The sequence below is a fragment of the Chrysemys picta genome, chromosome 7, assembly GCF_011386835.1.
Source record: "Chrysemys picta bellii isolate R12L10 chromosome 7, ASM1138683v2, whole genome shotgun sequence".
In the NCBI taxonomy this organism is placed as follows: Eukaryota; Metazoa; Chordata; order Testudines; family Emydidae; genus Chrysemys; species Chrysemys picta.
The window spans coordinates 57,446,197-57,507,144 of record NC_088797.1 but is presented as its reverse complement, the minus strand read 5'-3'; the positions used below and the strand labels follow the sequence as shown (position 1 = coordinate 57,507,144).

Below are 60,948 nucleotides of genomic sequence, written 5' to 3'. Positions count from 1 at the left end.
CTAAAGAGAGCGCCTCTCCTCCCCCCTCCCCCCCCTCCGGATACCTGAAAGAAATTGGAACAAAGGACAGTGACTGCAAGGGGTGTGAGTGATTGCTGGACCCAGGCTAAAAGGAGATTAGTCTTTAAAAGGCAGCATTCTGGAACTAGTGAGGATCTTATCTGTATTCAGTTTGATTAGACATAGATTTGCGCATTTTATTTTATTTTGCTTGGTGACTTACTTTGTTCTGTATCAGAGGAGTAGCCGTGTTAATCTGGATCTGTAAAAAGCAACAGAGAGTCCTGGGGCACCTTTAAGACTAACAGATGTAAGTGGGCATTCGTGGGTGAAGGCCCACTTCGTCGGATGCATGTACATGCATCCGACGAAGTGGGCCTTCACCCACGAAAGCTTATGCTCCAATACATCTGTTAGTCTTAAAGGTGCCACAGGACTCTCTGTTGCTTTTTACTTTGTTCTGTCTGTTACTACTTGGAACCACTTAAATCCTACTTTCTGTATTTAATAAAATCACTTTTTACTTAATACATTCTCTATCAGTGTCATAGAGGGCGAACAATTTATGAGTTTACCCTGTATAAGCTTTATGCAGGGTAAAATGGATTTATTTGGGTTTAGACCCCATTGGGAGTTGGGCATCTGAGTGTTAAAGACAAGAATACTTCTGTGAGCTGCTTTCAGGTAAACCTGCAGTTTTGGGGCAAGTAATTCAGACCCTGGGTCTGTGTTGGAGCAGATGGGAGTGTCTGGCTCAGCAAGACAGGGTGCTGGGGCCCCGAGCTGGTAGGGAAAGCAGGGGTAGAAGTAGTCTTGGCACATTGGGTGGCAGCTCCCAAGAGGGTTTCTGTGATCCAACCTGTCACACTCACTCCCTTCAATTGTCTCTTGGTTTTTCCTTTCTGTCCCACTCTCATTGTCCCACTTTCCCTTGCTCCAGGATAAGGGGGTGGACATGCATGTTCTACCAATCCAACTTTTATTATTACTATTGTTTTTTAATACAGTAGCAGCTAGAGGACCCACACAAAGCCTGGGCACTGGGCCCCATTGTCCAGATTCATAGGAAGTCTCAGTCCAAGCCTTGGAGAGCTTACAAGCCGGGCAGGCAAAGATAGGAGTGCTAGCCCCATTTTACAGAGGGAACGAGGGCACAGAGACATGAAGTGACTTGCCGGTGGGTCAGCTACGGAATCTGTAGTAGAGAACTGACCACAGATCTCCCCTGTCTTCCTTACCCATCCTTTCTCTTGTAAGTCAATGTGTGCCCAATCCTGAAGGCATTGCTTAGGCAGAACTCCCATTTCGAGACAGCACAAGCCTGAGTGAAGAATGAATGAGGACGCCCTTTGAAGGATTAGAGAGTTACTTGGATCCAAATTCAGCTCTGCAGAGTAGGACATGAAGGTGAATCCTACATCCTGTTGGGTTTCTATAAGGGCTCTATTTTTAAATGTCAGAACTCACCTTACTACAACTTTTGATCTATGCTGTGTATCTGGCCCTCATTACCCCAGTATCTGAGCACTTCACTGTCTTCAGTGCATTTATCTTCACAGCACCCTGTGAGGTGGGCAAGGCTGTTATCCCCATTGTCCAGATGGGGAACTGAGGCACAGAGCCACTGAGTGACCCACCCAAGGTCACATGGGAAGTCTGTGGCAGGATATGGACTTGAACCCAGGTCTCTAGTCCTGGATGCTTGCCCTACCCACTGAATCATCCTTCCTCTCTGCATGTTCGCTCTTACGCATTCCGATGGAAGCTCCAGTCTCACAGGCCAGCTCTGCGTTCTCAGCTGGCCGCTTCTGATCCGATCGGTAATTGCCCTGTGATTATATTTAAGATACTTAAAAAAATAATCATTTAGGAGCTGCTCAGCTGTCAAGAGCCCAAATGCCCCAGTAACAACAGAAGGAGATAGTAGCAAATTCTCTCATATGCCTACAAGGCATTATTCCTGATCGCCATAATAATTATTACCACTGAGCACTTCCCAGCTGCACATCTCACAGAACTTCACACAGGGGGACAAATCTCAGGGCACCTGTTTTTACAGATGGAGGCGTTGAGGTGCAGGGAGGTTAAGTGATTAACCAAAAGATAACCAAGGCCTAATCCTCGGTGGGAGTCAGGCACCTAAATCCCTTGGAGGATCTGGGCTCAAGCGCTGGCTCCAGCTCCACTGGAGTCAATGGCAAAGCTCCCAGCTTGAATATTTTAAAGTTAATGGGAACTGGGTTTCCAAATCACCTAGGTGACTTTGAAAATTTCAGCCCCATTAGCTTCAATGGGGGAGGATTAGGCTCAAGCTAACGTCAGGGGATTGACCCCAGGTCTAACTCTATGGGCCCACTGCGGTAAATTGACCTAGCTTCACTGAAGTCAACAAAGGCCAGCAGAGGGTCTGACCCTAGTCTGGGGCTGCTAGACCACCCCAGCACAGTAAGTAATACATGAAATCAACACATCCTCCTTGGGGTGCAAGCCCACGTGGAGCGGGAGCGAAAGCAAAGCAAAACCACTCGCTGTTGCCTGTTAAAATCTCATTAAAAGCACAGAACAGGACTAAGGAGGCCACCACTGCTGCTCCTACTGAGCAGAAGACTATAAACAGGCCACCTGTTTACACCAATGCTACGTAAGTGTAACAAGTTTCCATTGTCACCTGGCAGCGTTTTACCCCCAGTGTGCTGACACTAGGGGCAGGGCAATGGGGAACTGAGCACTGGGAACCCAGCCTAGTGATAACTGACCGCACTATCGATCATCCACCGTCTGTTCCTTCCCAACTCTCTCCAGGACAGGAGATGATGCACATCAGCGATACGACTTCTTAACAGAGCATCCGCTAGGGATAAAGAGCGGTGCTGTGAGGGGAAAGAGGGATGGTTTCAGTCCTAGTTCATAGACATTGAGGGAGTTACACCAGCAGTCAGCTGGGCCCAGCTATTTGGAGCCTTTGGAAATCAGACTTAGCACCTAGCGTAAGGGAAGGCAGCACATCCTGGCTGAAAGCTGTGCGGGAGAATCACGCACAAGGTAACCAAGAATGATTTAATTGTAGACAGGGATCTTTCCTGTCTTGCATTAGCAAGTAAGTGACTGTAAATGGGTTAAATCCATTCCTGGCATCACTCAGCTGACTCCAGTGGAATTACACCAGGGATGAGTCTGGCTCTGCACTTTACATAGATTCACTGCATTTAAGGCCAGAAGAGACCCCTAGATCATGTAGTCTGATTTCCTGTATATCACAGACCACAGAAAGTTACCCAATTACTCCTTTGCTCAGCCCAGGAACTTGTGTTTGACTAAAGAATCTTTTCCTGAAAGACATGGAGGCTGGACCTGAAGACATCAAGAGATCCAGCCCTTTCCTTGCTAGTTTGTTCCAGTGGTTAGTCACCCGTACTGTTTTACTGATCCACTACCCCTCTTTCCTTTAAGCAGTGGATGGGAAACTGGATCAGGACTCAGGAGACTTGGGTCCTGCTCCTGGCTCTCCCACTGACCTCAGGCAAGTCATGGCTCTCTGTGCCTCAGTTTCCCCATCTGTAAAATGGGGCTAATGACACTTTTCCCTCCTTTGTCAAGTTACTTGACTCTATGGTTGAAGGGTGCTGTGTATGAGCTAATTATATACCCAGCTCTCCTATTCCTGCTCTTCCCATTTTCCCCATCCCTGGTAGAATCATTTCATTTCACTGGTATTTTTAGTGACTGCTGTATTTCCTGGGTACGGTACCAACTATTTACTAAAATAGTATGTACATTTGCTTTACAAAAACAAACAAAAAAAAGTCAATACAAATTAAAATAAAGAAAAAACAGTTTTGAGCAGAGAATCCCAAATTAGCCTTCCATTTATCAGAATGCAGCACACCAAAGACCCCTTTTAGATCGCAGCAATTTACTCATCTCTGTAATTAGGTGTGGGGAGCAGGTGGTTTGTTGTGGTAGGTTATGTTTCAGCTTCCCTTTAATAGCCAACCCAGGATCTCACAGCTGTCACCTACTGGCTGCAGGGAACTTCATGGTGCCAATGAGGTTAGAACTTTGATCTCCTGCTCCACGGCACAGGACACCAAGCACCTGCTCTAAAGGAGAGCCACTATTAGCAGTATAGGGCTTTTGACACACAGCTGAGCAGTTCTGGATTCATCGAGTAGAGGGCAGTGGTGCAAATAAACATACATATATATGCACATGCGCACACACGTGCATACACAGACTGTTCATTACACTACTGTGAGAGTTTCACTTATTTGTACATAAGTGTCATTAGCCTTTGGCTGTAACTACTGCCTACCTGTCTTGGTGCCAAGCCCCTGTTTGGCTCCAGGGGTCAGAACGACATATCCCAACTTCCTATCTTTAAAATGGGCGCAGTGCTCCCAAATTTGGGCTTCAAAATCCAGATCTGACTCCAAATGTTCCCAGATTTGGGGGAGTTTAGGTTTGGCCCATTACATAGAGAGGTTTGAGCTGGGAACTTGGATCCAAATTTGGATCCAGGGGTTTGGTTCTGGCCCATCTCCCCTTCAAGTCATTTAGCTGCAGCGCTCCTGGCTAATAAAGAGGGAGAACTGAGTACTGTTCTCCTTGCTGATGGGCTTTAATGACAAGGATTGACAGCTGGGTACATACTAAAGCCTCTCTACAGAGGGAAGAGGCCTTAACCAAATGTCACTCACACAGGATATAAGTTTCAGAGTAGCAGCCGTGTTAGTCTGTATCCGCAAAAAGAACAGGAGTACTTGTGGCACCTTAGAGACTAACAAATTTATTAGAGCATATGCATCCGAAGAAGTGGGCTGTAGTCCACGAAAGCTTATGCTCTAATACATTTGTTAGTCTCTAAGGTGCCACAGGATATAAGCACTTCATTATAGGAGCTCGCTGCTCAGGAGATGGGCACTGTGGAAATGCCGTCCATACATGAGATTACACAGCAAGTGGAGGTCCCTGGCTTCTAAGGCTACACTGCAACTGAAAGGGTGACCGTAGGCATATCCATTTTAGCTTTACTCTAGCTAGCACAGCTAAAGTAGCAGCAAAGAGTCCGCAGCACAGGGCAGTACGCGAGTACAGAGCCACGCTGAAACCCGGGTGGCAGCATCTTCCCTGCTATTCTTAGAATGCTTAAAGCTCCCACAGGTACCCAAGCAGCAACCACACCGCGCTGGGGCATTCGGAGCCCTTCACGCTCAGCCTGCGCCTATGCTAAAGTCGAGCCGTGTGTGTGACCCTAAAGCACCCACCTCTATAAGCAGTGACAAGGTGGGTGAGCGAGGCAAGGCACTTTCCCCACTTGGCTCTTGCATTTAATCAGCTGCTCAGGACTGGCCCAGTCCCTGTGTTTCCATGAACAAATCAAAGATCCTGCCTGCAGACCTAATCAATTTCAGGGCTTGGGCTTTACCATGCCTCGGCTGCTGTCCTTAGGGTGACCAGACAGCAAGTATGAAAAATTGGGACAGAGTGTGGGGGGTAATAGGTTCCCATATAAGAAAAAGCCCTGAATATCGGGACTGTCCCTATAAAATCGGGACATCTGGTCACCCTAGCTGTCCTGTCCCGTCCCACTCACAAGGGTTCTGCACTTGTCTGCTTGCCCTTTTATATCCCACCCTGGGCCTTCAGAATGAGTTATGCTTCCTTTATCCTAGGCCTCTATAGGCCTTGGGGGTTTGGTGCCCTTTTCCTGCATCCTTTGGTACCCCGACCTTCCTGATTATTTGGAAATTTGGTCCTCTGCTCCATGTCCCTTGAGGGGCTCTCTCTCTCCCCGTGCAGCCCTGCCCCCAGCATTCAAGTGACACCTTAATAAAAAGCTTCCCTCCCTTATCTCCCCTCTGCTTGCTGCCTCCCTAGGCCGGGGATCAAGTTCCCAGCTCTTTCACACACACACACCTGGCCATAAAACACTGGGTTTGTTTTTAACCTCAAACCAGGGAGCTTTAATTAAAGAGACAGTGACCTCTTTTATGAGTTTGCTCGCATAGGGTTTCAGGGCTATTGTCACATGCAGCTCACATAACACCGCAGCATTGGACAAAGCTCCATTTACACATCCCTCCCTGGCTTTTTTCTTCCTCTTTTTGTTTTCCTGGCCCAGAAGGAGGTTGTTTGCTTGTTTACCCTAGGGCCAGGTTGTCTCTCACTTTAATAGCGGATGGCTAGCACCCTGTCTGGGGGATTGCACTCAGGATCTACCCTCCTGACTGGAAGCATGGAGGTACCACCAGCCCTGCACAAATACTCCTCTTTTATTCACCCAGGAAATCCTCTCCACTTTTGCATCTCCCAGACTTGCTGCCTATGAACAATTGTCATTAAAACAGGTCCTCACTCCCCCACCCACCTTCTGCAGCAAAGGCACCACATCTGCAGAACTAGGACTTGGGCATTTGTCACCATGACTATTTGTCAGCGTTCATTGGACTATTTGGCCATCTTCATTCATTTGCGGGTACAGTGTAAGCTCAACAACCACCTCAGACACGTAGACATCCAGAAGAAATACACACCCAGAGGCATGCAGCCAAATACACACAAAGGCATGCAGACACATACAGAAGAGACACACGGGGTATGCAGCCAGACATGCAAACACACAAAGGCATGTAGACGCATTAAACACACAAAGGCGAAATATCCACAGAAAGATACACAGGCATACAAAACTACAGACAGAACTAGATAGAGGCATACAGAAACATTTATATGCAACACACACACAGACCCCAAACATGTAGACCTATGCATAGAGGCAGGTACGGATTTGTACAATTACACAAGCACAAACACAAGTACCCACCAGGGTCCCAGTGGTGGAATCCTTCTGGGTGTTGAATTTACGTGAGTAATCCCATTGACATCACTGGGTCTCTACTCATGTGAGTAAATGCTCACCAACACAAATTGGTTGCACAACTGGACTGCAAGGATTGCACAGACAACCCTCCCCCCCTTTCATACAGACGCATACACAGATGTATGATACACAAACATATACATGCTTTTATAGAGGGATGCACAGATTCACCTAGCCCTGTACAGATATACCCCACACACGTAGTCCCATGCCTTTGTTCACTGAGAGAGGTGCACTTGAGATCTGTGTGTGTGTGTGTGTTGGGAGAGGGTCATAACCTCCTCTATTCTTCTCCTGAGGGGGGCTGGATAATGAAGGGAAAAGAAATGAGGCCTGGGGCTAATTTGTAGTGGCATTTCCTGGCCTCTCTACTGCCAATGAGGCTCCATTTCATCTTTAGCCTTATCAATTCTGCAGTCATGTGGCTTTCCGCTTGGACGCCTCTGTCTCTTCCCCCTCCTCCCCAATCTCCGATGCTAATGGAAACTTCGTTAATGCCATTAATCTGCTGACCGGGACAAGTGTAAAAAACAACAACCACCCCCAAAACCACATAACACATCCACATACGCCAAGCAAGGGCCGCAAGTGTCCTGGGGCTGCCAGACCCAGGAGCTTCCTGCAATCACCACATTCCTGCAAGCTCTGTGCATTGATTTAGTTCTCTCCCTTTTCTTCCTCCAAGACCTTGCCCCCTCGGAACAGACTCCTGGTGGAAGGTCCATTCTTGTCACTGTTTCGCTCTCACAATGACATTCCTGCAAAAATCCTCCCTGAACCCTTTTGCCAGCACTGGTGCCCCTTCAGTTCCCCCTTATCTTAATGTCTCTTCTCTCCCTACCTCCCCTAGTAGCCTCACCTCCTCAGTTCATGACCCGGCAGCAGTGACAATTTAGCATACTTCATCCAGAAGTTTAGCAGTGTTCCCAGCACTCCTGCGTAAAGGGATGCCCAGGGAAACACCCTGCTCTGGGGCTCCTATAGAAGAGGGAGCTGTATGAACACCCAGTGCTGGTTGACCCCCATGCCTGGGTTCACTGAGAGGCCTACACTCACTATCTGTGGAGGTGTGTGTTTGGGGAGCTGAGACTATTCTCCAGGGCTAGAACAGGTGAAACCCTGGAAATTCAGAGCTGGTGACCTGCTCCCAAGTCCCATTTCAGGATCAGGAGATATCACTATGTTGAATGGCACCATGATGTCACCCCACCGCCTTGCATCCCAGCCCCAGCGACAGTCCGGACAACACGCGATTCTGCTTGATATGACATCACCTTCACTTTGCAATGGTCTCACCCCATGCCAAGACATTGTCCCACTGCCCAAGAATATGGCAGTTCCAGTTGGCAGGGAGTTCTCTTGGCAGAGGCCTTTTTAGAAAGGGGAAACATTATCCATTTGCCCAGTACTGTTTTTTTACAACATACTTCCCTTTAGAATCACAATCCACACCAGCCTCCTGGGACTGGAAAGAAGCGGAGAGATCTGCACTTGAACTGACAATGTGTATGTGTGTGAACAGAACGGAGGGTGTTTGCACACAGGGTGGTGGTGGAGGACAGAAAGGGGTAGGAAATGCAGGTGCTCAGATCGCTGACATATGGACAGATTTATTTTTAAAATACCTCAGAACCATGAAGACAAGAAGTGGAGGCAATCTCAGGAAGGCTTCAAGTGGCATTAGGTGAATGCTGGCATAATATGGGCCATGACAAAAGGCCCATGCATGGGCAGCCTTCTAGAAAAGGATTGTGTGGAAGAAAGGGAAGCACACAGGAGGGAGCACCAGAAGGAAATCCCCACCTAGTTTCCTTTGGCATGCAGAGCACATGGCTTTCTCCACCTGCTGGGGAGCTCTGCTGAGTGCTGCTGCTGGGGAGGAGCTGCAGTCTTCTCCCACTGCACCGTGAGTGGCAACGGAGAATGAAGTGCAGATGATGGCATTGCAGGAGTGGCAGCCCAGTGGCAGAGGGACACACCCTGATTAGCACCGAGTGTTCTTCAGGTTCTACAGAGGGACAAGACAGAGAAATGTGGCTTCTCTCCCTAAAAGAAATAAGGGGGCTGGTAGACTCAGAGTCCCAACATAAGTGCTCAGGCAGGTGGGAGAGTTTCTCAAAGCCCCAGGATAGTGCCCAGGTAGGCTCTCTCAGAGCTCCAATCAGAGTAAGAAACCCAGATCAGATTACACCCACGGCCTCAGCATTGTCATTGGCTTTTGAGTCACCCCTAAATGCCCTGGACATCGCAGCACCCCTCTGGTTGCATGGACACTGGCTCAGGGGGTTCCCACACTGACGTGGAGGAGAGAGGAGGGGAAAGCTGGTACGACATGCTGCTGCCCTGGCACAGACTCAAGGCACCAAAGGGAAATGATTGTTCTCCATGCTGGGCCTCACAGCCACATGCGACTTGGCAACACCCTCCCCCACACCAAGCCCAGATCCCCTCAAGCAGATGCCACAGAAAGTCATTGCAGCCCTGGATCTTCGCTAAGTGCATACCCAGCTTGGTTGATCCTATGCATCGGTTTGTGGCACCTGCGAGGGAGTTTGCTCCCCAGAGGCAGGCACACTTCACGGGGGCTCCATCCAGCACAGGCAGTCCGGTGCTTAACTCTGGTGGCTCCTGCCTTCCATGGCAGAGGCTAGCCTGACAGAGTCCACTGCATCCAAGAGCCCCCAACACATCCCTCCACTCCTGCTGCCTAGCTCTGCTTGAGGGCCTGGCATAGCATCCCGCCCAGCGTGGAGTCTAATTCTATCTGCCCCCAGTACAGTGCCATTCTGCGTGGGGTGGGAGTGTCCTCCCAGAGGACCTGCTGTGATCATTGGGGCCTCCCCAAGCACCTTGCTTCGCAGGAGTCATCACAAAGGCTTTTATGGCTCAAAAACGGTAGGCTCCCTACAGCCACAGCAAAGAACATTGGTCACATATACAAGATGGGGGCCTGGATCCTAGAATGTAGTGATCCTGCAAAGGGCAAAGAGGAAACAATTGAACGAGAGCTGCCAGGGAAAGGCTGTAGTTCTGAGGGCTCACACACCCTTGGTTGTATAAGCAAGGGGCTATCAAATAGGTGTATGGAGGTTTACCACCTTTGTATACGGCATTAGTGACCCATTACTGGAATACTGCGTCTGGCTCTGGTGTCCTCATTTGGAAAAAGATGTTGAGAAACTGCAAAGAACTACAAGAATGATTCAAAGTCTGCAAAACCTGCCTTATAGTAAAGGCATAAAATGCTCAGTCTATTTAGTTTATCCATGATAAAGTTAAGAGGTGCCTTGATCATGGCCCACAAGAAGCTAGAAAAAGATTTCAGAGAGTAGACAGCTCTTTAATCGAACAGGAAAAGGCTCTTTGTGGGGGGCTATTTCTTCTGCAATAGAACTGAAAGGCACAGTCCATGGAAGACGTGCACCTTGCATCTGGAAACCAAGTCTCAAGTGAAGTGCTACAACCTCACCACTAAGTGCTGAGTGGTAAAAGGAAGCCAGGAGAAGGTTGCCCCAGGTTGGCTATGGTTAGTAGTAAGGTTACATGGACAACGACCGCTAGAGGTAGCAGCAGTTCTGTGGAGCACCTCGGGCCATTAAAGCATAAGGGTGGAGTATCACAAGGGACCTGAGACAGGCCAGGGCATGCGAAAGAAAGCTATTGATTTCTAATGAGATGTAATGCCAAAGAGGCGTTCATGAGAGTACCGGAGGTCTGCAGATTGGCTGCTTTGAAGGTGCATGGAACACTCCATGATGAAACTACTGATTCCCATGTCCAGTCACCCAATCATAGCCCAGCAATATTGTTACATCTGCATGATGCCCAGGGGGTTATCATGTGCCAACACTAGGGGCCCTGCCACAAGCACTGATGGAATAGCCATCTTGTGGCCTCCTGCAATGGATCCATTACAAGTCTGAGCATCTTAAAGGGAACAGACAGCTTATGCACATCTGGGTGCCCAACTCGAGGTGGCTTCTTTTTCTAGAAGTGCCAGAACAAGGTAGCGATGCAGGCATAGGTGGAGGAAATGCTGGCTGCTTAGAGGGGTAGGGGCACTGGCCTGGGAGCCAGGAAACCTGGATTCTGTTCTCAGTTGCACCACTAACCCACTGCGTGAGTTCAGGCAAGTCCTGTCAGCTCTCTGTGCCTTCTCTTCCTGTCTTGTCCATTTAGATTGCAGGCTTTTCAGGGCAGGGCCGTCTCTTCCTATGCGTGTGTGCAGCACCTAGCACAATGCATTGATCTCAGTTGGGTCTCTAGGTGGAAAGATAAAAGATGCTTTGGGCATTCTGCGTTTGTGAAGCATCCAGCACAATGGGGGTCCTGGTCCACGACAAGGCTCTAGATGCTTTGGTTAATACAAATGATTGCAGGGACTGGAGCCGAGATGCAAGTCCAGGGAAGGCTCTGCTAAAGACACTGCCAGAGGATATGAGCATTTGTTGCAGCACACTAGAGTTCCCACATCCCACCTGGTTATGGGGTGGGAATAACAACCCTGGCATCCCACTTTGAGAACTAGTCGGAGAGGGGCTCAGACTGAAGGACATACCCGTTTAATAGAAGAGCTCCTTGGGAGATCTGAGCGTAGGAAGGTCCTTGCTATGCTACTTGTAAATATCCCTTCAGGAGGATCAATTTGGAGCTACTGAACATGCCATGACTCAGTCCTCATGCTGGGGAGAGGGTTTAAGATTCCTTCTAGCCATTCCCATTCACTAATGCTACCACTATTCATTAAACTTCTGCTGCCCATTTCCTACATCAGCCATTCACAAGTGCTGGCCTGGCAGGGCAGCCCCTGACTGCATTTCTGCAGAAGTTGTCCACCTGCATTTCTCTGCTGGGATTTTAGTTTAAAGGATGTTGCTGAATGGTGGTTGCATGGCCAAAACAGTGGGCTGGGACTCAGGAGATGTGGGAGATTTGAGGTTACAGATACCTTGATCTCTCCATGTCTCAGGTCCCCATCTGTACAATAGGGATAATACAACCTGTCTCCCAGGTAGAGGGTAAGCTCTTTTAGCTCAGGCGGCAGAGGTGCATGGGTTTTGGTCCAAAGGGCCGGGGTTCGATACTCACCCAGAGGGATTGCGTTACATCTATTTAGCCTGTCTCTTGCTACGTGTATTATTCAGTGCCTAGCATATTGTAGTCTCTAAATGCCACTGGAATAAAACCACTAACAAGGAACAAAACCATCAGAGTATTGGAGCGCGCCTCTCCTGGTCGCCTGCTATCATACTGCTGCTGCTGCCCTCACTCCCCTCTCACACATCATTAGACTTTTGCTCTTGGCTGGTGCACCATACTATGGCTGGGTGACATATGGTCCCAACTCCCACCCTTTTCCAGGTAACGGAGTTCTGTACGTCTATCGCCCAGCAGTTTCATGCCAGTTCTTCAGCCTGACTACCGTTATCTCTAGGGTGACCAGATAGCAAGTGTGAATAATCGGGACAGGAGGTGGGGGGTAATAAAAGCCTATATAAGAAAAAGGCCCAAATATCGGGACTGTCACTATAAAATCGGGACATTTGGTCACCCTAGTTATCTCCAGGGCCTCTGCACCATCTTTGTCATGGGCTGGTAGGACCTTCTGCTTCCTGCCTGTGTGGCTTCCTACCGTGACCTGCCTCCAGGCTGTTCCCACCAGCCCCTTCCCACACATTCTTCCGTAGATCCCGCAAAGGAAAACCCCACGTAGTTCCGGGGAAACAAGGTAGATGTAAGAGGCCAGTGCCAGGCCCACCTACCCCTAGGGAGGGGCTGGTGGCTGGTCATCCTTTAGCCTCAGCCTGGCCTTCCTTCCTGGGGCTAGCACAAGAGGCCCTCTCCTCCTCCTCAGCCTCCACTGAGCTGGCTTTTTCCCCTTTCCTTTCCCTCTAGGCTCAGCCCCTCTCGCAGGTGAAGTGGGGCAGGGCTTACTGAGCCCATAGGCTCTCGTCAAGCCCTTCCTGGGGAGCATGGGGTCTGTCTACCCCATCATCCCCTAGTATCAATTTCCTCAATTGACTTTGTTGTAATGAAAAGATAGTAGCAAGTGGTACTCCTATAGGATCTGAGGATGTGTGAAGGCTTCACTCACCACAGGTGCACCTTCTTGTGGCTAAGTCTGGGAATTAGTTCTTACCCCACTGGCACCCCCATCCATTGGTTGTTCACTCTGCACCCCTTCTGTCTCCATGACTCAGGAGCTCCCTCTTTGTCACTCAGCCCTCTGGCCAGGTCACTGTCATGCCCCAACTTCCAGGGTAACAAAGTCCCACAAGACAAGCTGTCCGGACACTGTCTCAGGTGATGTGCTGTTTCAAGTCTCCAGGCCCTTTGTTGCTCTCCCAGTGGCTGGTGGGTGAATCCAGGCCCTCCCTCTACACTGGACTCCAGCCCAGGGACCTTGTAACCAGCAGCCAAGGTCTGCACAGTCCTACTTCTGGCCACTGTTTCCCTGGGCTTCTTCCTATCCAGCCTCTCTTCCCTGTAACTTCTCTTGGCTGTCTCTTGTTTCAGGGCCAGGATCTCAGAGCTTAGTCTCCTCCCTGGGTCACCACCTCATTACCATCTATTCCCAGAGCATAACTGCACACTCCTTCATTGGAACCCCTTGCTGGTCTCACTTCCTGGTTTATAATCCTAGCTCTGCTCCTCCCACACCTGGGCTTCCTCTGCCATTAGGCCTTATCAAGCCCTGGTTCCCCTCCAGGTGCAGCATATAAGGTTAATTGGCTCCTTCTGGCCCCCATTAACCACTCAGGCCTTGTGTGGGGTGGACACCCTATCACCGCCACTCAACCCCTCTGGAAACACTGAATTGAATTAAGCATCATCACATGACCCCTGTGTAAGAGGTATGTAGGGATCAATTCACCTACTTCTGAAATGCAGCCACCTCTGGGGTGGAATGTTGGTGTTGTTTAATATCAAACAATAACAGTATACAACAGGTTGGAACAGGGAATGGAGAAGGAAATGAGGAAGGGAAAATGTAACCGTAGGAGTACAATGGGGGCAAGGATCCTTAAATAGCCTCTAGAACTTTTGCCAAAATTGCTGTGGAAACTTCTGTGACAATAAGTGATAAAGACTTCTGTTTTCCGATGTTTCTGCAGACAGATCTCATCTCCTGCAACATAGCACCTCCTACAACCATGCGGTGGCATTGGCTCATTACTGACCCAGAGTACAAGTTACTACAAGCTCTCCACATGACCCCTGGGTGTTCCTTGTAGGTCTCCCATTCACTGAGCTAGGCCAGCCTGACTTAATTTATGAGCTCTTACAGGATCATAACAGCCACAATGGCTGCAGACCAGATGAAGGGTGCTGGAGACTAAGCCATTATCTCTTGGGACAATCGACATCTAAAACTGTCCCCTAGTTCTCCCACATGGGAGCCACAAGAGAGGACAGATAACTGGGGAACATCATCATTATTATTATTGCATCCAAAGACTGTGATCAGGATCCAGGCTTAATTGTGCTAGGTGCTGCATGAACATATAGTACAAGGCTTACGATCTAGGCCCCAAGCCCGACAAGACTTACGGATGTGCTTAACACTACACACTGTGCTGCTGAAGTCTAGTTTACTACAAGTGGATGAAACAAGCAAAGCAAAGAGGAAGAAGGGAGGAGAATGGGACCCCTGATAGGAGCCTGTGGTTACATAGACCAGCTGTAGGCACAATTAGCTTGTTCTGACTTATTTAAACACTGGGGGTGTCACCCTATCCCCTTTGAAGTCAATGGGAGTTGGGCCATCATTGGGGCCAGAGATTCACCCTGTTTTTGGGGCAGGTTCCTGCCCCCAAAAGCTTATATTTCAGTTACACCTGGTGGTGCCAATCACAGCAGAGCCCCTAGTGCTAGGTGCAGCACACACATGGTAAGAGGCAGCCTGAAGAGCTCACAATACAAATAGACAAGCCAGGCAAAGGACATGTTAGCTTCATTTTACAGACAGGGAACCCCCAGGCCAAGTGTATGCACAATAATTCACCAAAGGGGGTGGTGGTGCGAGGTCTCTACTAAGCGCTGGTAGTCCAGTGTCATAATCATTTCAAACTGCATTGTAGGGATCATGTTTAAGCTGTTATGTATCTGTGCTGGAAGTTATGCTCTGAAGAGCTGTACATTAGGGCAGGTCTTGTGCATTGTGTGTTTCACACTGGCAGAGGACATGGGGTGGGAGGCAGGGTCAAAGTGACCTCTTCACGGTCACACAGGGAGCGTGTGGTATAGCCATGAAGGGAATCCAGATGTCTTGGCTTTCTGTGGGTTCCCAATGACACTTTTGAGAGAAAAAATGGTTGGTGTGGCCCGAGAAGGGCCATGAGCGGCTCTGGAACTGGCACCGTAGCAGCTGCTACTCTAGGCCATTGCTCTGGGGTTTCAGCACTACTGAGGCAAGCTAAGCTTTCTCTGCTACTCCCCTCATTAAAGTACACGGCCTGGCACTGGGAGATGTCCCTTTTAACTTGCTGGGTTCTATCCAGCTCTTGATGGCTGTCACCAGAAGCCATTGCTGGCTGCTGCTGGTTCAGTGGCCTGCATGAAATGAGTTTGCTGCTCTCAATCCAGTTCCTAGTGGACAAGGTTCCACATCCCTTATAACCCCCCCACCCCCACTATTGTCACTCACAGGACCCCTGGTTGGCAGAGTCCCAAGAGCAACTGGGCTATGGAGCCTGAACTCACTGCCCCACCTGAGACCCACCCCCAGCCCCAGGGAGGAGCAAAGAGTGGGAGTTTGTCTCACTGATGCCAATGTTCTGTGGCCCCAGCTCAGGGGTGTGGTTGTTGGGCATTCAGGGAGATCAGGACTCAGGATCGGGGCCTTAGACTGTCAGATCCCTGTCCCATGAGATTGGCATCCAGAGCCTAAATTCACACACGCAAACTAGGAGCCAGGAGCCTCACTGTTTGGGTCTGGGCTTCCTGCTGGCTCAGTAGGATGCCAGGGCGACAGATCGGGCAGCAGAACACCCCTTGCCCTCCGTGCCCCTGCCCCACGCTTTTAACACAGGACACCCTTGGCAAAGGCGCCTGCCCGTCGCTTTTGTGGCCGAGGGAGGAAGCCGGGCGTCTCTCGTCTCCCCTTTCAGGCCGCCTCCAGCAGGCTTGGAAGAAGCTTTTTTAAGTCCCCTTCTCCTATTGTCGGCCAGGAGACAAAAGACGAAGGAGCTGGATTTAAGGCTAATGACGCGAGTTCCTCCATGCAGAAAAAGCCCAGCTGAGGGAACCCCCCGCTCCCCACACACAAAAAAGGGAAGAAAAGGGAGGAAAATCTTTGAAAATAACTAATTAAAGCTGTTTTAGCTTTTCTCTCTCCCCTTGGAGGGCGTCTAATCTCACAGGGGGCAAGGGGAGGGAGGGTAAAGGCATCAGGAACAATGAGCCCCAGCCCCCAGCCCCCCTTCTCTGCACCCCACCCCCGCCTGCTGAGGTTTTAAAACAAGAGGCCACTTTAAGTTAATGAGCTATCAGCTGACTGGGAGAAGTCTCTAATGAAGCCTGATGTTCACACATTCTCTCCCGGGCTGAATAGGCCTCTGCCAAGCCCATAACTGTCAGAAAGTTTCATTCATAAAATCCACATGCCGGGGGCGGCAGGCGGGAGGAGCTGGGTGAGGGGCTGGGGGGCGGTGGGCTCTGTTTGGAACAGTCAGACCAAGAGGCCAAACAGGAACATGCATGGGCAGCACTGGCAGGCTGGAGGATTGGAGAGCCCCGACTCCGCTCTCTATTGTCTGGCTAGTAATTAGGAAGATCCCCCGAATGGTTCTGGAGGACATTGATGTCTGCAGGGATAATTAGTGAGGATTTGGGGGATGTTCCAGCTGTTATGTCACCAGCTCTGTTGGGGCCAAGGCGGCGGGGGAGGGACAGGATGAGGCCCAGATGGGAACTGTTCTGGGTCTTTGCTCCTGGGGCTCCATGCTTTGCTGAGCCTCTGGCCCACTGGCAGGGGCTGGGGCAGCCTCGAAAGAGATGGGGAAAAAGGCAGAGAGGGGGTGAAGATGGGGAGGGAGCAGAGGGGAGATCCTGGAGGGGAGAGGGACAGCACAAGTAAGGGGAAGGAGAAATCACTATTGGTTTTGGGTCAGGGTGACTTTACGCTGGTAAAAAGCGAGAGTCTGATGTTATTTGCTGGAGCTAAGCCCAATTACTGTGGGAACACTGGACAGTGGCAGAGGGTCCCTGGGGAAGACACAGAGCGATGCTTCTGCCCAGCTCAGCTGTTTGCATCCCTGGACTGTGGCTGGGGGCTGCAGGGGCAGCACTGTCTGGTAGCTCTGTTTGTCCAGATTGTGGTAGCCAAGGACCTGAGTTTTCCTGGGCAGGGTGAATTGGGACCTTTGGCACGTCATGGAAGCTGCAGGCCCTTTCCAGACGTCTGGGCAGCAATGCTAGGTGGGGGCTGCTCACAAGAGAGCACTCGGCTCTAGTGGGCTGAGCACAGGAGTGGAAGCCAGGAGGGCCTGGCTTCTGTCCCTCACTCCAACACCCACTTCTCTGGAGTATCTTGCTCCCCATCTACGAACAGAGAGATAAGAGTCCAGCGGAGGCTGTGCAGCAGTCAGTGACTAGATGCTCTGGAGGTGGATCCAATCTCCCTTAGATGGGGGCAATTCAGGATTTCGCTCACTGTACACAATGGACTGTCACCTCTCTACGAAGCCAATGTGTGCAAGAGAAAGCAGAATCAGGCTCTGAATGTTATGATTCTCATTTGTATCAGCAGCCCCTAGAGGCAGTAATCAAGCTTGAGGCCCTGTTGTGCAGGGCGCTGTACACACACAGAGCAAGAGACAGTCCTTGCCCTAAGAGCTTAGGTCTAGATTCACAAAGTACAGAGGCGCCTAAATCCCACTAGATTTGCAACACCCCCGGTGAACCCGTAGGCACCTAATCTCACTCGGAGCCTAAAGCGGTGGAGTAAAAGGTACCCCGGGAGCCTGCGTTTCTGCCCCTGGGCCTGTGCCACTGCCTCTCTCTAGGCGCCTGGATGCCCATCTCCTGCCTGAACCCCAGTGCGCATCACAAACAGAGGAGATGGGCACTGGATCACCTAAGCCATGTGCAGGGTCTGGTCTGGCAGACATGCTCAGAGGCCACCTATTGGGCTGGGCCTCGCCCGTGAGTTCACTCAAAATGGGGGTGGGGTGGGTACTCCCCTGGGGGACCCCCAGTTCAAGTCCCTGTCTGCCTGAGGAGGCCTGGGAATTTGAGCAGGCTCTGCCCCCTCCTGGGGGAATGCCGTAACCACTGGGCTGGGGATAGTCACGCTCACGCTCTCCTGTTGAAGCTGTCCCACTCTGGAGCGGAGGCCTGGCCCTTTGGTCTCCCACATGCTGGGTGAGTGTGCTAACCACCAGGCTCTGGAGTCAGTCTCCGACAGTCACTGGGTTTAAGGCCAGATGACCATCTAGATCACAAGATCATCTAGCCTGACCGTCTGTATCTCACAGACCATCACCCCTACCCGCTCACTACACCCAACAGCCCAAATGAGACCACAGTATTACAATGCACAGGAGATTAGACTGTTACACACCACATTCAGAGAACAGGAGGGACCAAAATGCTCAAGGCCCCTGCAGTGACAGGGAAATAATCTACCCTGATAATCCTGGCAAATGTCCCACACACCCCCACTGTAGAGAAAGGTGAAAACCCTCCAAGGGCACTGCCATTCTGACCTGGGAGAAAATTCCTTCCTAACCCCACATATGATGATCACTTAGACCCTGCGCATGTGAGTGAGAACCAGCCAGCCAAGCACCCGAGAAGGAGAATGCTTGGTGCCACCTCAGAGCCCTGCCCCACTGTCCAATGTCCCATCTCCAGCCGTGGCCATTCCTGATGCTTCCGAGGAAGGAGATAACACAAACAAACCCAGAATGCATTGCAGGTTAGTGGGGAAGGAATCCCCTCCTGACCCTTGCAGGTGGCCAGCTGAAACCCTGCAGCATGAGCTTTTAGGAACGTAAGACAAACTGGAAGCGAGCTCCAGGGCTGCTGAGCTGTGCCCCCCACAATCACAAGCTGTCCCGCCATACAATCACACTCACAAATTTGTCTCTCTTAAAAATGAATTAAGTTTGTCCCCAATTCCTAGTGGGAGGCTGGTTACAGAACATCATCCCTCCGATGGTTAGAAACCTTCTTCGAATTTCCAGCCTGAATATGTTAACGGCCAGTTTATGCCCATTTGTTCTGGGGCCAACATTATCTGATATCTTAAAGAGCTGTTCTCCCCCCTTCCCCCTCCGATGTATTCTCATGTGTGCGCTCTTGCTCTCTCTTTGGCCCAAACTTCCACTGTTTATCCAGAGTGCAACAGCTTCAACAGGAGAGAGTAAGGTAGCCCCAAACTGAAATAGTTCATTGCCCAATGGTCAGGGCAGAGCCCTTTTCAAATCTCTTCTGCTCATCACACGGCGGGAGGGGGGACTTGAGCTGGGGGGGGGTTCCCACACCCCAGGTGTGTACCCTAACCACTCTTCCTTTTCTAAGCTTCTTGCAAAACATTAGGGTTACCATATTTTAAGTGTCCAAAAAGAGGACACTCCACGGGCCCCGGCCCCGCCCCAACTCCGCCCCCTCCCCTGGATGCTTCGCCCCCCGCCCCTCCCCCTCCCCTGCTTCCTGCGAACATTTGATTCGTGGGAAGCCTGAAGCAGCAGGCAAGGTGGGGCGGGGGGGTGCGGCCCAGTCCGGCCCCCCCAGCCAAGCAGCTCCCTTCGGCACCACCGGCCCCCAACCCCGGCCCCGCACTGCCGGCTCCAGCCCCCAGCCCCGGGCCGAGCACCGCCCAGCCCGGCACCGCCGGCCCATGGCCGAGCACCGCCCGGCCCCGGCCCCCCGGCTCCGCACCGCCGGCCCCCGGTTCCACACTGCCTGGCCCCCGGCCGAGCACCGCCCGGCCCCAGGCCTCGGCCCCCGGCTCCGCACCGTCGGCCCCGGCCGGGCGGCCGGGCCCCCAGGCCGAGCACCGCCGGCCCCCGGCCGAGCATCCCTGGCCCGGCCCCGGCCCCCGGCTCTGCACCGTCGGCCCCGGCCGGGCGGCCGGGCCCCCAGGCCGAGCACCGCTGCCCCTGGCCGAGCATCCCTGGCCCGGCCCCGGCCCCCGGCTCCGTACCACTGCCCCTGGCCAGGCTCCCGGGCCGAGCACCCCCAGCCTGGCCCCCGGCTCTGCACCGCTGGCCCCGGCCCCCGGCTCCGCACCGCCGGCCCCGGCCAAGCACCGCCAGCCCCAGCGGCTCCAGCCCCCGTCCAAGCACTGCCGGTCCCTCCCTCCCTCCCTATTTTCCCGGACATGTCCGGCTTTTGGGGATTTCCCCCCGGACGGGGATTTGAGGCCCAAAAAGCCGGACATGTCCGGGAAAATCCGGACGTATGGTAACCCTACAAAACATGCCTTGGGTGCCTAACTCCACAGCTGAGAATTGCTGGCAGAGACAGGCGCCTATCTCCAGGAGAGGGGCCGTATCATCAAGTGCCTAGCTTAGCTGGTGCTGGCTTATGTGGATTGCATTGGAAGGCGCCTGTCGCTCACTGTTCACAATATAGGAAGCCTGGGGCCTCATTCAGGCTCTGTGGATGGCAGTGTGCTCCTGTGATTGTCTAGGTGCCTAACCGTTAGGCCTTGTGACACTGAGCAGGCCAGATCCATAATCCACTGAAGTGCATGGAAAGACTTCCATTGACGTAATGGGCTTCAGATCAAGTCCCATGCCCACATCCTCCAAACCACTGGGAGTTCGGCACCGAAATGCCTTTGCCCATCCAGGCCTAAGGGACTTGGCCCAGGGGAAAAAAGATCTCCCAAGCCCCCATCCAGCATCCTCACCACAAGACCAATCATGCTCAATTGCCTCAGAAGCATTATTAAGAGAGAGCGAGAGAGAGGCTTACTGCAGCCGGGAAAACGTGCTCTGACTCTATGGAGAAGTGGCAGAACGAGAGACAGGAGCCCAAACAATCCTGTACCATGCTAAGTGGGGCAGCCCATCCGCCCTGTGACACCCCAGCAATGGTTCTGTGGGGGCTGACCTCTCTTGAACACATGCATGGGGACACCTGCCACAAGCAGAGGTTTGTACTCAATGATATGTTCAAATAAGTCCGGGAGTCAATCCTGTAACATTTCATCCAATAAAACCTCTGCATAGGACGGGCCTTCCCATTTATTCTGGACTGTCATGGACATTTTGCAATGGGTGAGTCTTTGGGCCTTAGAGTGAATTGTAGCTATTATCCGTACCTGCTGGGGGCATCCAGCGTGTCTGGCAGCGGGCACTGTTACTGGGATGCAGCAACTAGCAGGGGCTTCGGGTAAGGGGACATCTCTCCCTCTGTCCTCTTTTATGTTTGTTTTAACCATCCTTTCTCTAAGCTGTTGGTTTAGGTACTTAGCTGGCTCTCATGGTATCTGAGTGCCCCACAATCTCTAATGTATTTATTCTCACACCACCCCCTGTAGATAGGGCAGTGCTATTATCCCCACATTATAGCTGGGGAACTGAGGCCCAGAAAGACTAACTGAGTTGCCAAGGTCACATGGGGCATCTGTGGAGGAGCAGAGATTTGAACCCAGGTCCCAGGTTAGTGCCTTAACTACTGGGCCATTCCCTGGCTGGCGGGTTGTTGGGTTTGGTGCTGGCTGGATTTGTGGCTCTGGGGGTTCTTAGCTTTGGCACTTTCTGTCTTTGCAGGTCCTGGTTGCCAGATTTGTCACTGTCTGTATCAGCACTACTGATTCTTTGCTGATGGTGGCACTCTGCCCCTTCGGTGCTGCCCTGCCCTCGGCGGTGCCGGCTCTCCCCTCCAACGGTGAGAGGTTTTGCTGACTAATTCCCACTGGTTACTACAATTGGTGGTGAGCTGGCCCTTGGGGCCCAGCACACTGTTTGTTTAGCAAACAGCTGGGCTCTCTCCGGGGTGAAGGGCCCTTTTTAATGCATCTTGCTCAGATGCTCTCAGTCTGAGCTAAGGGCTCTCCAACACCGGAGCCACCCCCATACCTCTTGGAAAGTTTGAGACGTCTGCCAAATGGCTCGGTCCAATCAGATTGGATATTTGCTCACCTATTGGCACGGGAAGAGGGGAGCACCACGTGAATGGGTACAGGGAGGGAGAAGGGGCAAGAAGGCCTCAAAGTCCTGTCCTGTGTCAGAACCTGTATTTCTTCTGTCCTGGGGCCAGTTGGTTTAGCAGCTCCTCTTGTGGGAGCGCTGGACTGACACAAGAGGGTCTGGTCCTTTCCCCTTGGGGGACTCTGCAGATGAGAGCTCTCCAGGGCTCCAAGGAAACAAAGCAGTGTTTGCTTAACTGGAGAGCAGAGCGTGCTCTGAGCAGACCACAGCAGGGCCTGGGTGTGCTTCAGAAGTGAAGTACCTCTGAAATTGACTGTGGTTTATCTAACCCCATGGAGGATCCATGCAAGGCAAGACAGTGCTGTCTCTCTGCTGATGGAGTGGCCCATTGATTTGATTACTGCTCCCCTTGCTTCCGGCCAGTTCCAGGAGGAACGAGACAGCGTGAGGGACACCCGGCACTGCCAGGAAGAGGAGTTGCCTTGCTGGCACAGATGGCATTGCAGCCTGCAGACAGGGAAAGCAGGAGGCTCCCACTCACAGGGGGGGGTGTCTCACTCATGTGCAGCTAGGGAAGATAAAGGAGAGAACGGCCTCAATGGAGCACAGGGAGCTGCCCGTTTTCTAGTCAGACCCATTTGCTGCTGCTCTGGGCAATGCAAACATAGCAACCCAAGAGCAGGAGGGTCAGGGAAAGGTCCATGGTCTCCTCCTATCCACTGCAGCCCAGGCCCAGGCCAGATTCAAAGGCCTGGGGGGAGTGAGGCTGCCTTGGCCAAAGGCCCTGATGGGGATTAAATGGGGCACAGGAGCAGCTGTGCTTGCATACCCCACTGGTGAGTATGTTACAGGTCCCCTTGATGCTGATCCACAGAGATCTGGGGAGCTTTAGAGAAGCTGTAGCGGCTCTGGTTGTCCCCAATTCAATCCCCAGTGTGTCAACCAAGATGGTGGCTGTCCCACTTGGCACACGATTCCTGCCTCTGGAGGGCACTAAAGTGTTTCAGAACGCAACATCCGCAGTTTAATGGGGTCAGAGGACACCCCTGCCTTCCCCATGGGGATCTCCTAGGGCACTCATCTCCATGGCTAAGCCAGCGTGTTTGCTATGTACAGACTCCGACAAGCCTCCTCAGGGTCAGGCAGAGCTTTTCCCCATCAAGATCGTGTGTTGCCTGCTTTCTGGCTCTCCGGATCTCTTTCTCCATATCTCAGAGTGTTTCAGATGCATACCACAAACACACACCGAGGTCTCTGGTCCTAGGCTGCCATTTGTCCTTGAAGCCTGTAAAATTCCATCTCAGCATCAGAGGAAGGAGAACGGGGTGAAGCCATTCTCTACCCATACCACCCCTTGCCCATGAGGCCCAGCGCACGGCAGCCAGATACTGCAGCAGAAGCCAGCCCTACTGCACAGGAAAATACGTTATCGCACCTCGGTGTTAAATCAATCGTACGATGTCTCCAACAATTCCATCAGCTGGGCAGAGGATGTCATAAAGGTGCAGGCTGGAAAAAAAACAAACCAACCTGTTTTCTATCCAGACCTCTTTTCTGTGCCTTTCTAGAACTGGCGCGGATTGTCTGGGGCTCATTACACAAGTTTTTATTATGTTCTGCACCAATGCTCTGGTGAAAAATAAAATAAACACGTGATGGGTTGGAAAGTGTCGAGTATAGAATGTTTCAGCTTAGGAAAAGCAAAACAGAATCCTTGGCTCTAACAACAAAATAGCATGTGTGGCAAATGATTGCAAATTGCAGTAAATCCTCAGCTGAACGGCCCATTTGACATATATGTACATCTGACATGTAATCACATACAAAGGATGGATTATGGCAAAGTATGGCTGGTGTTCTGCATATAATCACATGCAGCTCTCTGCAACTGGGTATTGGGCTGATGTTCTACTCTTCACCTGCCTGCTTGCGGTTGCTCTTCCAGAACGGCTGCTGGTTCGCTGCCCTGGAGGTGGCTACATTTCAGTGTTTGTTATCTGGACCGGATAACCCATTACTGGGTCCTAGGCAAACACACTCTTCTGGGCCCCCATCTTCTACACGGGGTCGGAGTGCCACTTGGGTTTGGCCCGGCCAGCCCTGTGTCATGATAAGGGGATGGGGTGGCTGGGCCAAATTGGAGTGAGTGGCATTGCGACCTGGTGTACAGGGTTGCAGTGCCACTCAGGCTGCCCTTCTCCACCAGTCTGGGCCCTTGGCACATGCCTAGTTTGCTGTTCACTGCTTGTTATTATTACAGCAGCACCTAGAGACACATCCGAGATTGAGTCCTGCACAAACACCCAGTAAGGAACAGCCCCTACCCTCTAGAACTTCCAATCTAAACAGACAAAGCAGACGAAGGGGGTGGGAGAAAAGGAGGATTTTTATCCCCATTTTACAGATGGGAACCGAGGTCCATAGAGATCAAGTGATCTGACCAAGGTCACACAGGAAGCCTGTGGAAAAGCCAGGAATCGAATCTGTATCTCTGGAGTCCCAGGCCAGAACCTTTCCCACTAGCCCCACCTTCCTCCTAGATTAGCGGCTGATCCCGCTTCGAAGTCATGTCATTTAAACTGTGGCAAATGACTACTGACTAGTGGGTGCAGCAGTCTGAGGAAGTTGCAGAGAGGCTGAGTTTTGTAGCGGTTGAGGCCTTACCAAGTAGGGAAAGCACCCGGCGCTATGGCCATGTCGTAGTGTTTAAAGCCAGAAGGGGCCACCTCATTAGTGCCCCGCAACCCAGCCTGAACCGGACAAGTGTTGGGTTTGGGTCAGGTTGGGAAACAAATGAATCCTCTGGGGCTCAGGTTAGCTTTCCCCCTCCTGCCTGAAGGGCTGGCGTGACAGTGGCCATGTGCTCTGCTCCTGCCGCCCTCCGCCACCTCACTGTGCTGGGGAGTGGGCGTGCCAAGGGGTCACAGCACCTCTCGCTGTCCAGCACATGCAGCGCAGCAGGGGGCTGTGGCTGGTGAGAGTGGGGCACACAACTGTTGCCTTGCTGACCCCACGGGCAGGAGGTGGTGGCGGGGGCACTGATTGAGGGTTGCGGGGGAAGGGTCAGGTCGGAAAACGACTCAACCCTCTTGGGCTCAGGTCAGGTGGGCACGGGTCTGGGGCAGGCTTAAAAATTAGGCCTCTACACCAAATCCTCTCTTCTGACCTTCTGTATACCACAGAGCATGCTGCCACCTCCACCCCACACCCAACAGCTGGCATTAGGCCAACCTATTACAGCCCTCAGCAGATTAAGCGATTGGGTGCCACAGACAGAGAACAGGAGGGAGCGAGGAGCTCTTGTGACCAAGGCCCCAGGCTGGCAGTCAAGAGACCTGGGTCATGTTCCATGTTCCAGTTTTTCCAAAATGTCCCCTCAGGTGCCTTCATTTTGGGTGCTTCACTTGAGACTCCAGGACCTGGCTTTGCAGAGGTGTTGAGCTCCCATTGACTCCAGATGGCACTGGGGGGTGCTGCCCCTCTGCTAACCAGGCCTCTCTTCTCCAAAGCTGGGCACTCACAAATGGTTAGGCCTTCACCTCCCCTGTGCCCCCATCTGTGCCCTGGGGATACTGCTAGTGCTATTCACCTTTCGCACAAGGGGGCGTGAGCACCGGGTGGCAGCTGCGTTGGAGAGCTTCCTCCGCTGTTTGTGGACAGTTCAGAAAAGGAAAGGCAAAGTTCGTCTGACGCACTGTTCTTACTCCTCTGCTACGTCCCCTCAACCTCGTCTTCTCACCCAGCAACGAGAACTAGCCCCCATCTTCATCTGCAAGCTCCTCCCATCAAAACCCTACTAGGGCTTTGTCTACACTGCCACGGAACAGCTGGCAATCGTGCTGGTGTAGCGCTTTAGTGTAGGCACTTCTGACAGCTCGGCCAATGGAAGAATTCTTTTGTCAACCTAGCCACGTCTAGGGTTAGGTCAACCTAACTATGTCGGCCGGGCACAGATTATTTCACAGCTCTGAGTGACGTAGCTTGGTCAATCTAATTTCCGGGTGTAGACCAGGGCTAGGTAATTGCTATCCTGCTGGTGCTGCCAAGTGGTGTACTTCCCATTGATTTCAATGGGGCTGGTCAGCGTATGCGCTAGGCCTGGTGGGAACTATAACAAGATCAAGCCCTGTTCTGGTGTCAGCTTCCTGAGGGGAAATGATCCACACGCGCTGCATGCAGTGCCCCAGGAGGGGGCGCACCATCACGCCTGCACAATCTTTGGAAATGACACCTAGTTGGGATCTTTCCAGTGGCTGCTGCCCCCTGAACAGTCCACAGTGACTCCTGGAGCCTAACCCATAGCAGGGCAGATGAGATACCAAGAGGGGTTCACCAGCACGCACTGACTTACGCTCCTCCAAGGGAAATCCCCCTTGCCAATTTGGGCCCAATCCCAAATAAGATTTCACCCAACTCAGCTTAACAACAATGACTGAACCTCACTGGCTCCCCTCCCCTCTGCCTGCAGAGGGGTGGTCTACGAGCTGGTGGACTGGCCTGGAAGCCACAGATACCAGGCTCTGCTGCTCACTCACTCTGACATAGGCAAGTGGGTTGCTTTGTGCCTCAGTTTCCCTGTTTGCAAACGCTGGGTAATAACACTGCCCTGTCTCTTGGGCAAAGGTTAGGAGGACAAATTAGTTCCTGGCTGGGGAGGAGTCCTGCATAGGTGCCTGGATGGGGATGGGACGAGCACTTTCTTTATTACAAATATGAGTTATCATCTGAGGTTTCTCACAACCCTCCCAAGCTTTCCCTGACCGCAGCAGCCTAGCGTTATCCCCAGACATCACCAACGTGCAGCCCCTTCCTCCTCCAAATCATGCACAGACACAGCAACCAGCAACAGTCCCTGCACCCACTCCGGGGCTCTCTCTTCTTCCCCTCCCCTGTTCATTACAACGTGGGCTCAGGGTGAAAGTCTGGCCCTGTGGAAGTCCAGGGCAAAATGGCTATGGATCTCAATGAAGCTAGGAACTCTTGGGCTGGGGCTTGCTCTGGGGTTATATCCTCAACCCCTGCTTAGGCCTCCCCCCCCTTCTCAAAAACCTGAGAGGATCCTGGAGGCAGCTGGAGAGGAAGGCAGTCTCAGGACAACTTGCCTCTTCCCGAGAGGGTTAAGCATTAAGCTTAGTGGGTCATTTAATGAAGGGGGGAGGAGGGGTGGTTAACAAGAAGGGGTGGGGGGTGGGGGAGAGCTGACTTCCAGCCCCGCATCACTAAACCGTTCATTAGGAAAAACACACACAATGGAAACCGGCAGAGGGGCTCAAGTGTCCAATTTCTCTCTTGAACTCTCTGAACAGGAGGCTCCAGTCAGGGAGATCCTTGCCTCCCCCTTTCTCTGGCAGTTTCTTTATTAATTAATGGAGTTGGCTGGGGACGGAAAGAGAGGACAATAATCAGCATAGATGGGCCCGCAGACCTATTTTTAATAACGTGCTTTGCATCTGTCCTAATTGGTAGGGAAACAGTGACCTGATTGGAGTAGCCGGAGCCTCTCGGGGCCTTCCTTTCTTCCTTTCTCTCCTGCCGCTTGCTTTTTCCTTTGGGCGAAGTTTGACTTGGTGTGAGTGGAGGGGCTGGCGGGGCTGAAACATAAAACCTACCCTTAGGGAGCATTGGCAGCCGGGGAGCGGAGAGAGGGGGACACAGCGGGGAGGGCACGGAGTGAATGCCTGCGCCAGCTACCTGGGGGAGCAGTCGCTGGAGGCGGAGTGGGAGAGAAGGGACAGCACCCTAGCCAGTTGGGGTTTAGTTACTGCTGTTTGTGGGTGCGAGAGGCAAGGGCTTGCCTAGGAGAGCCCCAGGGCAGCATCGCTGTCACCTACTCAGCCCACTTGGTGGAGCTATTAGAGGAGAACCCGCAGGCCCCAACTGAGCCTGGGCCCCACTGTGCTGGCACTATACAAACACAGCGAGAGATGGTCCCTGTCCCAACGCACTTATAAGCTAAACCAACAAGAGGGAGAGAGTGTCAGACCCGCAGCCTCCCCCCGGGCCATGGGCAGGGCTCCACCAGTCTGTTAGAGAGCATGGCCTCAGCAGTGCCTGTGACATACGGGCTCCTCTGGACAGTGGCAGGCAGACTTTGGGGCCTAGCCCCATTCTAACTTGTCCACCTGCACATGAGGAGATATGGCCCTCTGTGGTGGTGGTGTGTGCACATGTACACTTCTGGTGGGGATTGCCCTGTGGATGTATAAGGAACTAGGGATCACATGTGGCAATGCGTCCATGGGCACTCAATATGTGAGGGCTGTTTGCACCCTTTGGTGCACAAAGGAAAGTGCTTGAAGCACAGATTTCTTCTCTTGCCCCATTTAAGCAGCTAGCACTAGGCTCTTGTAAACCTGGGGCTATTTGCCCAAGTTGGATCCCCACCACTTCTCCTCCACATTTCTTTGGGCAAGCCATCTATGGGATTGTCCCTTTGGTACCTGAGAGATCACCTCTCCCTGTACAGCCAATCTTATGATTTTTTGGGAGACCTGACTCATGATTTTTGGATACTTGGGGTTGGCTATACCAGACACCCTGCCACTGCTCGCTCAGGTTCTGTCTGACTGAGATTGCAAGCTGTGTTCTTGGTGGTATGCTTTACACATTGCTGCTTGGAAAGGAAAGCAGGCTGATTGGAAAGCCAGGGAGAGCAGGCAGCAAGGCACTGCCTCTCTGGTCTGTGGGAAGTTGGCAGGGCCCCATGTAAATCAAGGACAGAGTTGACTAATTTCCTGGGTCGGTCATGGTGAAAATATCACATTTCATGGTTTGTTGCCGATTCATAGAAAAATCCTATTAAAACTGGGCAGATTACTTATACAATTTAAACAAATGATGATCAAAGATTATAACGTGTTCCGTGAAGAATGAAAAGGAATAGAAATGAACGTGCATCTGGCCAAGCGCTGGCAGGGTGGAGTCTGTATCCTAATCCCTTACCCCCGCACTGAGGGCAGCGGGTTGGGAGGAGGAGGAGTGGCCTGGTCCTGTCAAAGGAGGGGAAACTGCCCAACAGGGCAATGGTCCCAGGAGAAATGGGGAATCTAGGGAAATTGGGGGCACTGAGCTACAGATCAGGGAGGGTCTGGAACAAAGGGAAACAGATCTCTTAGGGGATGGAGGGAGCAAATGCGATGAAGTTGGAGGTGGCTTTAGAGCATATGCCTTTCTCACTCCCAGCAAAGCTTTGCCAGAGCTGCCACCCGCTCTGAAGCCACCCAGGGAGATGGCGTGACCCTCCCCATGACCAGGGGATGGCCAGGCACTTGGAAAGGCACACCAACTGGGTTTGAACAGGGTAACTCTGGGCAGCAGGGGGCGCCATAGCCCTTGTTTTGCCAAGCTGGGCTCTGCGCTCAGTCAGGAAAGGCAGGTGCTCCAAACGGGTGTGCATGAAATACTCTGCTCCCAGGCTGGCTGGTGAGTTGAACTACCGCACGAGAAGAAGCCCCAAGATTAACACAATCCCCCTCCCCCATAACACAGCTGTGACAGAATAAGTCCCGTGGGAGGGAAGTCTGGGGCCCAACTTAAGTATTCCACCATGCCATTGAGGGCACCACCCCAATGGATGCACTGTGCAGCTATAGATCTGCCAGCCCTCTGCTCACTTCAGTGCTTCCCGGAGGGCAGAACCAGGGCAAGTCTCCATCCACATCAAGGCATGCTGCTTCTGGAGCTGCCTCAGCCAAAGCAGCACACACTCCCTCCACTGCGCAGCACTAGTAGGCCAGAACCTCCAACCAAACCATCATCCCTTCTCACGTAACATCAACCCCTCGGGGCCGTGCCATACCAACCTGCAGGGAAAGAAACAGCTTCGCCCCAAACCAATCAATGCTCAGCACGCCAGGCCAAAACCCAAACCACCAATATGTATGTCACTAGGAAGAAAAGATCTAGCCCAGCAACCTGCTGGACTGCCCTGGCTCTGTGCAGAGATCACTGGTAGCTGCCTCACCACAGTGAACGGTACAAAAAATGCAGGCAGAGCGGCACCAAACTCAAAAGGCAGTGACCAAAACCTAGAGAAGGGAGCTAGAAGGCGGCAGAACATAGTGCAAACTGCAAGAGGGGTGATGGCGTAACTCCTGTGCCAGAGTGGAGATGGGCGCATGGGAATACTTTCTACTCCAGCATCCGGAGGGTAAGCAAGAAACTGCCTCAGAATGATTGAAACAATCTGTTTTTCCAGGGAAGAAGCAGCAGCTGAGCTGCATGGCCTTGGGAGTGAGGAAGGAGGCACAGAACTGGCACAGGGCTAGGGAGGGTGGGCTAGTGGCCTCAACAGATGTGGGTTCAATGCTTGGTTCAGCCGCAGGCTTTCTGGGCAGCCTCAGGCAAATTCCTTCAACTGCTCCCTAAAGTGGGGAGGATTCTTACCTTTCCAGGACACTCAGAGGATAAAATCCATGCAGGACTGTAAGGTACTCAGGTGACCAAAGCTATATAGGTGCCTAGATAGAGAACATCAAGCTATATAGAGACTAAATCAGGAAGGAACAATAATGACAAATCTCCCCGGGGAGGAGAAAATATTTTGGAGGAAAATAATAAATAGACATTTCAGGAGAACTCCAATCCTCATAGGACCCAGAGTGAGGCCAGGTCTACACTACAGGCAGGGGTATGAAGGCATGTGATCCTTGACCGACACAGCTGTGCTGGCAGAAGCCTCTAGTGCAGGGGTTCTCAACCTTATTCCTTCAGAGCCCCCCCCACATGCTATAAAAACTCCACAACCCACCTGTGCCGCAACAACTGTTCTTCTGCATATAAAAGTCAGGGCCAGCCTTAGGGGGTAGCAAGTAGGGCAATTACCTGGGGCCCCAGGCCACAGAGGGCTCCGCAAAGCTAAGTTGCTCAGGCTTCAGCTTCAGCCCCTGGTGGTGGGGTTCGGGGCCCTAGGCTTCAGCCCCATGCAGTGGGGCTTCGGCTTTCTGCACCTGGGCCCCAGCAAGTCTAATGCCGGACCTGCTTTGGTGGTCCCCTTGAAACCTGCTCGCAGCCCCCCAGGGGACCCCAGACCTCTGGTTGAGAACCACTGCCTTAGTGCATACCTATGTTTTTACCAGCATAGCTTGATCACTCTGCTGGGCGGTTTTACTTCCCCATTCAGGGCACAGCTGTATGGGTATGAGCTGCATACACACTAGGAGCACTTTGCTGGTACAGTATACAGTGTAGACATGACCTGATTCTATTACGTTAGGAGCCAAAAGGAAGGAGAAGGATCCACTGATAACACAACTACTACTAGCAGCCAGAGGTGTGCTAGCTCATTTTTGGGAAAGGACTGCTCTTCTAACATTAGCAGCATGGAGAAATCAAGTATGGGACATCCTTCCATTGGGATCCTTCTGTCAGGATCAAGTCGATCTTTTAATGGGTGGTTACCAATAAATGCACAGAGAATACTAAGAGGCTGGCCCAACCCAAATGGGGCTTTTAAAGGAGATGAATAAGACTTGTTCAAACTTGTTATTTGATCATTAACATAACATGAACTTCCCATACAAGTTTACCGCAAGCAGCAGAACGGACCCCTATGCTGGGTACGTGCTTGGTGTATTGTGTCTCCTGCTGGCAAGCACCTGAGGTCTCGATCTCTTTTCTGCGCTGGCATCGCTTGTGCAGCTGGTCATGTCAACAACGTATTATTGCATTGGACTGCCTTGATTTGGGTGAGCTGCCTATCTAATCTGAGACAGGAGTGGTTGTTGTGCATTTGGCTTCAGATGTACTCAAGAACGTAAGTGCTCTTGTATAGAGTAGATCCTCAGCGGGTGGGAAGTGACGGAACTCCAGTGACTTCAGTTGGAGCTATGTGATTAACGCCAGATGGGGGACCTGGCCCCATATGCCTAGATCTGTGTCAGCAAGTCTGTGTGTATCATTATGTATCTGTGAGCTCACTATCAGGGACCCATGTGTGTGAGGGGCTATAGGGCAGGGTGTGTATATCTGTGTTCATATGCCTGTGTGGGTCTTGAGGCATATGTATCTCTGCCTGTGGGATGCAGGTGTGTAACACTGTGTGTGAGAGGGATGTAGGGATGCACCATGTTGTAGGTGTGTAAGGTTCAAGGTCTCTCCTGGTGCTCTCCATTAGCTGCACCTATCCCAGGCGCTGCGGGTGTACCTGTTTCCAAGCCAGAGCCCCCTTTCCCTGGAGCTAGGGGAGGAAGAGAGGAAGGCCTGGGACCTACTCTCCCCGCTCTGTAACTGAGGAGAAACTACATCTAATTAACAGAGGGTGACACTAACTCCGAGGCAGTCTGCCTCTTCCGAACTCTTACCCCTTTTGGCTCTGTGATGTATATCCAGCCCTCCTGGTGCCTGCAGATAGGCCTGCTTCAACCCTGGTGTGCTGAGAACATCCAGGTCTCCTTCCACCTAATCAAAAACAATAACAAGCCCCCAAATGAATCTTTTGGCATTTTATATTTTTCACCCCCCCAAAAAATGTTCCTGTCTCATTTAGAACTCTTCCTTGGGCCAGATCCCCTCATGCCCTCCAATTATTTGCTCCAGTGCAAAGTGGGGGTAAACTGTTACTAAATGTTTTACCCTCACTTTGTACTGGGCCAAATCACAGCACTGGCGAATCAAGCCATTTGTATTCACTGCTAGGCAACATTTCTCCCTTAGAGTTAATGGACGATGCATCTTGGCGTGTGATGGGCGGCTTAGACAGGAACGGTTGCCTGTGGTCCATTTTACACGTTCGGAGAGCTACAATTCACAGCCGTGACGCTGTTAGGGACCTGCAGTGTAGCAGGGAGCTCGTGACACAGCCGTTAAGTCAGGGAAGTAGATTTTATACAGGACTCCTAGTCTCAATTTCGGCAATAAAAAAAATGTCTTTCCAGGCTGAAATGTCATGACGTGAGTGATCTGTTTTTAAACACTTTGCTCAGCTACCCCTGAGTTATCCACCTGCTGAACCAAGACCCTGAGTCGGACGCTTTTGTATTTAGGCACTCAGCAAAATCCTCTATTGGTTTTCAAATGTGCGACTCAGCTCTAATACGCATCCTGATTGGGGGCTACCATATGTTTGATATAGGGCCACCTAGTGGCCGTTTGGTGTTATTGCAAAGCAAGCTGAAGGAAAATCAGAGCAAAGTTGGAGAGTGAGCAAGTGAGAGCAGTTCATGGACAGTTCAATCATCCCGGATCCAATGAATCCTTTCCTTCCACTAGTGCAGCTAATGGTGCTGTGGTTTAACAAAGCAGCCTGCGAAGACTACAGCCTACACAGTACTTAAAGGACTCTCTGAGGACCCATCACTTGATTCAGCCAAGTCAACATGGTGGCCATTTTGCTCTACCATGTTGCACACACTCTTTGAAGCATGTTCATTTCACGTTAATGGGGAAGAGGGCTGATTAGCTGCTGTTTTAACCACAGGTAACTTGTTGTTATTGGCAGGAAACATGTTTCATCTGCATAACAGTCTCACGTGAGCAGCGGGGAACATTTTTCATTAGCATTTGTTGATGTGAAACGTGTTTCTTGGTGGAATTACATTCAGGCATGGGACATAATCTCGACTCTTTGATGTGGGATGGGGGGCACTTCTCTCCTTCCCCAGCTGGGATGGCCAGGGTCCCATGCCATTGTCGGGCCCTGACTGTGGGGGTTTTTCACAGACCACTCTGCATTGAGAGCCTGATCCTCTGGTGGGCTTGGCACTCTCAGTTCTTTCAGATTTCAAGGGGAGTTGAGGGGGGCACGTCCCAGGATTGAGCCCAGAGAGAGGTATATAGTTATAATTCACATGATGTCCTCCCCCTAGCCTTCAATGGGGGTGTAGGAGAGAGCACAGCATCTCATGGGACTGGGTCTGAGTATGGTGAGTTGCTTCATCTGACTGGCTTCCTATCCCCTTTTCAGCTGGCACCAGTATCCTTTAGTCCCATGAAGCAGAGGGGCAAATGTGGGCTGTTTTACTGATGCCAGCAGCCCCTCAGCTTGTCCTCCTCTGAGGGCACCAGCTACCTCCTGCACTCAGCCCTACTCTGCATTTCGCTGCCCCCTCTAGGGGTCTCTGGGGAGCCCGTACTTGTTTCACCTTCTGCCTTCATGTTATGCTGTTGCTAAGGGGATCTAAAGGCTTCAGCTGAGAGATATTCCTGCTTGTCCTCTGTTGGGCTTTTACTAATGGCGGGCCACACCCCCAGCAGGTGAGCAGGGCCTGGAAAGCAGCAGACTGGCTCCACCACACCGGCGTAGGGGGCAGAGATGGGTTGAAGGAAGGGACGGATCAGTCATAGAGGACGGGGCAAAGACCAATCATGAGGCACTAGGCACAGAGGCCATGCAGGCAGGGCTTTCTATCCCCTCTGCACAGATGAGGGGTCCTCCCTGGCAACACCCAGCACAGCAATAGGCAGTGGGGGCGGGGGGATTTGATGGCAGGGAGTGGGGGAACCTGTTGTTACCAGGGGGTTCTTTTGCCCCCCTTTCTCTGCACCCCCCTTTGAGTCACATCAGCAAGGCTCACTGAAACGAGGAAACACTTGATTTAGAAACCCTGGCACAGGCTCTGCTTTCAGTTCCAGGTGAGGACGCCCTGTAGGATGACATGAGCATGGCTGGAAGCAGAATCTGGGTCCATCTCTCCTGGAATAAATAGTGACAACATATTAACATTACACAGCACCCTTCATCCTGAAGGAACCCCCACAACTCACTCAACCTGGATCACAAGGGTGTGTGCATGTCTACCACTGTATCCATAATAAACAATCCCTATGCAATCACCACTATGTGCGGCCAGCTCTGGGGTGAAAGGTGGAAGCACATTAAGAGTGCACAGTAACACTAAAGAGGAGTTTAGGACAGGAAGTGGAGAAGTACTCGGTAAGTAGTAGAAATTGGTGGAGGAATTTCAGAATACATTAATCTGGGCTGGAATTTAACTGCTCTTCTTAATATGCAACAGCATCTTTGATCACCACAAAGACCTTGGTTTTACTTCTCACCTGACAGACAACACAACACTCTACAGGCATTGCCTCAGTACTAGCTTAGAGGAAAGAGCGCCACCTCTTCCCTTGCTAAAACCACCTCCTTCTAACCACCCCTGGAATTTCTTCCTATGCCTCCTCTCCAGGTACGGACTAGGCCTGACCCTGCTGAGCTTATGGAATACAACAAGAGAATAGCCTCCACTGGTAAAACTACAGAATCGTGCCCATGGACTTTGCTTAAGCAAAAAAGATCTGTTTTCCTGCATACCTCTGCTCCTGACACTTGAGGACATAGGGCCTGCCACTCCGCTTGCTTATTATGATTTAATTGTCCTACAATAGCACCCAGGTGCTAGGTGCTGTACAAAGAAGCAGACCCTATCCGGAAGAACTTGCAGTCTAACTTAGATATAAATTATCTGCATCTGCTTTCATTGGTCGAATTCAGGAGTAACTCTGCTGAATTCACAGCTGCAAGCTATACTTGTTAGCACCCATTATTTGATTGACCAGGGAGGAGTATAAAAATATTGCTCAGGCGTGCAGGAGTGAAATCAGGAAGGCCAAATCACACTTGGAGTTGCAGCTAGCAAGAGATGTTAAGAGTAACAAGAAGGGTTTCTTCAGGTATGTTAACAACAAGAAGAAAGTCAAGGAAAGTGTGGGCCCCTTACTGAATGAGGAAGGCAACTTAGTGACAGAGGATGCGGAAAAAACTAATGTACTCAATGCTTTTTTTGCCTCTGTCTTCACAAACAAGGTCAGCTCCCAGACTGCTGCACTGGGCAGCACAGTATGGGGAGGAGGTGACCAGCCCTCTCTAGAGAAAGAAGTGGTTCGGGACTATTTAGAAAAACTGGACAAGCACAAGTCCATGGGGCCGGATGCGCTGCATCCGAGGGTGCTAAAGGAGCTGGTGGATGTGATTGCAGAGCCATTGGCCATTATCTTTGAAAACTCATGGCGATCGGGGGAAGTCCCGGATGACTGGAAAAAGGCGAATGTAGTACCCATCTTTAAAAAAGGGAAGAAGGAGTATCCGGGGAACTACAGGCCAGTCAGCCTCACCTCAATTCCTGGAAAAATCATGGAGCAGGTCCTCAAGGAATCAATTCTGAAGCACTTAGAGGAGAGGAAAGTGATCAGGAACAGTCAGCATGGATTCACCAAGGGCAAGTCATGCCTGACTAACCTAATTGCCTTCTATGAGGAGATAACTGGGGCTGTGGATGAGGGGAAAGCAGTGGATGTGTTATTCCTTGACTTTAGCAAAGCTTTTGATACGGTCTCCCACAGTATTCTCACCAGCAAGTTAAAGAAGTATGGGCTGGATGAATGGACTATAAGGTGGATAGAAAACTGGCTAGATTGTCGGGCTCAACGGGTAGTGATCAATGGCTCCATGTCTAGTTGGCAGCTGGTTTCAAGCGGAGTGCCCCAAGGGTCGGTCCTGGGGACAGTTTTGTTCAATGTCGTCATTAATGATCTGGAGGATGGCATGGACTGCACTCTCAGCAAGTTTGCAGATGACACTAAACTGGGAGGAGTGGTAGATACGCTGGAGGGTAGGGATCGGATACAGAGGTACCTAGACAAGTTAGAGGATTGGCCAAAAGAAACCTGATGAGGTTCAACAAGGACAAGTGCAGAGTCTCAGTGGACGAGAAGCTGGATATGAGTCAACAGTGTGCCCTTGTTGCCAAGAAGGCTAATGGCATTTTGGGCTGTATAAGTAGGGGCACTGCCAGCAGATCGAGGGACGTGATCGTTCTCCTCTATTCGACATTGGTGAGGCCTCATCTGGAGTACTGTGTCCAGTTTTGGGCCCCACACTACAAGAAGGATGTGGAAAAATTGGAAAGAGTCCAGCGGAGGGCAAGAAAAATGATTAGGGGGCTGGAGCACATGACTTATGAGGAGAGGCTGAGGGAACTGGGATTGTTTAGTCTGCAGAAGAGAAGAATGAGGGGGGATTTGATATCTGCTTTCAACTACCTGAAAGGGGGTTCCAAAGAAGATGGATCTAGACTGTTCTCAGTGGTACCAGATGACAGAACAAGGAGCAATGGTCTCAAGTTGCAGTGGGGGAGGTTTAGGTTGGATATTAGGAAAAACTTTTTCACTAGGAGGGTGGTGAAGCACTGGAATGGGTTACCTAGGGAGGTGGTGGAATCTCCTTCCTTACAGGTTTTTAAGGTCAGGCATGACAAAGCCCTGGCTGGGATGATTTAGTTTGGAATTGGTCCTGCTTTGAGCAGGGGGTTGGACTAGATGACCTCCTGAGGTCCCTTCCAACCCTGATATTCTATGATTCTATGATTCTATGATTGCAGTAGCACTAAGAAGCCCAAGTCAAGGTGCCCCGAAGAGCTGACAATGTAAGTATAAAGACAAGAGACAAACTGACTTCACGAGCATCAGTGTGACTTCAGTGGTGTCATTTAAGAGGTTACTGCTGATTTACACCAGCAAAACCAGAATCAAGGCTCAACACCCCTTGCATGAGACATCACAATTGACTGGGGAGGTGGTGTCCAGCAGTGAGAGCAAATGCAGAACTCCACAATCCTGGTCTATTCACATGGCCTAAGAATATTCTTTAAAAGGGGGGAAAAAATTTGCTGCCAGAGGCAGAATTGTTTCTCAGGGTATGGCGACACTGTAAGGGAAGCAAACCTGTGCTAGCTTGTACTCTAGGAAGCACAGCTAACAACAGTACCGTAAGCATGGTGGCATGGGTTACAACCTGCCAGAGAGCTTGGGTACATGCTCAGGTTGTTAGCCCATGCTGCATCATCTACACTACTCTTGTTACTCATGCTAGCAACATTAAAGCTAGTGTGGCTGTGCCTACCCATGCTAAAACACCAATAGCAACACCTTCCCTTGCAGTGGAGACAGGCCTTTGGTGGTTTTCCAGGAGGCATCAGTGACTTTTTTCCTGCATTAACACAGTATTTGGAAATGAACATTTGCTCAGTGAGATATAGCTCTCCCATGGCAATGCAGTGAAATATAGCTCTTTTTTTGCTTGTTGGCAGCAGATTTCTGGCTATATCAATTTTTATTAGTGCAGGTTTTACTATATACATATAGCTATTTATCAGCAAGTGGCGCCAGCAGGAAGAAAAAGAGAAAGATCTTAGGATACATTGGAAGATCCAAGGCTCTAGGCACAAAGGTTGCTGGATGGGGCCATGTGCCCAGTTCAGTGGGAATTTTATTAGATTCTGCCAGTGACTTTAACATCCCGGAGTTCTCCCACCTCTGCAAGCCCAGTTTAAACACTGCCAGTGTAATGCCCTACTCCTGGGTGGGCCATCAGCAGCAGGGTTCACAGCTGGAACCTTTGCATCCTAACGCACACATCTTTGCTGCGTGAGCTCAGAAAAGCTACCTCTCTTAACCAAGGCTGCAGGGCGCTTATTGACCTGTGTGTGGCCCCATCACCACTAGAGGGGGACAGAGTGTCACCCCACTGGGGTGTGGGTTTTATGGGTGCTCAGGTTCCATGGAGGAGGTCTAAGAACTCCAGTAAAGGCCTTCAGGTGATCAGCTTTTTGACAGAGGAGTAAAACTTCAGGGAAACGATTGGGCCTGGGCCAATGCCGGCAGTCCTCCCTTGTGTGAATGGGAGTTTCGCCTGCAGGAGCTGCTCTCTAATTCACAGCACAGGACGAGAGGGTCCTGGCTCTCCGAGCTAGGTACACAGCATTACCCCTGTTTTACAGACAGGGAAACTGAGGCAGAGATGGGACGTGACTTGCCTACAGCAGCAGAGTCAGGAACAGAATGTAAGCCTCCCTATTACCAAGCTTATTCCCTGCCCACTACAGAGCACTACCTCTCCCCAGGCCTAAGGCACTAGGAGACAGACAGGAAGAAAAGGTTCTCCTCCCTCATCCCCAAAAAGCTGACACTCAAAGGGCTAGATTGTCACAAGGATGCAGGCCCTCAGAAGGGACAGTTCACAACTGCTCTCACCCCGGAAGCCACAGACCCCTCTTCCCCCCGCACTTATTGCTAAGGGAATCATTGCAGGGTTTGCCTCAGTTTCTATATGAAGCTAGCCCCCTGGGAACCCCACATTCCTGGGACCGGCTCCTAGGCCCCAAGCCTGAAACACTGATGTTTGGGACCTCAGGGGAACTACTTACGTGGGTAGAGTGAAGCATGTGCACCGAGCTTCGCAGGACTGGCGCTCCGCTAGCGAGAGCTCTTTAGGGGCCACTGGCCCCCTCCATTTCAGAAGCTATAAATCTGGGGGCAAATGTTGTAAAAACGGATTGGATTTTTGCTCTGGTGGGGTCTCAACTTAAAGTCAGAAGGCATAATAGGTACGCTCTTCAGCACAGAGCATGGTGTTTCAGGGGTTGAATGCTCACTGCCTACATGGCAGACCTGGGTTTGATTCCTGGCCAATGCAGAACGGAGTTTGCAGGATGTCTGACTGGATCATCGTTGTGATCCCATTTGGCCTCGGAATCTATGAACACTCCACAAGTTTAGAGGCAGGAAAGTTAAAAATACTGCAGCTAATACAACTGCAGGAGCAGTCTAGGTAGCAGGCTAATAGGATCTGACTTGGAACATTGGTCATACACTGAGGCTAACACCCCAATTCCCACGCTGAATGGCACGAGGGCTGCACAGCCGACAATTGGCCATGGTTGCTATTGCAGAACAGATCATTATTGGACTTCGTGGGATAGAGTCTTGCATGGGATGAAGGTTGGGCTTTTGCATAAGACAGTGTGGGCCTCTGGTGGGCTGGCTCTAATTGCCAGCTCTGCCCCAGATTCTCTCTGTGAGCTTGGGCAAATAACTGCCTCTGTTGTCCAACCAACGTGGAGACTATGATGCTGACCTACGTTGCTGGGGCCCCATTCAGGAAAGGAGCGGCTTGAATCCCATTGAAGTCATTGTCCTGTTTAAGTTAAACCCGGGATCGACCCCTTTTCTGAATAGGCACAACATTGAACAGGGGTGAAGAGCTTTTCTGAGCAAGGGCCACATGGGAGGCTTATTGCCTGGCTGTCTCTCCAGAGAACCTGAGATGGAGTGTGATCCTTCTGCAAAGTCAGGGGAGATTCCCATTGACTCAAATGAGATCAGAGCAGGCCCTGCCTCTGGATCCTTTCCATGATTATCCCTGAAGCTCATTTCCACTTGGGTCCTCAGATTCTGATGGGGTTTCAGGCAAGATGCTCCCTTGGCCTCCTCTTCTGCTCCTGGCCCAGCTTCCTCCACCTGCCCTTTGCTTTGCTCTATTCCCAGTAGGAATGTAGGGCCCTGCTCTCCCATTTCCTTGCTGCACCTGCAGATGGCTGGCCCTGAGGGAGTGCCTAAGTGGCAGCACAGCAGTGCTGGTGCCAGGGCTTTTGGTTCCCAGGTCTGGGGTGGGGCATACATGGTGAACCATTGCCAGAAAAAAAAAAAAGAACATGTTGCACTGCAAGGTCATTTCAGCCCTGCATGAGACTGGGGGTTGTGATCTCAGCTACACCAGTGCCAAACTACTGAAGTCAGAGGAATTTTTCTGGATTCACACAGATCAGAATCTGGCTCAGACGCTAAGATCAGCCTAAGACATGGTCTGGATCCCTGCCGTCGTGCGGTGACTTTGCCTAGAACTAGCGCAAGGCACGAGTTTTGCCAAGGCAGCCATTGGGAGTGTATGCACGCAAAGGCGAGGCCGGGCAAGTGCGTGGGAGGAAGCGATTAGGAGAACAGGTGCATGGGCGAGTATGAGTGTGAGCAATACTGTAACAAGGTGCACGCGTGAATGGGCGCGTGTGATTTTGGAGGAGAGCCCCTTGGCCAGACCCGGCCGCCTCGCTCTGTCACTGGGCTGCCTTGCTCCGTGGATTATCTCGAAGGATTCCAAGCGCCCCTGCTCATCTTTAGCCTGGGCATCACCCCTGAGTGCACATTGGCTATGCCAGCTCAGTGTGTTTGTGTGCTCTTGTGAGAGAGCTGGTAATTGTGAGCGCTCCCTCGGAGAAGCTGTGGGGCCAGGGGATACAATAGGCAAGGTTCTAGGGTCTGAAACTGTAGACTTTAATAAAGCCACTGACAGCAAATAAGAGGCTGACATGTGAGTCACATTACCGACAACAAGGGCTGCTTTGTGTCCCCGATGGGGTCCCGTACAGTAACTGAAAGGACAGAACAAACTGCTGCTGCCTTCAATAAATACCACAGTGCCACAAAGGCAGCCAAACAGACCAACTCTGTGTGGCTTTGCTGCAGCTGAGCTGCCCTCCCACCTCCCTTCCCCACGGCTTCCCCGCACCCCTCCGCCTCAGCGGGAATAACTGACAGTACCCAGACACGGCCGCTCCAGGATATCAGACCGGACCCTGGGGTCCCGCTCACTGACACCTGTTCAAACCGCATCTGTTACCAACCATCCGGGGACGTCTCGCACCCCAGCGCTCCCACTTGTCATGCCCCCAGGCTGTGGGAGCCCTCTGCTGATGGCAGGGGTGCCCACCTCCTAGCTGGGAGACCCCCCCAAGATCCGTGGGACTTCTGTTCTCCCACTCAGCATAGGAGCCCTGGGTCTCCCCCTAGAGCTGCATAGACCATCTGTGCCTAGACGCCTGTTGGGGTTGTGTCGGTGGAAGCGTGTGGCATAGGGACAGGTCCCTGAAGCCCATCCAGATGCAGGGCCGTGGGTCCCCCCAGCCTGAGGTACAGGGTGCTGGGAGCATTCCCTCTTTATCCAGATGTCACCTAGAGTAGCCGAAAGGGTTTCCCCCAAGCTGCCCTCAGGGCCTCCTGCTCTTCCCTTCCTCTGGGCCTCTCCTCTGTGGCTTGGAGACTTTCCCAGAGAGGCACTTTCACATGGGAAAAAGAGCTCTCAGATCGATCCCACTTCAATGGGAATTCATGCCACTGTCGCCTCTTTCTTAGAGCTTTTGTGGCCACTCTTTTCCTGCTTGCCCCTGCAGCCCCAGGGAGAGTGACCTGCTGGGATCCGTGAGCATGGGTGCAGCACCAGGGAAAGCACCCTGCGTTATACATCAGCACATAAAACCTATGTGCATCCAAGGGCTATATTATTCATCGGGACCCACAGTCAGTGCCCAGTGATGGGCATGCATCATCCTTATGACCTGCAGCATTCCCATGTGCCCAACAAAGGCACCTCGCTGGAGAGAGGGAGCAGGTGGAATACTAAGCAATGCAGCATCTGCCCAGTGGGCATATACTGCACATCGGGACCTACAGCACAAACCCTGCTTCCTTCTGTGGGCATTCCTGGGACATCAGGGTCTGCCCCCTATGTCCAGTGCTTCTGCAGCCTGCCCTAGGATCTGGAGCAATGCAGTGCACGTCTGAGCAAGGAAGGCTCTGCTTAGGTTTAGTTCTTAGGGCACATGGGGAAGGGATCAGTCCCAGCTATGCCAAAGACTGAATTTTGATCTAGGATCTGCCATGGCTGCTGCACTGCTCTGGGGCAGTGCGGAGTGCAGAGGCCAGGCCAAAGTACACCAAGGACTGGGGATGTAGCATTCACAGCCCAGGGAATCAGGCCTCCAGAGACTGAGTGAGCTCAGAGTCTGATCTTCTCTAGGAAATGCCATCAACCCCTCTTTGACAAGGCCTGTCCCTGTCCCCCCTAAGATCATAAGAAGCCCTCTTCTACTCCAAACACCCCCTCCCCCATGTTCCAGAAGAGCAAAATACCACACAGCACTTCAGAGGAGAGCCAGAGACGCCATGAAGCCCACTGGGGACCATGTGAGTGCTGTCGCTGTTATAGGGCAGGAGCTGCAGCGCCAGCCAGCGACAAGCCCTCCGAGTGATCAGTTCCAGGTACAGGACCCACCCAGGGTGGGCACACTGGCAAAGGGATTCTGTTACACTGACACAGTTTGTATTCCTAGCGTGGGTCCTGCATGGGAGGTTCCCCCCACTCCTCCCCTAGAGAGGGGGGTTTGAGGGGTGATGCACTGTTCCTAGGAGATCCCCAGGAGCAGCAGCCGACCCGCCTGGCTCCACCAACAAAGGTCAGACATGTCTTGCCTGGAAACATTCGGCTCAAGGTTACAGAGTATGTGGCACAGCTAGAAACTGCACCCCCAGTCCCAGTGCAGCACCTCTACCGCACAGCCACCGTTCCTCTCCCAGGGGGAGTAGCATGGGCAGAGGGGACACAGGGTTTCCCTGTGCTGCTCCTCCAATGGACAGCAGCCTTCACCTAGAGGCACACTCAGGCAAGGGGGGGCGGTTATTCCGCTGGGCCCTAGCGGAGCCATCCCCTGACCTTTTAGCCCAGAGACGGGGGCTCAGGAAATAGCAGACACAGAGGCCAGGCGGGGGGGCCTGATCCCCAGCCTGAGACAGACAGCCACCCCCAGTGCAGTTAGCAGCCCTTACCCCAGGTGCTGTTAATGCAGAGCTATAAGAGTGACAGGTTTGTTCCCAGCCTGGATTCTGGGGGCCCTCGAGCTTCTATCAGTTTAATGATGAGCCCTAGTCTAGGGGCCCACAGAGCCAGCTCACCCCATCAGCCTTCTGCTGCAGCCAGCCCACTCCTGGTCCCTGGCTGCAGCAACCCTCCTTTACATCCTCTACCTGCATCGCCTCAGACCCATCACTGGCTGCTGCTCAGGTGGGGCGGATGATTCCCAGCACCTGCCTGCCGGGCCCCTCTCCAGACCAGGGCTGGCTGCTCCCCAGCCCCTGGCCCTTAAAGGGGCAGGCCACCCTGCTACACAGTCTCCCAAAGGTCAACAAGTCAGTGCTCCCTTCTGAGTGCGTGACTGTGTTGCAGCAGCATCAGGGTGCATGTGTGTGTGTGTGTGTTTCTAATGCAGCCTTCTCTAAATCAGAGCGAGTGGCTGCCATTCCCCAGCTCCTTTGGCTGAGCCAGACTGGCGCCATTGACCTTGCAGCCAATAATCACTGCTGTGCACAGGGTGTGTTCACCCCCCACCTCGTAGTGCTGGCCCCAGTGCATGAGCCGTCTAACCCTAGAGTGACAAACAGCGCCCCATTGCAGAGTCTAGTGCAGGGAGCCATCCGCACTGCCCCCAGGGCATGTCTGTCTGTGGCACCGAGAGGTGTGGTGCCTCATGGGTACCATGCCCGCTGTCTGCTGTAGCCCAAAATGCAGGGGCAAGGCAGAGAAGGTGAGTGCAAGCAAAGCCCCAGGAAAGGAAACGCTATCGAGAAGGGGTGGGATGGCTATTCCATGCTCCACTGTGCTGCATGATGCACTGTTCTTAGGAGATCCCCAGGAGCAGCAGCTGACCCGCCAGGAGGTGGAAGAGAGAGATCCCTCCAGCACCACTAGAGACCCCATGCACACATCCCCTCTCCTCCACCGCCTCTTTGTGGCATCAGCGTCAGAGATGGAAGTGGCTAGTAAGGCCACCTCATCCCTGGCCTGGGATTGACCAGCGAAACCCCAGGGATTGGTCCACTCTGACTTGAAATGACTCAAGCCCCCTGCAACAGATCAGTGCTGTGGGAGGGCTCACTCTGGACCCAGAGGCCCTAGAGGCAGCAGCTCCTGGGCGTGTTTTGTGGCTTGAGCTGGAGGTGAGCCTGCAGGGGCGAGTACTTGAGAATAGGCTCAGCGGGAAGGACTCATGGGTAGGCTCATGAGACCCTTCTTTGACCCAGGCATCTCTGAGCCCCTGCTCTTGTGACATGGGGAGAGCAGCCTTTGCAGTCAGATGATTGTGCAAGAGGAGAAGCTGGGAACTGGGACCCATGGTGGAAGGGAGGGGAATGTGGGGAAGGGTTAGTGATCCAGGCTGTGGGGAGGTGGAGACAGCAGATAAGGGTGTAGGGATGAGCTTGTGGGACAGTCATCCCCATGTTATTGACCAGGGAGATGGACTCATTGCTGTCACTGGCCTTTCATTTCAGGGACACAGCCCGATTCCTCTCTGTCCAACATAGACCTGGGCTCATCCCTCTCTGCAAGTTACTAACGTCAGAAGTAGCAAGGCCAGGATTTAAAAAGTATCAGGGGGTAGCCGTGTTAGTCTGTATCTACAAAAACAGCAAGGAGTCTGGTGGCACCTTAAAGACTAACAGATTTATTTGGGCATAAGCTTTCATGGGTAAAAACCTCACTTCTTCGGATGCATAGAGTCGAAGATGCCTCTATGCATCCGAAGAAGTGAGGTTTTTACCCACGAAAGGTTATGCCCAAATAAATCTGTTAGTCTTTAAGGTGCCACCAGACTCCAGGATTTAAAAGTGGCCCTTGCAGAGTTAGGTGCCCAGTCCCTATTGACTTCATCCCCTTAGGCATCTTTGAAAGGCCCAGCTTGACTTGTGAGGCTCTAGAGTACACATTCAAGCCAAGATCTTCATCTCATTCCCAGATTCCACCTCCTCTGCTGTCCTTGTTCTGGGGTCTCCCCCCACCACTGCTTTGTTCCTTCAAAGGCCTGTGATCTCCAGCCAAGGAAGGTGGAGGCTGGGGTGAGCGGGGTCCAGAGAAACTCAGCTCCTTGGTGGCCATGACCCTTTAGACTGAGGTTCCAATCCCTCAGAGGGTGACAGGGCTGGGCAGGGCCTGTCTGCTTGAATCTTGGGATGGAAAGGAGGAGTGGGGTCGGGGTCACTGGGGAGAGGGCTGGGCCTTGAATGAAAGGCGATTAGCATCCATCAGGCACTGAGCACAGGAGGCTTTTTGCCTGCCTGAGAGGAGAAGCTGCCCCTGACAAAGCCAATCGAAAGCAATTTCCCTGCTGAAAGGTGGCCTACCTGAGCCGGCGCAGCCAGCCCCAGCTGCGCGCCATTGCTGTCAGACTTGGCCGGGTCTGTCAATTAAGGGAACACAGAGCAATCTGTGAGCGCTGAAAGGGATCCCTTCAGCATGCTCGGCGGCTGAGAGACAGGCCCATTGTCTGCGTGCATGGCTCACATAGTTTGGGCCCTGATAAGGAGGCACACCATGAAAACCCGCATTATATGTGAGCCCGGGAATACCTCGGCCGGGGGTCGGGGCGATGGGGGGAGGAGGTAACACTGCACCTTGGCGTGGTGGGAGGTGGGGCAATGAAAGACGCCAGTTTTGGTGGTCCCCCCAAAAGCCCTCCTCTCTCACAAACTCTTGTTGAAAGATGGGGTCCCGCCCCTCACCCCTTGTCCTTTCTTTCTGGATGCTTTCTTAAAGATCTGCTGTAGGAATGAGTGTGGGGACATTCTCTGGCCCGTGTTATACTGGAGGTCAGACTAAGTGATCCCAATGGTCCCTTAGAACCTATGAGTTCAGAAATCAGATGGGAGATTATTGCAGCATTAAGGAGAGACCCAGATTAACCACCTTCCACATGTGGCAATCCCAGAAAACCAGGACCACCAGGGATTTACGGGCCGATAGCTTGGGAACTGGGGAAGGCAGGGACGGGGGGCGGGGGGAGAAGGAGAGAGGGACTGGCAGACCAATGGGGTCAGGGAATGAGCTGAGAGAGACAGGCACTAAGAACTAGCCAAAGGCAAACCTCCAAAGGGTCCGAGTTCATCCAAGCATCAGAAAGGCTGGTGCTCTGGGATCTGCAAAACTGGGCTTGAAAGCCTCATATCACGGGAGTGAGGTATTGTGTGAGATTCCCTGTACTCCTGGCTTCTCAGATTGAGAATATGGTGGAACAGATTGAACTGGACACATGTTAAGGTGAATGGAGCCAAACTGGGTGTCCTTTTTAGGTTAGCTCCTGTAGTTATTTTGCACAGAAAGGGAAGATCTAACAGAGGTATATAAAAAATTAAAGAGGTATCTAGAGTTGACCAAACATGTGCTCAGATTTAGTCTGTTCCATAAAACCAGAGGGAAGGGAACACTCAACGGAACTAAAGAGACAGCCAGTGCAGAACAGTTCAAAGGCAGCATTTTTAAAAATTTCACCATATCGGTAATCTGTGGGACTCTCTGTTGCAGGATAGAAGTATGTAGTTTAGCAGTTTCAGACAGGACACAGTACATCAAACGACACCTGCAACTACAGTAGCTAGTGGAGCAGTAACGGTGGTCAGTCCTCATGCTTTAAATCTCTGAACTATGTTCCCACAACCCTGCTTCCTGGTGGTGGGAAAAGAAGCTGCCCATTGTGGACTGGGACGCAATGGAGTGTGTATATAGCAAGGCATCATTATTAACATGAATCCTCATTTCCCCTTCCCCTGTAAGTCAGAACCTGAATGGAGCGAGACAGGTTACTCATGAGCTGGCATACGGGTGGGTTGGCATGGGACCACAAGAGACCCATGCCAGCATCCCACCAGTGAAAAAGAAGGGTCACCACTGAGGTTTCCTAACAGTTATCCATTCTCATTCTGATGTGGCCCCTGGATACTTTCTGTAGCCACTGCAAGCGGGTATATCCTCACATGTAGCCACTACTGCAAGACACTACAGAGCCAGAGCCCACTGGAGTCAAGGGGAGTCCTTCCATCCATTTGCTGGATCCGGCCCAGTGACACTTGAAGACTTTGCTGCCAGATTTGGTACCAGTGCCCTACTGGCGCAGCTTTTTATAGAGCACCAGCCATCACTGTGTGTAGGTGCTTCCCCTGGCCAGCCTATAGGAGGCCTCAAGGGGCCAATTCTTTTACCTCTTGCCCTTTGCAGAGCAGTGCGAGGAGCTAGGAGGTAACATTGGATGCAGCAGGAGGTGCCAAAATGGTGCAATGGTTCCTGCGCCGTGTGTATCAGGCCGAGCCGACAATCCAGCTCCTGCAGAACCCGGATTCTAGGGTGACACCAGACCTGCCTAAATTACTTAGTTTGGAAGTTTTGGGACAGAGCCCGTCTCTGTGCTATGTGTGTGTGGCACCTGGCACAGTGAGGTCCTGAGCCACGACTGGGCTCCTGTGTCACTCACGAGGCCGTGCTGTTGGTGCCGACACTGTGGGGTGACCAGACTGCAAGTGTGAAAAATCGGGACAGGGGTTGGGGGTAATAGGAGCCTATACAAGAAAAAGACCCCAAAATCGGGACTGTCCCTATAAAATCGGGACATCTGGTCACCCTACGACACTGGTATTATCACCATAGCATGGACTGTGTCACCTGATGGCCTGATCCAGCAGCCCAGATCCGAACACCACTGAACACTGGGGAAGTTGACATCCCTGCATTGCAGCCCCTCCTCTCCCGCCTCTGGCTTCTACAGCGGGCCAGCCCAATGTCCTGAGTCCAGCCTCGGGCTGTGAGAGCTGCGACCCGTGTTTGACGCTGGCGGCTCAGGCCCCATCTCTGGGCTGGTCGCACTGCTGCTCGCGACTCTCCAGACGAGCCCGCTCGTCCGCCATTGGGAGCACCCAACGTGCTCCCATGTCTCTCTGATGAGATGATTCTTTAAACCCTGCGTCCTGGAATCTGGTGGGCTGGAGTCTTTATTTGCACTTCCAGCCTGGGTGGACAAGAGCAGACACAGCTTGTGCTCCGACTGCAATTCTGTCTGATTCAATGGGGCAGAAAGGCGAGTGCTTGGAGTCATGTAAGCAAGCTGGCATTACCACTGCCCTTAAAGGAGGGGTGGAGAGCAGTAAACACCACAGGATGGTAGCCACCAGGGGGCAGCCCTGAGAAACGGGGCCCTTCATCCTGGGCATGGGAAGGGCAGCTTCTATTGTGTGGGTTCAAAAGCCCAGGAGACATACAGAATCTGAGCCAGCTGCAGCCCAGGGAGTATGTAGGGTAGAGGTGTGAGGTTTAGCGATACAGGAGAGAAGGTGCTGGGGATTCTCAGTCTTCAGTGGGCCCCTGAGGGCAGGGCAGGGCAGGGCAGGGCAGGGCAGGGCAGGTCAGTCAGAAGGGACTGGCTGTACAAGGAGACACTTGGGAGGCTGTGGAAGGAATCATTGCGATCGGCCTTGGGTGAAGAGATGGCTCTTTGGGCAGGAGGAGATTGGTGTTTGGGGGAGCAGGTCTGGTGTGTGTGAAGGTCCTGGGGAGGGATGTGAAGAGGGAACAGGCTGGGTGGGTGGCCAGGAACGATGGGTTGTAGGCAGAGAGCAGGTTTGTACAGAGGCCAGTGTGAAGATCCCAGGAGCGTTTCCACACAGAGGTTCCTGCATCTGGTCTCTCTCGTGCTCAGTGCTTCAGCAAAAAGAAAGTGGCTTGGAAGTCCACAGCATGTGTCCAAAGTCATCCCTGCTGTCACTCCATTGACTTCCATGGGGTTACCCCAGGGTTGGCCCATAGAGTATCAGTCTTTCTGCCCCTGGCTGGCTGGTTGGGAGCAGCGCAACGGGCTGCCATGCAGGTGATCTGTTTGCAGGTCGCTAGCTCAGCCCTTTGTCCTGGAGAAAGCAGAGGCTGGAAGTAGTGTTTACACTTCGCATCCAGGGACAGAAAACAGCTTGTGTCGGCTTATAGCAACTCCCTGCAGCTGCCCCGGGAGTGGCAGTGGCACTCCGGAAGATGGCACCCTTCACCCCTTCTCGGCCAGGGCACTTGGCCTGGCACAAGACCTTTGGCGGGGGAATTAATGAATCCCTCCTCGTATCTGCTCCTCTGTCACCTCGAGATCCTGGCCCTCATGAAACCTGGCTCCTCTTCCATGTAGAATGAGGCTACTGCCTCTGGCTCCAAAATAGCCCCTAAAACGCTAGTTAATGCAGTGGCACTGCTGTAACCTTGGAATCGTTTCTCCTGTCCCAGCAGGGATCTACTAACCTAAACCCAACTGTCTTCTTCAGTTACTTCCCCTTGTCCTCTCCTCTGCACATCTCCACCCCGGAGACTCCTTACTTATTGTCTCCGAGTCCCCTGAAAGCATGTCGCCCTCATGGGCACTCAGCTATGGGCTGTTCACGACCTTCTGTACCACAACTATGGCTACACCCTTCTCTGGAGCATTAGCAGGAGCCACAGGACAAGTAACCATCCAACCACCGCACTTCAGCCCGCCTCTCAGGCACCCTTCAAGCTCTGAGAACCCCCACTTGCCCCGTCCTCTATCCACCCCGCTCTCCTCCAGTTCCTGCCCTTGCACCTCACATTCTCTCTCCACCTTTCCAACACATCGCCCTGCTGAGAAGCCGACCAACTGCACTCAATTGCTCACCCCCCTCTGAAATCCAGGCTGGGGACTGTCCTGAAGCGTGCCTGACCCTCCGTCACCTGGGGTCTCTTCCACCCTCTCCTCTCTGCTCAGTGGGAGGGCAATCCATTGCCACCGCAGCAGCTATCTGGGATGGGCTGCCACTCTCCCTCTGACTCATTGAATCCCCACCCCTTTTCAACGGAGGTCAAAGGGAGGGGGAAAGAGATCAGCGATCCTCTTACAAGGTCTGCCCACAAAATAAGCCTCCCCTGCCTGACATGCCAGAGTGAGATGCTGCACTCTGTAGATGGTTCAGAATAGGGTCATGCTGCTCTCTGGGCTCCACTGATACCCAGGGCCTGCCTTAATGGTGAGCGACATGGGCGAGTGACATGGGTGACTGCCAAGGGTGCTGTAATTGGGGGGCGGGGTGTTCAAGAGGTAAGGAGTGGGGCAGGCTTGGGGTGTGAGGTCGTGGAAGGGAGCTCAGCGCAATGGGGGAGGCAGCGGGGCCTGGGGGTGATGGAGGTGTGGGGGGCCAGGGGAGGCAGCAGAGCCCTGGGGGTGATAGGTGGGAAGCCCAGGGATGCAACAGGGGCTGGGGCAATGGAGGTGGGGCCGGGGGAGGCAGCAGGGCCAGGGGTGCCAAAATGCAAGTTCACCCAGGGTGCCATTTTCCCTAAGGCCGGCCTTGTCGATTTGTCGATACCCTGCTAGGCTCACTGGACTTGGTGCCTTCTTGACAGGGGGGGGGGGGGGGGGGGGGGGGGGGGGGGGGCAAAAAAATCAGCGGTGGGTATTTCCCAAGCCCACCCACTCTCTCACACCTCAATGAGCTGTTCCTCAGAGCACTTGGCGTAGATGGTGTAGCGGTTCATCATGCGGTTCTCCCCCTCCAGTCTTATTTGCTTTGATGAGCAGTGAAATAATCATCAGTGTTGGCATTTATTGGATTGCCATTGGCATTTGAGTTAACAGCCTATGGCGAGGAGTGGGGCAAGTCACCCCTCTCCAGGCTATCGTTTCAGGCTCTCTGCAGACCCAGGCGGACGTTGCTGCATCCGTTACACTTAAGACGTGTTTTGGGAATTTTCTTCACAGCCATGAGGGCTAGAGACTTGTTTTTAAAAAACAAATGCAAGCAGGAGTTGTGAAGCAGAGCAGGACAGCTGGGGGGAGGGACTAGTGTTGATCACCCTGCTTTTCCCGATGCACAAACAAGAAGCTCGCTTCTTTTCCGCTGCCTCCAATGCATCCCCTAGGAGCCAGCTCCTCACGTAGACGTCACACCTCTGCTAGCCTCATCTCCTCTTGTGCCACCCAGTTGGAATGGTGCCCTGCCTGGCATGCCCGGTCATGACAAGGCATGTGTGTGGCTGACCTATGCAGGGCTGCATGGCAGGGAAGAGGTGCCCTCTCCCATAGGCAGCAGAAGTCCAGCACGTTCATGCCATGTGGACTGAGAAGCTGCTTCTCTCCCCAGTGATGCTTTGTGGTTTGGAACGGTGAGGCCTGTGGTCTGTGGTTTGTCGGGGGGAGTCAGATGATGTTGTGGTTTGTGAGCAGCGGCTGGCGCCCTGCTCCGTTCTCAGTGCAGGAATGATACAGAGCTGTGGTAGCTAGGGCATTGCGGGTGATGGGGGAGCAGGCTAGATGTGTGGTTTGCTCTGCAGGTTGCAAACAGCTTGTCTCAAAGTTTATATTTAGGGAGCCGTGGTGGGCTCGGGGTGGGGGCAGAGGGGCAGTACGGCCCCAGCAGGAGCTGTAGGTGATGCAAGCTGCTACATCAGCCCTATAGACAGTGCAGAATGTGCTCCCCCCCTCTGAGCCAGCTCCACTGGCTGGTCCGGGGAGGGGAGTCTGACCTCCTCCCCACCCCTTTGGGTGGCTAACGGTGCTGGCAGGTCCAGCGTCAGGGCTATGAAGCACTTGTGTCTGGCCCCTGCGCAGCCTGGTCCTTGAGCCGCCCCAGAGCCAGACATGGGCCGGCCCTAGCTGAGCAAGGCATGTGTCTGGGGCTGTGCCGGAGAGCGAGCCTGCCCAGCAGCGTGGCAGTGGGGATAGGTGGGGTGGGAGCTGTGGAGAGGGGGCAGATGAAGAGGGAGGTAGGGACTGGGAAGTAGGGGCAGGGCGTGGGCCCAGCTACCCGCTCTGTCACGCCTGGCTAACGCTGCGGACTTGACCATTGTTGTTCCTGCAGGGAGTGGTGTGTGTGCTCGGCGAGTGTGATCGTACGACGGGAGGGGGTTGTTATGGAGGGAGCAGAGGGTTCCCTGGCAAGGTGGGAGTGGGTGGAGGGGAGGCATGTGGGCGGCTTGCATACAGCAGCGCTGGGCCTGTACTAGCTTGGGGCCTGGCTAGCTGGGGGGTATGTGAGGGTATGGGCCACTCCACCACTGCAGAGTCGTCAGCATTAAGTATGCGCTGGCCAGAGACCCTCCCACTCCAGGCCTGCTCTAAGCTCCTACTCTGGGGGATCCAAATAGGGCACGGTGTAGGCCAAGCCTCCCATTCATGTCAATGGGCACTGGATCAGGCCTCGTGCATGCATGCATGTCGCCCGCCAGTGGCCACTCTCTGCAACATGAACAGGCTGCAACATACAAGAGGCTTGGTGCTGTGGGGGGTAGGTCTGAGCCATGCTAATGAGCATCTGTCTGCATGTGGCCATGGTCTGTCACCTGACCTAACGCTGCTTCTACTGAAGTCAATGGCAAACCTCCAAAGCAGAGTTAGGCCGACAGAGTGTGCCGTGGAAAATACCTCCCAGGGCTTGTGGGAGTGGGGGTTGGAGGGATCAAGCCACTCAGTTCCTGCAGGGCTTTTTGTGGGGGCCTTTCAAACATGTAGGTAACTCCTAGCCAGCACTGTTCTGTTACATTCCCAAGGAACTCCAACAGGTCAGGGAGCCACTGCACAGAACCCAGCTACTTCGGCTTGCCACGCACCTCGCGTGGAGCTTTATAACTCTGTCTTTAATGAGATTCACAGCTATTTTTCCTGGTACCTGCGCAAGGCTCACGGAGGTCTATCATTCCTGTGATTGCCCTCAGCACCTCTTTTCAAAGAAGCATACAGCATTGGCTCCCCTCCAGCCCTGGGGGCAGGGAGCTGGTTTTGATGATCAATTACGCACTTTTGTTAGTAGCTCCTTTATAAATCAGTTTCTTCAGAGCATTTGCATAAAGGCCATCTGGTCGTGAGGGCTGCTACAATTTCACTTTTGTAAGTTGTGCCATCATTTTGTTTTCCTTTTTGACTGCTCTATATCTGGCAAGGCCTCATGCTCTGGCTAGCTGTCTGTGTGTCTACCTCCTCACTGATTACGATTTGTATCATGGTTGTGCCTAGAAGGTCTGATCTGAGCCTGGGGCCCCCTTGTGCTAAGCACGTATAATGGAAAGATGGTCCCTGCCCCAAAGAATTTCTGCACAGGATTTTCAGAAGCGCTCAGTGTTGGCCTGGCTCTGCTAGTTACTGGTAAAAGTTCCATGCTGGAAAGGGAAATGCCCATTGAATTCAAAGGGAGCAGAGTTGGGCACAGTGAGTGCTTTGGAAAATCGCTCTCTCTTTATCTATCCATCCCCATATTGCCAGTAATCCATCCATCCATCCATCCATCCATCCATCCATCTGTTACCCAGTGATCTTGCTTTCCAGTCGCATATTACCCAGTAATCTCTTTGGCCATCCACAAATTCCCAGTAACCTAATCTATCCATCCCCATATTAGTCAGTAATCTAATCTAAACTCATATTAGCCAACAATCTATCTATCCATTTCTATATTACCCAGTAATCTCTTAATCTCATCTAATCTGTCTATCCTCATATTACCAAGTAGTCTGATCTCTCAATATACAGAGAGTGCAACAGCATTGTTTTATGGTGAGAGTGAAGAACTGGGAATCAGGAAGCCAGGTTCCATGGCTGTTTCTGCCATTCTCACATTGTGTGGCCTGGGGCTAGTCATGTGGGATTAGACCGCTCTGTGCCTTCTTTTCTCCATTTGTAAAAGGAGTTTACAGGCTGCTTACCCATCTTTGCAAAGGGCTTTGGTGTATCATCAGCTGGAAGGTGCTGACATACAAACAATAAAGCAGTTGCTGAAGGAGCACGAGTTATGTCTCTGGAACGGCCACCTCACCACGGATTGAACCAGGGACCTCCAGATCTGACTGGTTGAGCTAAAAAGCCAACTTCTGGAGCAAACTTGTCAGGCACAGTGCGGGACACCTAGCACCCAGTGGATCACTACTTCCTGTAGACAGAGGCTGATCGCCCTGAGCACCAGAGGCCACAGCTGGTCAGATCCCAGAGGAGCCTCCACTTTTGTGATAGCTGTGCCACCTTGGACCTGGAGCCCACCAGAGGCAAATAACTGAGTCTGTACAGGCAGGCTTGGTAACTGCTGCAGTAAGAAACTCACACCCTTTGTGGACTGGACACAACTAGGGACTCATCTGGGTAGGGTGACCAGGTATCTGGTTTTTGACCGGAACACCTGGTCGAAAGTCAGCACCACTGACCGGACCATTAAAAGTCTGGTCGGTGGTGCTGTGGCGCTAAGGCAAGCTAGTCCCCCAGAAATGGCCAGCAGGTCTGGCTCCTAGGCAGGGGGGCCACGGGGCTCCACATGCTGCCCCCGCCCTGAGCACCAGCTCTGCGCTCCCATTGGCTGGGAGGTGCCTGTGGGCAAGAGTGGTGCGTGGAGCCTCCTGGCCCCCCCACCTAGGAGCTGAACCTGCTGCTGACCTGCCTTAGCCCCCCCGCTGCACCGCTGACCGGGAGCCACCCAAGGTAAACTCATGCCCCCACCCCCAGCCCAGAGCTCCCTCCCACACTCCAAACAACCTCATCCCCGGTCCCACCCCAGAGCCAGCACCCCCAGCCCAGATCCCTCACCCCCTCCCACTCCCCAAACCCCTGCCTCAACCCACAGCCCCCTCCCACACTCCGAATCCCTCATCCACACCACCCCAGCCTGCTGGAGCCCCCTCCAAACCCCTCATCCCCAGCCCCACCCCAGAGCCCGCACCCCCAGCCAAAGCCCTCACCTCCCCCCGTGCCCCAACTCCCTGCCCTAGCCCAATGAAACTGAGTGAGGGTGAGGGAGAGTGAGCTACTGAGGGAGGGGGAATGTAGTGAGCGGGGAGTGGGGCCTCGGGGAAGGGGCGGGGCAGGGGAAGGGACTTGAGGAAGGGGCGGGGTAGGGTGTTCGGTTTTGTGAAACTAGAAAGTTGGCAACCCTACATCTGGGTCTGTGCATACACCTCTGGGCCTCTACACACCCCTGGGCCTCTGCATCTGGGGCTGTGGGTGCGATCCTGGGCCCTTGCACATGCTTCTGAGACTGCGTCTGCAGACCTGGGCCTCTGCACGAACGAACGGGACTGCCCATGTGCGGCTGGATTGGTGTATGTCTCTGTCTCTGGGTTTGCACTTCCTGCTGGCACACATCAGTGTGGAGTGGGGCTGAAGCCTGCCTTGATTTTTCTTGTTGTAGCCCAAGGGAATCTTTGCCAGCGGTTTGAGTGCGGTGCCCAGGGATGGGGACGCTTTGAGGCAGTAGATTCCCTTTTCCCTTCCCATCAGTGCGGAGCTTTTTGCACACCCCACTGGTTGGGAGGGAGATGGTGAACGCCCTCTGCACAGCCAGGGGAGGGGCCGGAGTCATGGAGGCTGCAGCAGATCATCCATCCAATTCCACCCCAGTACTGAGAGTCAGTGACATTGACAGTTCTTCCCCCCACCTGGGGTTCCCGTTTCATAACACCACCTCCCTCTGGGATGGCTCTCTTCAGCTGGCCATCTCAATGTGGTTTATAAAGGAGGTCAGTAGCATTATCCCCACTGCCCAGGTGGGGAAACTGAGGCAGAGGGCAGGACATGTCTTGCCCAAGGTCACCCCGCAGCACTGGGAATTGAATCCAGGTCTTCTGAGTCCTGCTCCGGGGTGCTTTCCACAGCTTGGGCAGTCTTCTCTGCAACATGAAGAGCCCCAGAGCGGAAAGTGAGCGCTCCCAGTGCCCTCTGGAGACTGGCAACCCCACGCCTGTGACCACGCCCTGTGCACTGCAACACCTCCGCACTGTGCTCCCTACAGCACTGGGGCTGGGTGCTAATGCTGCCGCTCACAGTGTTACCCATTGTCATCGAAACCCCTTGCTCTTTCCCCCTGCCCAGCCTCACCTCGCCCCTGCTGCTTCCTGCTGTCAGCATCTTTCTGAATGGAGTTTGTAAGAGAGAATGAACCCAGCTCGCCCCTCCCCGCTCCCAGCAGGCAAGCAATATGGCACAGCGCGGTCTCCAGCGGCCCTTTAGTCACTTCGCCGCCGTTGGTGTCATAGGGCTAGTGTTTAAGCATTTTCACGCTGGATTTGAAATGAGATTATAGACTGGTCCACTCAATTGACTTAATGGATTTTAAGAGACTAGATCCTATTAATGCAGTCGGTGCCCCAGGGTGCCTCTCCTACTGCAGACAAGATAATCTGCCATGCAAATTAAATCCTGCCTCAAGATGCAGGGCCTGCTTAATGTGATCCATTACACAGTTTACTTGTTTATATCTAATATTGGAACAGGAATAGGCTTACGAGCAGCAGGACTCAACTGAATAGAAGAGTAAATTACCGGGAAAATGAGGTTTTAGAACCTCTCTCCCTTTCTCACAATCTCTCCTATTCTCTTCTCTCTTTCTCCCTGCCTCTGTTTCTTTTTCTCTTTTGAGTGAAACCGGCTTCCTTGCCTACAAGGAGGCATCCAGGAGAAATAACACAGACCCCGTGTGGCTGGATTCTGCTCTCCGGGACAGAGCTGTGAACAGGGAGTAATTCCATCCACTCACATGGGGTCAGCCCAGAGAGACAGGGAGGGCAGAATCAGGGCTCAGGACTTTCAGGAGCAGTAATTCTTTCTTCACCCTCTTCTTCAGCGGGTACAGGCTTTGGGGTGGGATTCTCTGTTCCCCCGTCCCCTCGGACACACAACGCCCTAGATTGTGTTTTCTTCTCCTTTCCGTGAGCTTTTGGAGGGAGGAGAGGCTGCTCTGCTCTTATAATTGGTGAGCGGCTGCTGGTGAGAATAGAGGTGGCTCTGTGAGGAGTTTCTGTCTAGACGTAAGTGAGGCCTTGACCCAGATCTTAGTGTTTCATTCAGAGGGTTTGATGAGGCCTGGGCGGCAGCCTGGCAGCTGCATTGGCAGCTTTCCTGGAGAAAGGGGAGGCAGCGGCAAAGGCAGGTGGACTGTCCCTGGCACTGGAGGAGTGAGCCGTGAGCACAGTCACTGTGAGTCTGGCTACACTGCATACTAAACTGGGCTCTGACTCAGGTTTAAGCCCAAGCCCCGTTCCCGTCCACACACAAATCAGTCTGTCTTGGGTCAGCAAGCACTCAGGCCGGGGGTCCTAGGACTCAGCGTCTGAGGATATGGCTACACTGCAACAAAAGACCCAGGGCACAGCTTGTGCTGGAGCTCGGGTTTGGAGACCCTGCAAGGGGGGAGGGTCTTGGAACCTGGGCGTCACCCTGAGCCCAAATGTCTACGCTGCAATTTTTAGCCCTGCAGCCTGAGCCCTATGAGCCCAAGTCAGCCAACCTGAGCTCTGAGACTTGGTGCTGTGCTATCACATTGTAGACCCACCCTCGGTCCCACTGGGACTCAGGGCCAAGCCCTGGCATTGTGCAGTGTGGACGCAGCTCAAGCCGCAGACCCGAGTCAAAAGGTGGGTGTAGTGCAGCATGGACGTTAACATGACGGGAGATCTGGGTCCTGCACTTGTAAGCCCAGATTTACAAGGCAGTGGGGATGCTCCAGTGCGGGCTGGGAAACACCACGTCCACAAGCCTGGCTCCCACAGACCCAGTTCACAGTGCAGCACAGACATACCCACAGGGACTTGTTCCTTTAGGGGGCTCAGGTTGCTCACAGAACAGGAAGAGGGGTCTCTGTGCCAGAGCTTCCACACTGCACCGGCACACGCTGGGCTGGGCAGCCTACTTCATTGTCACAGGGTTTCACTGTAGCCATGCTGTCTGCTAGTGGGGGGAGATGGCCTGTGCCGGTGGCACTGAGCTAGGCCTCAGGAGAGCTGGCTACAATTCCTGGCTCTAGCCCAGCTTGCCTGTGTTACCTCAGCGTGCCTCAGTTCCTGCTCTGCAAACCAGACATGCTGCATTTGACTGTGAGCTCTTTGGGGCAGAGAGTGCATTTCTGTTTGTACAGCACCTAGCACCATGGGGCCTGATCCCCAGTGAGGCTGGTGGGTGCTATTATAACAATAATGGCTAGCTAATTCCACCGCACATAGGAGCAGTCACCTATGTGTTTCATTCAGAGGGTTTGATGAGTTCATATGAGCTAGTTCATATGGAGGAGAAAGACAAACGAATCCCCCATCTATCAAACCAGCTGGAGTTGAGAGCAACAGTACAGACATAACCCAACCCTCTCACCACCTCTTGATGCCCATCTCAGGCAGGGATAGAAGTGGGGGAGGAGAGGAGAGAAGGGGACTGTTTTTTTAACTTAATTTGAAGCTTTTTACGAGATTTCCACATCTGTGATCGTATCAGGGTTTGGCTATAGAAATTAAAGCTGTAATTATATTTTCCCCTTCCTGGAATGTAAAATAAAGTCTAGTGCAAAATGCATTAAGAACTGAAATGTAAGAGTGTAATTAATGTGGAGCAAAAAGTACATTGCGTCATTAACTTTTTTATTAATATTCTCACGCAGGGCAATTTCAAAGCTCGGTGCCACTCCATTTCCTCCAGTGAAATATCTCCCACTCTTTCATCGCCGCTACCTTTCACCTCCTCTTTAATGGGATGACAGCAGCTTTCCTCTGGAATGACATCTCTGCTCATCCATCTGTCCTGCTGGATCCTTGCTCCTTCCATGGAAGGGTCTTGCAGAGGTTGGCTGCTGCTCTGTTCTCCCTGCAGAGGGAGAAGGGGGTGCTAATGTCCGTTTGTCCAGCTGTGGTGGAGTAGCTTCCTCATCTGGATTCTGTCTTCCACCAGGATGGGAAACAGCTCTTCATCTGCGGGAGGTGATTTGCACCTGGAAGGTGTCTAGCTGTCATTCTGTCTGTCCATCTATGCAAGCAACACTTGTTCTGGGATCACTTTTGTTTTGCTTCACCCTGGAACATCCGGACACCGAATTCAATGTTTGTATGTTGCTGTCTCTGCATGCTGCACTTATCCTTCCAGGTACTGCTGTGCAAACAAAGGGCCTTTGCTTTCTAAGAGATGGGAAGCTAGTCAATTTCCATGCCAAATCCCGGCAATATATTGTCCTTACCAACACGGTTCATCTTCCCAGTGTCATCCACTACCCCCGAAGAGCGAGGAGAGGGACAGATCGTGTGCTATTGAAGTCAGTGGGACTTCATGGAACAGCATCAGGCCAATAAAAAGTAGCTGGGTGAGGGGTGCCTGCTGGGGAGATCAGCCCTCTGCAATCCTGGGCTGAGCGATGCTATGGATTATTATATGTTGAAGGTTTAAGGTTGAAGGCAGAAAACTGGGGAGCCCTTTTTAATCTTTCCATTTGTTTTTATTCCTAAGGGTTTAAAGGTTTCCCTTGGACCTCTGTCACACTCCTTGTACAGCCCTAGACTGAGAAGGCTCCAATCGAATTCCTACTAGAGAATAACAAAGTGCACCCAAACTTTGGCTTCCAAGATCTTATCTGCATGAGGATGGGGCAGTGCTGTCAGAGCCGGTGATCCAGTACCCAGTGGCTCAGGCCCAGAGCCTCAAAGGTATTTAGTACCTCCGATGATTTTAGCAGACCCAGGATTGGGTGGCTACAATAGGGGTGGTGGTGGTAGTGGGATTCCCCTTAAATTAGCCCCACCATCTGAGATACTCTGAGCTGCATTTTATGTGGGTTTAGTTGCAGCTGAACGTACTTGCACCGAGTCCAGCTAAGCATTTATGATTCTCTCAGGAGCCACTGACATTTCTTCTTCCCCTAGCAGATATACCCTAACGTCAGCTCCAGTGAGTCCCTCTGTCACCTTGAGAAGCCCGCTGGAATCTGTCGTGAGCTGACGTGGGGGTGGAGTTCTCTCCTAGCTGCTGTCCTGGGGTTTGCAGCCTGTGAATATGGCTGCTCTTCCCAGCACACCCTCTTCTCCATGTGATTCTCAGGATCTAAGTCCACATGCAAAATATTTCTCGGGTTCTGTGTCGTTTCACCTTCGTGGAGATCAGCGCTGTGCTAGGTGCTGGGAAAACATTTGAGCCCCAGTTTGGGTTCAGTTGGAGCAGCACTTCTCCACCGGCTCCAGCAGCATGCCATGGGCAGTGGTTAACCTGGAAATCTCACCACTAAAGAGGGACTGTTTAAAAAATCTGTTAGTCTTTAAGGTGCCACCAGACTCCTTGTTGTTTTTGTTTAAAAATGACTCCTTCCAACCCCACCCTCTGGCTTCCAGAGCTGGCCCTGCCTGTCTGAGTGACAGACACACAGCGCTGCGGCCAGAATTCCAGAGTGGGAGACTAGAACAGTGCAGGGGGATGGCAGCAGGGGATGGGTGATGAGGGCATTTGGGGGGTGGGGGTGTAGGAAGAAAGGGTCCCTTCTTCCCCCTCCTACATTCCAGGACAAGGGCTCGGTGGGAGACAAAAGTATTTATCTCCCAGGAACCCCTTTTACACTGTGTCCACCCCAGTCATGGCCCGGCACCTGCCCTCCTATCTCCCCAGCTGCCCTCATCCCTGACCCTCACTCATGCTCCTCACCTCTTCACCCACACTCAGCAATTCCCTCCCTCACCCCTGTTCCTTCCGTGCACCCCCTGCTCACACACTGACTCGCCTCCCTGCAATTCACACACTCACCCATCCCACTCCCACTCTACATGCTGCTCCTCTGAGTGCTTCTGGTGCCCCCTGGGAGGAGGGGTAGCACTGCCTCTATGTTTAGCTAGATGAAGGC

The 60,948-nt window shown here is 52.5% G+C and overlaps 1 long non-coding RNA gene across 1 annotated transcript; it reads right to left on the bottom strand.

Moving 5' to 3' along the window:
* Window positions 1-1,059: 1,059 nt before the first annotated feature.
* On the bottom strand, window positions 1,060-13,833 carry LOC135972927 (uncharacterized). Its single transcript, XR_010589547.1, has 3 exons — window positions 13,020-13,833; window positions 2,757-2,870; window positions 1,060-1,829 (listed from the first exon to the last, which is right to left on the bottom strand). It is a non-coding gene; the product is annotated as an uncharacterized LOC135972927 (long non-coding RNA).
* Between the last annotated feature and the right edge of the window lie 47,115 nt (window positions 13,834-60,948).